The sequence below is a fragment of the Sarcophilus harrisii genome, chromosome 2 (genome assembly GCF_902635505.1).
Source record: "Sarcophilus harrisii chromosome 2, mSarHar1.11, whole genome shotgun sequence".
Taxonomy (NCBI): domain Eukaryota; kingdom Metazoa; phylum Chordata; class Mammalia; order Dasyuromorphia; family Dasyuridae; genus Sarcophilus; species Sarcophilus harrisii.
Genome location: NC_045427.1, coordinates 139,438,697 through 139,510,785, shown reverse-complemented (window position 1 = coordinate 139,510,785; position 72,089 = coordinate 139,438,697). Strand labels below are relative to the sequence as shown.

Below are 72,089 nucleotides of genomic sequence, written 5' to 3'. Positions count from 1 at the left end.
CAGAATGAATCAATATATCTTTATAAACTCTAACAAAATAAAAATAATAACTGGTTCAGGGACCAGAAGCAAAATATGCAGACCAATGTAGAAACTTAACAATGAAATGCTAAAGTGGGTCAAAGAACAAATCATAGAAACAATTAACAACCATATAAAAGAAAAAAATAGTAAGGCTACATACCAAAATTTCTGGGATGCACTTAAAGAAGTCCTCAAAGGAAAACTCATATCCCTAAAAACATATTAACAAAATAGAAAAAATGGAATTAATGAACTGAATATGCATTTTGAAAAATGAGAAAGCTAACAAAATTAAAATAAGCACAAAAGAGGAGCTATTAAATGGTAGAAGTGATGGAGAAATTGAAAACAACAACAAAAAAAGCCTGTAGCAATGATATTAAAAAAAAAAAACCTGGCTCATTGAAAAGACTAATAAAATTGATAAACACTCAGCTAATCTGATTGAAAAGAAAAGAGCTAAAGAGCAAATCAATCACATAGTAAACAAGCAAGATGAAATCAGAAGCAAAGTCAGAAGAAATAAAAAGCTCAGAACACATTATTCATTGTTATATACTAACAAAACCGAGAACACACAAAAAAGGAATACCTTCAAAAATTATAAAATGTCCATACTCTCAGAAGGTCAGATAGAAATCTTAAATAATCCAGTTTCATAAAAGGAAATAAATCCAGCTGTAAAGTAACTGTCAAAGATAAAACTTCAGGAAAATTCAATCACATTTTTATAGAACAGTTATTCACAAATTATTCTCAAAAATTGATAAAACATCCTACCAGAATCCTTTTATGAGCCAAATATCATCCTAATACCTAAACTTGGGGAAAGATTAAAACACAATAAGAAAATTATAGGCCTATATCATTCACGTACATTGACTGAAATTTTTTAAACAAAATCCTATCAAATAGACTATAGAGATTCATCTAAGAAATCTTTCATTATGTCCAAGTAAAATTTATACCAAAGATGCTAGGATGGGTCGATATTAGGTCAATAATTACTCATATTAAAAACCAAACATCCCAAAGTGCATAATCCATCTCAATTGATACAGAAAATGTCTTTGATAAAGTACAACACTCTTTTATACTAAAAAGAATAAAAATAAAAAATAAAATCCCCCCCCAAAAAACCAAACAACATTCACACAGCTAAAAAATACAAGCATAGAGGGATCTATTTCAATATCCTAGAAAGCATCTATCTAAAAAAAAAAGCATCATGTGCAGTTGGGATACACTAAAACCTTTTCCAATAAACAGAAGAATGAAGCAAGAGTGCTCACTTTACCTAATATAATTTGATATAATTCTAGAAATTCGAGTAATAGCAATAAGACAAAAGAAAGAAATTAACGACTTAAATATAAACAAAGATGAATTAAAATTATCTCTCTTTGCTGATGAAATGATGGTTTACTCAGAAATTCCCAGGGAATCAGCAAAAATACTAAATGAGACAATCAATAGCATCAGCAGGTTACAAAATTTCTCAATTAACATTTTTAAGCAATAATAACAAAACACAAGAAACAATAATACAAAGTGAAATCCCATTCCAAATCTACAAAATACATAAAATATCTAGGGAACAACATATCAGAGTACATAAAAGACTTGTGCAGATTCCAATACAAAATATTCACTAAAGAACAATCTAAATAATTGGAAGATTATTCAGTGCTATTCTGCTAATTATGCTAATATAATAAAAATGATAATACTACCAAAATAAATTCATACTTTTAATTTTATGCCAATCAAACTACCAAGGGGATTATTTATAGAACATGATAAAATGACAAAATTCAGTTGGAAAAATAAAAGATCTAGAAAAATCAAGAGAAATGATGAAAAGGAGTCAAGATGAAGGAGAAATAGGACTTCCAGACCTCAAACTATATTATAAAGTAGCAGTCATCAAAACCATCTGCTATTCATTAAAAAACAAAATAGATCAAATTAGATAAAGTAGAATCGGAAACAATAGAATTCCATAATCCAGTGTTTGACAAAGTGGAAAATATAAATTACCTGGGGAAAAAAACTCAATATTTGATCAAAACTTTTGGGAAAACTAAAAAAGCAGTCTGGTAGAAATTGGGCTTAAAACAGTGTCTTACACTCTAGTCCCTAATACATCTTAAATGTATAAATGACCTTTTTTTATAGCTTTTTATTTACAAGATATGCATGGGTAATTTTTCAGCATTGACAGTTGCAAAACCTTTTGTTCCAATTTTTCCCCTCTGTTCCCCCACCCCCTCTCCCCAGATGGCAGGTAGATCAATACTTGTTAAATATGTTAAAGTATAAGTTAAGTACAATATATGTATACATGTCTATACAGTTATTTTGTTGCACAAAAAGAATCGGACTTTGAAATAATGTACAATTAAGCCTGTGAAGGAAATCAAAAATGCAAGCGGACAAAAATACAGGGATTGGGAATTCTATGTAGTGGTTCACACTCATTTCCCTGAGTTCTTTCACTGGATGTAGTTGGCTCAATTCATTACTGCTCTATTGGAACTGATTTGTTTCATCTCGTTGCTGAGGATGGCCACGTCCATCAGAATTGATCATCATATAGTATTGTTGTTGTTGTATATAATGATCTCCTGGTTCTGCTCATTTCCCTCAGCATCAGTTCATGTAAGTCTCTCTAGGCCTTTCTGAAATCATCCTGTTGGTCATTTCTTACAGAACAATAATATTCCATAACATTCATATATCACAATTTATTCAGCCATTCTCCAATTGATGGGCATCCACTCAGTTTCCAGTTTCTGGCCACTGTAGTGGCCAGAAAAGACCTGCCACAAACATTTTTGTACACGTAGGTCCCTTTCCCTCCTTTAAGATCTCTTTGGGATATAAGCCCAGTAGAAACACTGCTAGATCAAAGGGTATGCACAGTTTGATAACTTTTTGAATTAGTTCCAAATTGCTCTCCAGAATGGCTGGATGTATTCACAATTCTACCAACAACGTATTAGGGTCCCAGTTTTCCCACATCCCCTCCAACATTCTGCATTATCTTTCCCTGTCATTCTAGCCAGTCTGACAGGTGTGTAGTGGTATCTCAGAGTTGTCTTAATTTGCATTTCTCTGATTAATAATGACTTGGAGCATATTTTCATATGGCTAGAAACAGTTTCAATTTCTTCGTCTGAGAATTGTCTGTTCATATCGTTTGACCATTTATCAGTTGGAGAATGGCTTGATTTCTTATAAATTAGAGTCAATTCTCTATATATTTTGGAAATGAGTCCTTTATCAGAACCTTTGATTGTAACAATGTTGTCCCAGTTTATTGCTTCCCTTCTAATCTTGTCTGCATTAGTTTTGTTTGTACAAAAGCTTTTTAACTTGATATAATTAAAATTTTCTATTTTGTGATTAGTAATGATCTCTTGTTCTTCTTTGGTTATAAATTCCTTCCTCTTCCACAGGTTTGAGAGGTAAACTATCCTGTGTTCCTCTAATTTACTTATAATCTCATTCTTTATGCCTAGGTCATGAACCCATTTTGACCTTATCTTGGTGTATGGTGTTATGTGTTTCTAGTTTCTGCCATACTAATTTCCAATTTTCCCAGCAGTTTTTGTCAAACAGTGAATTCTTATCCCAAAAGCTGGGGTCTTTGGGTTTGTCAAAAACTAGATTATTAAAGTTATTGACTATTTTGTCCTGTGAACCTAACCTATTCCACTGATCAACTAGTCTATTTCTTAGTCAATACTAAATGGCTTTGGTGGCCACTGATTTATAATATAGTTTTAGATCTGGTATAGCTAGGTCACCTTCATTTGATTTTTTTTTTCATTAGTTCCCTTGAAATTCTTGACCTTTTGTTTTTCCATATGAACTTTGTTGTTATTTTTTCCAGGTCATTGAAATAGTTTTTTGGGAGTCTGATTGGTACAGTGCTGAACAGATAGATTAGTTTAGGTAACATTGTCATCTTTATTATATTTGCTCGCCCTATCCAAGAGCATTTAATATTTTTCCAATTGGTTAGATCTGACTTTATTTGTGTGGAAAGTGTATTGTAGTTTTGCTCATATAGTTCCTGATTTTCCCTTGGCAGATAGATTCCTAAATATTTTATACTATTGGTAGTTACTTTAAGTGGAATTTCTCTTTGTAACTCTAACTATTGGATTTTGTTAGTGATATATGAGAATGCTGATGACTTATGTGGGTTTAAAATATATGACCTTAATATTAAACATCATACTATAAAAAATTACAAGAGAAACAGATCATATCCCTCTCATAGCTATGAGTAGAAGTTGTATTCTTAACCATAAAAGAAAAAGAGACAATTACAAGATAACTAAAAACTTTTGTACAGATAAAATTAATACATCTAGAAAAAGGAGAAGTTGGTCAAATGGGGGAAAATCTTTGTATTAAATTTCTCTAATAAAGGTTTGGTATCCAAGTTATTTATATAGTTATGACTAATAGCCATTCTCTAATACCTAAGTAGTCAAAAGATATAAACACAATTTTCAAAAGAAGAATTGCAAAGCAATACAACCATAGGAAAGAATGCTCTAAAGCACTAATAATAAAAGAAATTCAGATCAAAACAAACCTCAGCTTTCATCTCATACTCTGCAAATTGGGGTGAAAATGATCCCCAAAAAGGCAACAGTGCTGGAGTAGTTGTAGAAAAACAGGCACAGTAGAAAATTGATGGTAGAGCTGTAAAAAAGTATAACTCTTTGAGGAAGCAATTTGCAATTATGCAAATAAAGTTATCAAAATATCCATTCCCTTTAAATCAGAGATTCCATTATTGGACTTATACCCAAAGTAAGTCACCAGTACAAAAGTCTCCATACTCTCCAAAATATATTATTTTTTGTGTATGATAGCTAAGAATTGGAAGCAAAATGGATGCCCATTACTTGAGGAATGGCTAAATAAATTGCAGTACATGGTTATAATGGAATAATACAGTGGTGTAAGAAATAACGTATATAATGAACACAGAACAACATGGGAGGACATATGATTTGAAACAAAATGATATAAGTAGAGTCACAAAAACAACATACACAATAACTACAACAATGTAAATGGAAAGAATAACCATGAAAAAAACTAGCAAAACTATATCAAGCAGGATTAGAATGAAGAGCTGTGTGAGGAAACCCTTTCAACACACCCTTTAATGAAGGTGAGAAGTCTACAGCTATTAGACATTATAAAATGTTTTCAGACTTTTCAATATATTGATTTTTTTTCTTCATTAAAAATATATTTTTTTGTTATATGGGATAGTTCTCTGGGAAGGAAAAACAAATACTTGAGATAACAATGATGATATAAGAAAGAGAGGATATCAATGAAAACTTACTTAAAAAGAAAAAAATTAGGAGAAAGGGGATCTTTAGTTATCATGGTATTGATGTGCTGGGATAAAACACCGAATGATGTAGGGATGAAATGCTGGGGTTCAGTCACATGAGGGATTCACAATGGCCATTTTCTTTGGCAAAAGGTAGTTTATTTAGGAGAGATTACAGACAAAAGGAGGAGCTACAGTAGACCCCAGGAGTAGTAAATATGAAATAGTTAGACACAAAAATGATTTTGACAACTAGAAATGGAAAAGGCAAATTCCCCAGTTGAACTCACAATTAGCCAGGAGAAAGGGAAGGAAGTGGGACTGTGCTCTTAATTGGTATCGAGGAGTTAATTAGCTAAAGAAGGAGAAAGACACCAGAGGCATGATGGGGGAATGAGGTAAGGAGAAAGGTACCAAGAGGAATGGTGGGGGTGGGAAGAAAGGCATCAGGAGGCAGAAGCCGTGGCAGGGATGAGATGCCAAAAGGGACTGAGCAAAGATGGCGTGGGCCAATGACAAATCTGCAGGGGAAATTTAACTTCAGGGGTTTGACATAACTTGGATTTCTGACTAGACACAGCAAGGTGGAGATACCCACACAGAGTGTGGGACTATAAGGTTGAACCCCATCTGTACCCCCCCCCTCTTGCCTCAGGGAGCAACCCCACCTAGTTACTCAGGACCTCATCAAAACCGTGTTCTCCAATGAGAGCAGGAGCCTAAGCCCTTTACCAGTTCACTGAGAAGTAGTGGCAGGAGATGTACAATCAGAACAGCCCTCCAACCTATTTTTTTTTTTAATTTAAATTTTTTTTTCTTGGAAAACTAGTATGGCAGAAAGTAGGCATAGACTCATACCTAACATCGTATACCAAGATAAGGTCGAAATGGGTTTATGATCTAGACATAAAGAATGATATTATAAACAAATTAGAGGAACACAGGATAGTTTACCTCTCAGATCTGTGGAGGAGGAAGGAATGTGCAACCAAAGAAGAACTAGAGATCATTATTGATCACAAAATAGATTACTTTGATCATATTAAGTTAAAAGGTTTTTCTACAAACAAAACTAATGCAGACAAGATTAGAAGGGAAACAATAAACTGAAAAAACATTTTTACAAAGATTCTGATAGAGGCCTCATTTCTAAAATATATAGAAAACTGACTCAAATTTATAATAGTTCAAGCCATTCTTCAAATGATAAATGGTCAAAGGATATGAACCGACAATTTTCAGATAAAGAAATTGAAACTATTTGTGGCCACATGAAAAGGTGCTCAAATCACTATTGATCAGAGAAATGCAAATTAAGACAACTCTGAGATACCACTACACAGCTGTCAGATTGTCTAAGATGACAGGAAAAGATAAGGACAAATGTTGGAGGGGATGCGGGAAAATTGGGACACTGATGCATTGTTGGTGGAACTGTGAACGGATCCAACCATTCTGGAGAGCAATCTGGAATTGTGCTCAAAAAATATCAAACTGTGCATACCTTTGATCCAGCAGTGCTACTACTGGGCTTATACCCCAAGGAGATACTAAAAAAGGGAAAGAGACCTGTATGTGCCAAAATGTTTGTGGCAGCCCTGTTTGTAGTGGCTAGAAACTGGAAAATGAATGGATGCCCATCAATTGGAGAATGGTTGGGTAAATTGTGGTACATGGATGTTATGGAATGTTATTGTTCTATAAGAAACAATCAGCAGGATAATTTCAGAAAGGCCTGGAGAGACTTACACGAACTGATGCTGAGTGAAATGAGCAGGACCAGGACATTGTTGTACACAGCAACAACAAGACTATAAAATGATTAATTCTAATGGACGTGACTCTCTTCAACAATGAGATGATTCAAACCAGTTCTACTTGTTCAGTGATGAAGAGCCATCTGCACCCAGAGAGAGAACCATGGGAACTGAGTGTGGGACACAACATAGCCTTCTCACTCTCTCTGTTGTTGTTTGCTTGCACTTTGTTTTCTTTCTCAGTTTTTTTTCCTTCCTTCTTGATCTGATTTTTCCTGTGCAGCAAAAAATATGTGTACATATATTGGATCTAACATGTATTTCAACATATTAACATGTATTGAGACTACCTGTCAGCTAGGGGGGGGTGTGGAGAAGGAGGGGAAAATATGTAACAAAAGGTTGTGCAGGGATCAATGTTGGGAAAATTACTCACGCATATGTTTTCTAAATAAAAAGCTTTAATAAAATTTTTTTCTATGTTTTTCTTTTACTTTTTTATTAAAACTTTTATTTTCAAAAAACATACATGGATAATTTTCAACATTCACTCTTGCAAAATCTTGTGCTCCAATTTTTTCCTTCCCGCCCACCTTCTCTTCTAGACAGTATGCAATCTTATATATATTAAAATGTGCAATTCTTCTGTACATATTTCCACAATTATCTTGCTGCACAAGAAAAATCACATCAAAAAGGGAAAAAATGAGAAAGAAAACAAAATGCCAACAAACAACAACAAAAAAGTTTAAATACTATGTTGTGATCCACATTCAGTTCCTCTCTCTGGATGCAGATAGCTCTCTCCATCACAAGATCACTGGAACTGGCCTGAATCACCTCATTGTTGAGAAAAGCTACGTCCATCTGAAATGATTATTGCATAATCTTGTTGTCATAATGACTCCCTGGTCCTGCTCATTTCATTCAACATCAGTTCCTGTAAGTCTCTCCAGGCCTCTCTGTATTCATCCTGCTGGTCATTTCTTACAGAACAATAATATTTCATAACATTCATATACTATAACTTTGTCAGTCATTCTCCAACGGATGGGCATCCACTCAGTTCCAGTTTCTTGCCACTACAAAAAAGAACAACTTAAACCAAACTGCCACCCAAAAAGCCATCATCTTGAAACCTGCTCCCCAGAAAAAGAAAAATTCCAGATTCTCTTTCCTCATGAAATCAAACACCACAATTGTACGTCACAGAATTATTAAGAAAGTTTGGCTACCCTGAGTCAGAAGCCAAATCAAATCAACTAATATTTAATTCCTCCTTTGTTCCAGGTACTGTGCTGTGAATTCAAAGAAAGGTTTTAAAAAAACAGTTCCTGATCAAGCAGTTTACAGTCTAATGGGGAAGACAACGTGCAAACAATTTTGTTCAAACAAGATAAACTGTATAAATTCGGAATTTTCTCAGAAAGGAAGCTCTAAGATGAAGGTCTTCTTGCAGATGGTAGGCCTTGAGCTGAGACTTTAAGGAAGCTAGGGAGCAGGAGACAGAGATGAGAAGGGAATGCATTCCAGGCCACAGGATGCTTTGTAACAAAGGGAATGCGTGCTTTTTCACCAACGGACTCCGGGATGCCATAAGAAGTCCGTTTTTGTGTAACCTAAAACTATATCCAATATATGGGCAGTGAGGTGGGATGGTGGATGTAGCACCAACCCTAGAGCCAGGAAAACCCATCCTCCTAATTAAAATCTGGCCTCAGACACTAACTAGCTGTGTGACCCTGGTGAAGTCTCTTAACCCCATTTGCCTTAGTTTTTGGAAAAAGAAATGACAAAATACCCTCCTAAGTATCTCTCCTAAGGAAACCTTAGATGGGGTCATGAAGAGTCCGCCATGACTGAAAGTATTAAACAACAACAACAAAAATCCTACATCTAGTCAGCCGTGGCTGAAAGTATTAAATAACAATTAAAATCCCACATATAGAAAAGCAGTGTGCAGTATGGAAAAAATGGTTTTACATACTTGCATATCTCCATGTTTTTTTTACTAATGCCCCATAAAATATGTTGCTTTCGCTTGTTCCAACATTTTGAATCCTGACTTCTCTGTCCCTACAGCCATCCCTTTTAACTTTTATCAGCCTGTTTTGTTTCTAAAAATCTGGTCTAATAAACAGAATCTGAGCAAGCAAAGAGCATAGACATGATTCCTGCTGTGAAAAATGGCAGAGAAGGGTTGACAGAAGAGGAACACCTTTAGTCCAGCAGGTTATGTTCACTTAAAGGTTGTCACTTTAAACTGTGGTCATGTCAAGTATAAAAATTACATTTTCTACCTAATATTTTGACTTATTTTCAGTTTTTTAATCAGGAAAACATTTTTATTATATTTTCAAATTTCCATGTGATCTTAATACAGCTTAAGGTCACTTCCTTCACAAATATACTTAACTCCCTGAAGATGACTAAGAAAAAAAAATTCAGAAATTTAGAAAATATGACATTTAAAAGAACCACTTGGGTGTCAGATTTGGGAATAAGCCCTGAAAAGGCCTCATCTCACCCAGAGACTTTGGGAAAGTCATTTGTCATCTTTTTGGCCCAAAAAATGAAGAGAACAATATGTGCACTATCTACCCCCATAGACTAGTAAAGAAAATAAATTACATAATGTTTCTGATCTGCTCATCTTTACCCGTTTAGATGCCAGCAGCAGATTTTTCTGCTCCTACTCCTAAATTCCCCAACGAAAAATCTTTAAATCGGCATGATTTTACCCACTGCCAGTTTGTGCCATAATGACGGTAGGACTCTTTTGCTGCTGCACCCAGCTCACTCCTGCGTTCCCCATAGAGATTATTCCCCATGTCTCCCATTGTGGTCTCTCCCCACACTCCCCACACGTACTTTTATGGTAGAAGCCTTAGTTAAGTCTGGTTCCTGGAGGCCGAGACTTTGTGCTCCCCCTCTCTCCCTGGGTTCTTCCTCCCCCCGCCATCTCCCCCCCTTCCTCCTTCCCCCCAAGGGCACCACAAGCTCATCGCCCCTGCTGCTGCTTTCCCTCATCCCACATGGCCTGTTGGGGTCCACACCCTGCCCTGGTTCCAGCCCTGACCTAGGCCCACCTGCACCAACCACCGGCCCCCTGCCTCAGGCAGCATCCCCATCACCAGGGGGTGGTCCCAAAGCCTCGCTCTGAACAAAGCGTCCCGCTGGCTCCATGTTAAACCAGCGGCTTCTCCTCCTCTCCAGGACCTGTAATGGGCCAGAACCCTGAAACAAGGATTCTCACAAGGTGCTACCTCAGTGGAACTGATGAGACAAAGGTTCTCTAGCTTAGCCTGGTGATTAATGGTTCTCTGGTTCAGTACCTGTACTTAGTCCTTACTACAGTCCCACAAGGTTCACAACTATAATGATGTCATTATAGCACATAAGCTGGACAAACTTGGCCAGATTCATTCTTTCCATCCCCCACCACTCTGGGGGCAGCTGAGACCAAGGCCCGTCAGGGCCAGAGACAGACTCAGAAGGAAGGGCCAGGGTCAGAATCGGAGGGGGCTCGGAGACAGAGCCAGAGAAGGCTGGAGGCTGGAGTGCAAGCTCTCGGACTGAGACAGACTTCAAGACAGAGACCCTTGTGGTGGTCCTCCTGCCTCCCCCCCCAGAAACCAAGACACATTCCGGAGGACCTCAGAAAGCTGGCCCGGGCCCCAGGCGAGGAGACAAGACTGTGAAGGAGACAATAAAGGACCTGGACTTTATCCTTGGCTATTCTCATGGTGACTATTCTGCTGAAACAAAGGCTGGTCCAGAGACCTCCTGAAAACCAACCCAAACATTACAAGGACCAAACGCACCAGTCCTCCGCTCAGCACTCAAAGCCTTTCCTGATGGTCTTCCCAGCCATGTTACACACAGCCCTTCATCTGTGATCCTGCCACATTGCATGATTTTTGCCTTTATTTCCATCTCCAGCACTTAGCACAATGCCTGGCACTTTTGTTGCTCTTCAGTCAGTCTTATGACCTTATAGACTCATCTGTAGGTTTTCTTTTCTTTTTTTTTTTTTAATTATAGCTTTTCATTTTCAAAATACATACATGGATAAATTTTGACATTCACTCCTACAAAACCCCACATTCCAATTTTCCCTCCCTTCCCCCCACAAACTCCCCCAGTCAGAAAGTGATCTAATATATGTCAAACATCTGCAATTCCTCTATACATATTTCTACAATTATTGTACTTCACAAGAAAAATCAGATGCAAAAAGAAAGAAATAAGAAAACAAAATTCAAGCAAACAACAATAAAAAGAGTGAAAATGCTACGTTGTGGTCCACGTTCTGCTCCCATTGCCCTCTCTCTGGGTCAGATGGCGGCACCAGGTTTTCTTGGCAAGGATACTGAAGTGAGTTGCCACTTCCTTCTCCGGTATGTGCCCATTTTACAGATGAGGAACTGAAGTAAATAGGGGCTAAGTGACTTGTCCAGGGTCACACAGCTGGTGTCTGAGGGCAGATTTGAACATGGCCCTTAGTTTCCCCTAGGCCCAATTTTCTATTCCCCATACCACCGAGCTTACCCAACGGTAAGCTGCCTGGCATATAGTAAACTTAATAAATGCCTGATGTCTGTTTCACACAAATGATATTCTGTCTTCTGTATCTGTGTCCCACACGGGGAATACACTCCCTTCCTATCTCTCCCTCTTAAAATCGCTATTTTCTCCCAAGAACAGTTCAAATACCACCTTCTACAGGGGCCACTAGGGCCTCTCTGCCAAAGTCACCTTCCATTGACAGGTGTACCCGTGTCCGTGCACCTCCTGTCTCCTCGCTAGCAGAACTTCTGAACTCCCGGCCTGTCTTATGGTCAGCATTAACAAATGCTATTTGGGGGGGGGGGTCTTCCCCAACGTTCCTCTCTCTCCATGTGCTGCTCCCATCCTCTCCTGCCCCCAGCCCAGCAGACATCCTCATCTTCACCATCTCTTTCTGTTTATTTTTAGGCCATTGAGATTAGGAGACTTGCGTGGCTCCCTTAGTGTCTGCGACTGGATGTGGACTCGGGCCCTTCTGACTGCCCGGCCAGGTGCCATGAGCTTCTTCAGTCTCCCCTTGTTCTTTCACGCCCTCCTACCCGTGGTTGGGTTTCCCCAATCTGCCTCTGCCAGGGCCTTCCCTTGACTCCTTTCCCTCTCCACTTGTTTACCTCCTTCTTCCACCCTCATTGTCCCTTCCCTTGAAATCTGCTGATGGCTTTCCAAGACATCATCCTGAGACGGGTCAGTCCTCTTCAAAAAGGAAGGGCAGCCTTGATGACAGTCAGCTGGCCCCAAGGCCCTTCCTCTGGCTGGCCCGGTCCTCTCAGGACAGATTTGAAGGCAAGCCCCAAAGCCTACCTCTGTGGGCTTCCCTCCAGCTCCCAGCCTAATCAATCCCTTCCCTTTACACCCAGCCACCCTCCTACCACCCAGACACACTTTTCAGCTTCCTTTTTGCCTTACTGAGAAGTAAGCTCCCAGAGGACAGAAACTCTTTCTGTTTGTATTTGTGTTCCCAAAGCTTAGCCCGAGTGCCTGAGAGCTTAACAAATGCTAACTGATGCAACTTGGACAGCAAAAATCTCACACTGAATCCAATGGTCCTTTTAATCTTTATCCCGGTCTTTGAGCAATCCCTCCTTCTGGACACTGTCAGAAGTATCAGACTTACTGCTCTCTAATCACTCGTCTGTCTTTTACTTGTTCCCCTAACTGAATTCGGGGAAAAACAGCTGTTTTCCAAGGTTCTGCTCCACATTCATACCCTTGGCAATCTCACATACTCTAACAGAAATACTATCTCTGCGGAGCTGCTCCCAGTCCTTACTCCCACCCTGACTTCTGAGCTCTACATCCCCATCTCCCTTGTCCATGTACAGGGCAATACCACTACTTCAAACACACCTTGTACAAAACAGGTTACTAATTTTGTTCCTTCTCCTATCTTAGAATAGAAGCAGCTCCCTGTCTCCTGTGTTTAAACCCTTTGAGGTTATTTTTTCTCTAAAACTTTTATTTGATGTGTAATGGTCACATATTCAGTGGCAGTGGGGCTATTAAATATTCCAAGACACAGCATCTCACGTTATGGCTGGTTGACTTCCCTCACTACTGCTCCCTGTCCCCAGGGTCTAAAAAATGGAGACCTCTCCCCTGCACCAAGTCCCCAACTGTCTTTGGCGCTATCTTCTTCCCTCACTATCAACATCAAACTCTCTCATTCCCTCAGGAGTCTTCACGACCGCCCTTAGTGGAAGGGCAGCTGGATGAGAGGCTCTTTCCGCTTTTGAGGCTGACCTTTGCTAACCCTGTGTATCTTCCATACATCTGCTGTTTATTCCCTGCTCTGCTCCCATGTTCTCCAACAAAGTTCAAAGGCTTTCATCACCACCTATCTAATCTTCCTGGCCGCCATTTCCTCAGCAATCCAGCTTTCCTGTCACCGCTAGATTCCTCTCCCTTCTGTATAGATCCATCCTCCTATTCCGCTGCTCAAAAATCCTTAGTGCCTTCCTATTGATCTCAAATTTCTCATTTTTTTCTGACAAGAAGCAGTGTGGCTTATTGATTAAAATGTAGGCTTTGAAATGAGGGAGTGTGAGTCACATTCCACCTTGGATGAATGCCAGTTATGTAAATAAAGGCAAGTTATGTAACAGAGTATAGCAGGAAATACACCAAATATATGTTACTGTTGGGCAGCTTTCGCATTGGGAACCCTATGAAAGCACAGATCCATTTCAAATGAATACATACATACACATGTGTGTGCATACACACATGCATATATATGTGCGTATACATAAATATATATTATATATAAGTTTATATATATATATATTTACTTCAAGCCTCTTTATAATCTGATAGTCCTTGCTTTCCCAGTTTTCTTATTTTGTTCTCCACATACTCTGCATTAGTCAGACAAACCTAATTTCCCACTTTCAAGCCTTTGCTAACATTTTATACCTAGATTGCCCTTTTTCTGCCATTTTCTAAAGCTCAACATGGATACCCTTCCTTGCCTGGTCTTCTCTCATCTCCACTGCAGAATAATAACGTTCTTCTTTATCATTCTTCACATAGTATTTGTCCTGTATTTCTGTTGTATATTTGATATATAACTCATAATATAGATATCTGTATTTGCTTGATTCCTTTATTAGACTGCAAGCTCCACAAAAGCAAGATCTAGATCTCATCTAAATCTTGTATCTCCCTTAGAGCACTATTCTCTGTAAATAGTATGCATATATTTTTGATCAAATGAATATCCTCAAAACACTTTGTAAAACTTACCTCAGAAGTTGGCTATTAAAGAAAATTTCTTAATGAAAAATAGGAAGATATGCCTGTGTGCGTGGTCCTTGCTTGAAGCTGTAACAAAGAATTTAAGCTCCTAAGTGTCAGAATGTGCCTTTGGACAGTTGCTAAAATATCCCAAATTGGAAGTGAGCAGGACCGGAGAACAGTGCCTGCAGTAATATTGTGTGATCACCTATGATAGACTCGGCTCTTCTCAGCATTACAAGGATCAAAGACAATTCCAAAAGACTCCTAATGGAAAATGAGATCCACTTCCAGAGAAAGAACTATGGAATCTGAATGAAGATCAAAGCTTACTATTCTCATTTTTTGGCTTTTTTTGGTAATTCTTCCTCCCTGCTTTGTTTTGTTTCTGCTTTCACAACATGACTAATGTGGAAATATGTTTAACATGATGGCATATGTATATAACCTATATCAAACTACTTACCATTTTAGGGAGGGGAGAAGGGGAAGAGGAAGAAAATTTTGGAATTCAAAAATCTTTAAAAAACTATCTTTTCATGTAATTGGAAAAAAATAAAAATGTGACTAAAGTGGAAAAAAATATTCCAACTCAGACCATACCGAGTCCTAGAGGATATAATCTAAGAATTAATTTATTAAACTATAGGCAGCCTCATATCTCCTTCCAGAGAAATTTCAAATAAAACTGTAGGACTTCAAGTTGAAAAGGACTTGCTAGATCATCTACCCAACCCATACTTGAGTAGGAAATCCTGTCAAAGATTTCTTTCCATGCTAGTTCATTCATTGTCTACTCTTATTGCAGCTTCAGTTAACAGACTGAACCACCCCCTTGCTGCTTCCTATCAGACACTGTTTCCTGTAGATTGCAACCTGGCATCCCACAACCCGGAATGCTCTCCTGGACCGCTCTGAGGCCCTAGCCTTGGCTTGAGTGCTCCCCAGTTCTACCAGGATTAAATCAAGTCTGCCCTTGTACCCGAGTGAGCTGCACCAACCTACTCCCCAGAGGCCCCAGTCACCATCACTATAACTTCCCAAACTGAAATACCCTTGTCTGACCATGGCTCCCCATTGGGTCTTGCTTCCCGTGTTAGAATGTAAGCTCCTTGACGAGTCTGCACATGGGCCAAGCAGCTAGTAAATGCTTTTTCATTAATTCATTAACAAACTAGTTTGACTGGTTCCATGACACTCTGACAAACAAGAAAGACAATGTAAAGGCCATTGTGCCTTTCAGGAGACCAGGACAGGGAATGTAGGTTCTTCCTCTACATGTAACTGGAGACCCAAGTGTTTCATGATGTAAAAACCTAGAGGAAGATGGTCCCTTCCAACTGAAAGCTAGCACTAAAACATATAATCAGTTGTGTTTTAACTCGGGTCAAATAAAATTGGTTGAAAGGGCTAAAAAAAAATCATTCTTGGTGCACTAAAATTATCTGCAATTTCCCCATAAGGTCAAACCCTTTTCTTGCTTCCATCTATGTCTTTTTAGCAATTGTGCTAGCTGCAGATGGGTCTCCAAAGCTACATGCATCTCCTTAGAACAGATAGAGAAGTAGCGTTAATGGTTTTGGCCGTAGAAAATGGAGCACAAAGTCTTGAAATGATCTGCCCTTTTTCTACAGAAGGAAGTAGGAACAACTTTTATTCAGAAGGTCTGACATTCAAGACCTTTCCCAATATGGCCCTGGGTCTCATCCTCTCCTCAGCCTTCTCAGAAGCTTTCCACTTCTTCCCAACCAGCCTTTTTTTTAGATTGCATTTTTGATTCATGGCCTCTTGAATGGATTAAGGTTGAAAACTATCTTTGCATATATTTTGAAAATAAAGGGCTATTATTTAAAAAAATAAAATAGAATTATGATATACCATAATACTAATACTTATTGGTATTTTTCCTTGTGAGATAGCTTTCAACATGCTGCCCCAGACCTCTTAACAGCCCCAAGGTGAACAAGTACAAACTAGCATCTTCCCTCTGAGGCATTTACATTGATAAATCTGTATAAGTCCACGTGCACTCGCTACATTGAGGTGGATGTGATAGCAGTGTCTCCAAAAGTAAAAATAGTAATTTTTCAATATTAGGAAATCTTTCAATGAGCTTATAAAAACCAGTTTTATTTCAATACTTAACAATTATGATTCTCTTGGGAGCAGGGAAAAAGAAGAAAAAGACATGGACGTTTTTAAGGAGGTGACTGCCAAAGCCCCTTCTTGCTGTTTCTAGGTTCCCAGTAGCACCACTCTGGTTCTGTAGAATTGCACACACTTTGCTCAGAACTCCTACAGGGCCTTTTGAAGTTTGACATGATAATCTATGGATGGCTTCGCCTGCCACTGAACTATGATCATTCCTGGAATAAAAAAGAGAAAAGTATTAGTAGGAATTCCACCCTGCAGCTTACAACAAGAATGGAACACAGGCTAAATGACGCCACAGTTGTTATACCTAATACTGAAGCATTACTTCCCTACTAGGGAAAAGGGAGGGGAATTTAGCCTTTACCCAGAGCCTGCCATGTGCCAGGCATTTTATAAGTGTTATTTCACTTGATCTTCACAACCATCACTTAACAATTGAGGAAGCTAAGGCAGACAGGGTTAAGTGACTTGCCCAGGGTCACACTGCTAATAAGGGTTTGAGGCTGGATTTGAACTCAAGTCCTCCGGCCTCCAGGCCCACAAATCCAGGAGTGCTGCACAACTTAGTTGTTTCAGACTTATCAGATTATCCATGGTCTGATGATGGTCAGAAATCTTACGATAGCTGAATTTTAGCTATGTCTAAAATGGGAAAAAAGCATTAACTAGAGGACTCTCACTAGGTGAGAGATGACCTCGTTCAATAAGCCGTCTTCCATTTGACACATGATAGTTACCTCCATGGTGACTAAAAACAGACTCTGAGTCCCTCTTCCCTCCGCAGTGTCAGGCTCCCTCCGCTGGCTCTTCTCCCATCTGAGCCCTTCGGATCCTGATCTGTCAATATGGCCAAACTCATAGAAGCAGGAGGCTCCTTTTCTGCATCACCTATTTTCCCCATGATGTCCTAAAATCTGGATTCTATCCCCAGACGCAATTAAACCTCCTGTCAAATGGAGCTTCCTAAAACATAGTCTGGCCTGTCACTGGCTCCCCATTTCCAGCCAATAAACTTCATTCGCTCCCTACTGTCTCTAGAATCATATAGAAAATTCTATGCTTAGCATTCAAAACTTCATAACTCGCCTCCTACTTTTTCTGACTTCTTCTGCCTCCTCTTCCTCCCCACCCCATGTACTTTGAGATGCAGTGACACTGACTTTCTTGCTTTTTCTTGACTCCAAATAAATGGAGTCTCTCCATACTCCAAGCATTTTCACTGGCTATCCTTGATGACTGAAATACTTTCCCTCTTTGTCTCTCTTCTGATTTCCCTGCAGTCCTTCAATTCCTACCCAAAATCCTACCTGCTATCTACTAAAATCTTTTTCAGTCCCTTTTCATGTTAAAACATCCCTCTGGCGATTATTTCCTTTTTTTTAATTAAAGCTTTTTATCTTTCAAAACATATACATGGATAATTTTTCAGCATTCACCCTTGTAAAACCTTGTGCCCCAATTTCTCCCCTTTCCCCCATCCCCTCCCCTAGATGGCAAGTAGTCTAATATATATTAAACATGGTAGACATATAGGTTAAATCCAATATATGTATACATATTTATACAATTATCTTGCTGCACAAGAAAAATCAAATCAAACCAGAAAAAATGAGAAAAAATAGAATGCAAGCAAACAACAATAAAAAGAGTGAGAATGCTATGTTGTGATCCATACTCAGTCCCCACAATCTTCTCTCTGGGGTGTAGATGGCTCTCTTGATCACAAGATTATTGGAACTGGTCTGAATCCTGATGATTATTTCTAAATTATCCTGTAAATACTTTATTTGTACATAGCCGTTTGCATATTGTATCTCCTTCACCTTCTAGATTATGAGTTCCCTGGAAACAAGAACTAATTTTTTGTCTTTCTTTGAATTCCCAGTGCTTAGCACAATGCCTGACATATAGTAAATGCTTAGTAAATGCCTGTAAAAACAATTTGGCTTTTAAAAAAGAACTATTTCTGCTTCTTTTCTGAGTCATGAATGTCTCTGATGATTTTTATGTGCATCCAATTTGCAATTCATTATGATTGGTATTCTGCAGTCCTTCTAATGCCTCTATGCATTTTTCCATTGGACTTTATTCTACCTGCTATTTTGATCCTTTTAAAATTATGGTAATCCAAGCCATTCTCCAACTGATAAATGGTCAAAGGATATGAACAGACAATTTTCAGATGAAGAAATTAAAACCATTTCTAGTCATATGAAAAGGTGCTCCGAATCACTATTGATCAGAGAAATGCAAATTAAGACAATTCTGATGAACATCTATATATCTCTCAGATCTCTCAGATAAAGGATAATGATAATAAAAAATAATGATAAATGTTGGAGGGGATGTGGGAAAACTGGGACACTAATACATAGTGGTGGAGTTTCGAACTGATTCAACCATTCTGGAGAGAAATGTGGAACTGTGCCCAAAGGGCTATAGAACTGTGCATACCCTTTGATCCAGCAATGTTTCTACTGGGCTTATATCCCAAAGAGATCTTAAAGGAGGGAAGGGGACCCACATGTGCAAGAATGTTTGTAGTAGCCCTTTTTGTAATAGCTAGAAACTGGAACTGAGTGGATGCCCATCGGTTGAGAAATGGCTGAATATGGTATTCATATGGTATATGGATGTTATGGAATATTATTCCATATAATTCCATTATATTCCATATAAATTCCATATAATAATATTCCATATTCCATAATAAGAAATGGCCAGCAGGATGATTTGAGAGAGACCTGGAGAGACTTAACATGAACTGTTGCTGAGTGAAATAAGCAGAACCAAGAGATCATTATATATGGCAACAAGATTATGTGATGATCAATTCTGATGGACATGACTTTTTTCAACAGTGAGGTGATTCAGACCAGTTCCAATGGTCTTGTATTGGAGAGAATCATTTACACAGAGAGGACTGTGGAGACGGAATGTGGATCACAACATCGTATTTTCACCTTTTTGTAGTTGTTTGCTTACTTTTTGTTTTCTTTCTCATCCTTTTCCCCTTTTTTATCTGATTTTTCTTGTGCTGCATGATAAATGTGGAAATATGTATAGAAGAATTGCACTTGTTTAATATATATTGGACTATATTGGATTTATATCCAATTTTTTTATGTTTAATATATATTGGGTATATTGCTGTCTAAGGGAGGAGGCGGGGAAAAGGAAAGGAGAAAAAATTTGGAACAGAAGGTTTTGCAAGAATGAATGTTAAAAACTATCTTTGTATATATTTTGAAAATAAAAAGCTATTATTTAACAATATAAAATAAAATTATGATATTGCATAATTTAAAACAATATAACATCAATAAAAGAATTTTGGTTTTTATTTTTTAAAAATGAACCTTGTGATAGGGAGCAACTTGTTCCTGAAAGAACTAACCCAATTGCCCAAATGTGGTCTTCTCCTGTACATTCATCATCTATTTGTTTTTTCCAGCGTAGATTGCTGAACCTACTTCTTTTTCCAGTGTGAACCAAGTGAAGGAAGTCCTTAAGTGCTTCAAGAGTCACACAGCACAATATCTTCAACAGATACTCTGCAGAACTTAGATAGGTTATGAGTGTTGTTGTTTTTTTTTTACTTCAGATTTTTACAGGACATCCTTCATAACACTGGAGAACACTTTCATTTCATCATATCAATCTTCTCAAAATACCATTTCAACTATATAAATTCCCTACTCCAAAATCTTCACTGCATTTATATTTTCTACAAAACAAAATCCAAACTCCTTTATAGCCAAATATCCATAAAAGTCCAACTGTTGTTATATTATTCTGGTATGGAGATGACCCTGAATTCTCAAATACTATATCAGGAAAATGCAAGCTAGAAGGATTTTCCAAATATAGGTACAGACTGTCCATCATCCGTAAAAGCAGAGAGACTCTTATTATGAGATTGACCACAAGATGATGAAATCTTCAGTTATGGCAAACCTATGAAATAGCCCAAAATAAAATATGGCCATCATTCCTACAAAGTTATTTAACAAATCAGCTGTTAGGGTATAGATCATAAACTAGCGCAAACCTGAAAATTAAAACCAATTTAAAATAAAGGATAAAAGATGTAAAAACACAGTATGCTATTTAAAACACATCCTGACTTATTTAAACAACATCCTTAGTCTGAAAATTTTGAAACAGATGAAAGTTAAGATATAGAGTCCAACTATCACTATTTTGTGGAGCATTTTAACCAATATAAAATAATCATCATAATGGAAAAGTCAATCTTTCCAGGCAAAAATAAGGGCCAAGAGCAACACTGATTTGGAATACATTGATCAATCAATGAACATTTATTAAGTATCTATGATATGCCAGCATGGGCAGCTAGATGGCACAGTGGATAGAGTACCGGATCTGGAATCAATAGAACTCATCTTTGTTTGTTCAAACCTGGCCTCAAACACTTAACAGCTGTGTGATTGTAGGCCAGTCACTTTCCCTTGTTTGCCTCAATTTCCTCATCTGTAAAAGGAGCTGGAGAGAGAAACAGCATGCTCGCTACTCCGGTAGCCAAGAGAACCCGAAGGAGGTTCTGAAGAGTAAATGCCATGTGCCAGCTCTGTGCCAGGTGAGGAGTGCACAGAGAAGAGCTTACATTCTGCAAACGGCTAAAATATATGTCTATGAAAATTTACAAGGTAATGACGGGCAGAGGGAGGACAGATCTCCTGGAGAAGGCGGCATGGCCCCGGAGGAATCTGAGGGCTTCCAAGAGGCAAAGGTAAAGAGGGAGCCTTTTCCTGTGACAGGGCCCCAATACAAAAGCACACGATAAGAGGTGGTAAGTAAAGTTACAGTTAAAGGTGAAGTTAAAACTACAAAACAAAATGTGAGTGACTGAGAGACCCTGAGATGCCTCGGGAATACTCTCCACTCCTCAAATTCTCTCAGCCTTCAAAGTCATTCTTTCTGCCCATCCAAAAAGGCAAGGCCTGCAGGTGATACCTTGCTCACATCTCTCCATGGCACAGGCTCCATCTTGCTCAGGCTTCCATCAGTCCTCCTGCCATCCTCCTTCCCCCTCACCTCCCTGCCTCCGCACACTCTCCATCTCTTCCAGCACCAAATACAAAGTGACTTCTCGGGCCCTCAAAGCCCTTCACAATCTGTTCCCCCACTTTCCAGTCTTCTGGTCCCCTGTAACATCCCCCCACATTCACCCAATGTACTCTCCCCAACTGTCTGATGAGGTTCCTCAAATGCTCCCGTTTACAGATGGCCTTGTGCTGACTGCATTGCCTCAGAATACTTATAAATGTTCTCAGGTTGGTCCCAGGTATGGTCCCATAACCATAAAGATCAGTGGTAGATAGAAGTGACCAGTAATGACTTCCATGCAAAAAGCTGGGTCAGATAGGGCGCTGTGTCTGTTCACTTTGCTTAAAGATTTTTCTTAGTTACAAAGAATTCAACTGAGGGAGGGAATGTTGATGAGGAAATGACAAGGGTGTAAAAAAAGAAAGCAACAATAAAATGTTCTTTAAAAAAAAGTGCAAAACATAGCAAGGATAAGTAAGAGAAAAAAAGGAAGTGTTCAGAGAAAGTTGAGTGGCAATTGGATACCTAAGAAGCTGTGCTGGCATCTACAAAATACCAAAAGATATAGATTCCCCTCTCTATCAGCTACATCTTCCCGACTATCTTTTACTTTTACTCTTTCTACAATACAAATCCTATCTATTTTTCAAAATCCAAATTATCCTATTCTTCCACAAAACCTTTCCTTACAACCCCATCCCATAGTGATGTCTAAAATCTTTTGCCATTCATTTGTTACTTAACAATATAAAATAATAATATTTTTTCCTATATGTGTCTTATCTCTCCTACTAGAGTTGTGACTCTTTAAATCAGGAACTGTGTCTTACTCTTTTCAGAGTACCTACTTTTTGCTGATTTAATAGCAGAGAAATAAAGTAAAGTGAAAAACAAATCAGTATAAGGAATAAACACCAATATAAAGAACCAAGGGGAAAAACAGAAGGATCCAAGAAAACCAGCAGAAATTAACCACAGAAGTGACTTTAATTGACTTCCTAGCTACATTTGGTTTTTAGCAAATGAAATGCCTACCTGCTAGTGTTACTTTTTCCCATAATCAATTGGTATCCTCAGCCCTAGCACAGTAATAGATATAGTAGGTGCTTAATACTTGTTGATTCACTGATCAATATCACAAAATGAACATCACATTGCTATAGTACCTAACTTTATAAAACTTTACTCTGAAGAGAGGTAGCAGAAATGGTACTATCTGAGGAAATGAAGGCTCAGAAAAATTAAAACAATTTGCCTATGATCACAAAATAAGTGGCTAAACCATAAATAGAACTCAAGTCTTTTAATTAAAAGTTCAACATACTTCTAACCATTGTATCTTGCCTCTGTTCTCCAGGTCTCTTTCATTGCCACTCCTTCCACCACCCAAGAGGAAAAGGTCAATTGCTCAGTTTACTTTTGTTTCAATTATTTAATTTTTCACTTAGGTGTTGCCTTATCAGATTTTCTTCCTTAAAGAGAAAATTGGTTCAATGGTGACTCATAAGGAAAATTTTTTAAAAATTCTCTAAAATATTAAATCCCCAAGAATGTATCTTAACTTGGGTGGTATCTGACCTTTTGAGTTCTATCTAGAAACAATTTGTTGAGTGTTTTAAAATAATTTTTATTTTTTGTTATGTTGAATTTGACAGACACCAATAAAAAGGAACATTTCCATGTATAAAAAAAAAAAAAAAAACAGGACAAGCTATCCAGCATCAATTTGGTGTCAGTTTATATGTTCCTGTTCCCATACTAATGCTTCAGGCCACAGTGAAATCAACAGTAACCTTTTCCACAACTCATTGTTCATCTGAAACTGGGTGCTACTGATAAATGCCCTGCCTTGTCTGGCCACTAACCAGGTTGAAAAAGAACAAGAGGAAATCGGATCAGCAAGATAATAAATCTATCCTGTGCAGAGACTCAACCCACCTCTGGTGATAAGCAAAACAACAACAATAATAATAACAATAATGCCTTTGACATTTTACCTTCTTTCAGGAAACTGGATTTGAAATTTGGCTCAAAACCACTTTAAAGAAATATCTTTAAAAGCTTCAGAAGGAAAGATAATCAATTTTTTCTTAAACATTATGAAAGCTAAACAAAAGTTAAGAGATTAGTCTTGATTATCATAACTACTAATAATTCAATACATCAAGGATCTGTGATTCTGTCTCTGGATATTCCTTTCACCAATTCAGATAGCCATCCCCTTCACATTAAAGAATTTCTATAGCCAAAAACTTCAGTATCTGGGCAATTAATCAACAGCCAGGCACTCTTCTAAGCAATAAGGAGTTCCCATTCTAATTAAAGAGACAACATGTAAAGAAATAGTATACACAAGATATATTTGTTATTGTTGTTCAGTTGTTTTCCAGTCTTATTTGACTCTTCTGACTCCACTTGGGGTTTTCTCAGCAAAGACTGGAGCAGTTTGCCCTTTCCTTCTCCAACTCTTTTGACAGATGAGGAAACTAAGGCAGAGAGGGTAAAGTGCCTTATCCAGGATCACACAGCTAGTAGGTCTGAGGCTGGATCTAACTCACTAAGGTTCTTAACACCATTCCTGGCACCAGGTTGGATCCTCTGTGCTATCTCGCTGTCCCACACCAGACACAAAGGAGACAGATGTTTACCTAAAGAGGAAAGATCTATCAGTTGGGGGATCAAGAAATACTTTCTGCAGAAAAAAGCGTTTAATCTGGCTCTTAAAGGAAGCCAGAGACTAAGTAGCCGAGGCAAGGAAGGAGAGCACCCCGGCACGGATAGTGGTCATCATGTGGTCACAGCAACATGAATCAGGCTGAGTAAAAGCAAACAAAGCCCACATGGCTGGGTCACAGAATTTATAGAAAGGAATGGCGGATAGAAGAAGACCAGAACAATAGGAACCTCCCCTGGATGGTACAAGTCTTTCCCGGGATGAGCTGAGGTTTTTATACACTCCTAGTCATTTACTCCCACATATTCTTCGGTATATTCTAACATGTAGAACTTCTCAAATTTCTGTTTGTTGTTTTTCTTGAATAACTCACTCACTATTTACTATTTGTGTAATGAGAGTTTTGGGCTAAATTACCAATTGTAAGTTAAGCATCTCCCCTCCTCCAAAAGAGTGATCCTTAAGAGGATTACTCCTTAAAAGTAAATCAGCTTTCCTTCTGAAACCCCATGGATCATCTCCATAGGTTAGAACCGTTTGGGGGAGAAGAATATATGTATAAATATATGTGTGTATGAAATCTACCATCCATATCTGAAATTCTAAGCCAATAACCCTCTTATGACCCAGCAGATCTAGAGCCTTCCTGCCCCCTCTCTCCCTAGCAGCTGGTACAGGGACAATCCTTTTAATTTCCACAAAGGTAAGCCAGACATCAATTCACACCCATCTGTGTTAGAAGGGAGCTATGCACATATATTTAAACACACATACACACTTACTAAAATGCTAAACAGAGCAGCTGATAGCCAGTGTTGTGAACCTCTCTAGGATTCCCTGGACTAGTGCTCAGATAACAGACAGGCAGTATTGCAAATCCATGCTCACAGTCTCCAGACTTCCTACTCTACTGGCAGAGCCTTCAAGGGTCTGGGGTCAGATAGTACAGATATAATAAATATAATATAATATAAATATAATAAATGCTACCGCTGCTGCTACTCCTACTGGCTAACATTTACAGTGTCTGTTATACATACAAGGTATTTTACAGATATTTTCAAATGATCTTCAAAACCCTGTGAGGTAAGCCAAATGGGAATTAGTGGTCCCATTTTGAATATTAAAAAACCTAAGTCTCAAACATGTAAAAGGACCTTTTTAAGGACTTCTGAATCAAATCAATGGCTCTATGAATTGTGCCCCAATGCCTCCTGCTTCTACATAGAGATACAGAAATCATTTCTTGGTCCTTCCTGTATCCCAGGAGAATGATTCGACAAATATTAAGTCCCTTTGCTCAGTTGTTTTCAGTTTGGTCCTACTCTTCAGGACCATATATGGTGTTTTGTTGGCAAAGATACTGCAATGGTTTGTCAATTCATTCTCCAGATTATTTTACAGATGAAGAAACTGAGACAAGCAGGGTTAAGTGACTTGCCCAGAGTCATACAGCTACCTACTGGGTGACAGATGCCAGGGGAGACAAACAGTTCATGCTCTTGCTGATCTCCAAGGTTCCTTCCAGGTCCAACATGTTTCTTTCAATGAATGAGGAACCATTTTAATGTCTTGTTCCTAGGTGCCATGAGGATATGGATTTTTTTGTCTTGGTCTAGATCTACAATTCAATCTATGTAAAAACCTACTAATGTGGAAACCACCTTCACCTGATGCCAATCAGCAACAACTTTGTAATTCAGCCCTTGGAACTTAGTGGGGTAACCTGCCCAGGGTCTTCTAACTAGAATAATCAGCGAGAGTCAGCTGAGGGAAAAATAAGCCTGCAGCAAACTTGGCAGAAATCCCAGCTAAGTAGATCATCCCAAAAGCATCTTCAGATAGAACTGAAAAGAGAAAATGGACAATAAATGGAACAAATCTACCAGCATATTTCATAATGATCTTTTCTCTAAGCAGTGATAATGGAACTGTCATATTTGTCTAGAGGCAGCTAGGTTGCTCAGTGGATAAAACACTGGACCTGGAATCAGAAAGACTTGAATTCCAGGCTCAGATGTGTGCTAGCTGTGTGACCCTGAGCAAATCACTTACCCCTGTTTGCCTCAATTTCCTCAATTATAAAATGGGGATAATAACATATTTACAAGGCACTTAGCACAAGGCTTGCATGTAAAAGGCACTTAATAAAAGCTTATTTTCTACTTCTTATTTGTCTCAAAACAGCAAAAGTCTGGCAGGCCATCCTAAGGTTTATTTGGACTCTACCACCTTAGTACCTCAGACATAATGTGAGGAAGTATCAATGACACTTAAGATGTAATCAAGAAGACCAGCTGTACCTGACCAAAAACTACAAAGAGCTATTAGAAGTTGAATGGGATTGGTTTTCAAGATATTACAAAAGAAAACTATTCTGAATGAATGAAAAAAAAAAACCCACAATGCTTTTCTGGGGGAAAAAAAGCACTTGCGTAATTATTGACTCATATGTTTTCTTCAAAATTATGAAAATCTTCATAAGGATGGTCTATGAATATCTTCAATGAAGAACCATGCTAATAAAACAGGTCTTTGTAAACCATTTTCTATAGCAGACCAAACCTTTTGGTCACAGCTGAATGAGAAAGAAAGAGAATTCTAAGATCTCATAATATCTTTTGTCAATTTTTAGAATATATATATGAACTAATTTTTTTGACATGGCCATTGTAGGAATTGGTTTTGCTTGACTCTGCATAGCTGAGATAAGGGTTTTGCTTTTTTTCCTCCATGGGTGGGTGGCAATGTGAGAAGAAAAAGAGATAAATGCTTAGGTAGGTGGGGAAAAAAAGGATTTTTAAGGGGAAAAAAAAACATATGGCTGAGGAAAACAAAATGCAACCTTGAAGAATCATAGTAAACAAGTTGTCATACACATGTTGAAATTATATAAGACATATCTGGAGAATGAAATAGCAAACCACTCCAGTATCTTTGCCAAGAAAACCCCAAACGGGGTCACAAAGAGTCAGACATGACTGAAATGACTGAACTACAACAATGGCAGGTACCACTATGAATAAAACTGTTCAATGGTCTGTTCAGAACTGACATTAAGGATTGTAGAAAAAAATAGAGATACCTAAGATGATTGTTAGTATCATGAAAAATGTAAGACAAAATCCAAACAAAAGGATTTTCTACTCATGGTGAAATTCTAGAAATTCTCCTTTTCAAAGATGACTACATACTAATTGCATTGAGCCTCCCCCTCTTCTGGCCCAAAGGTAAAAAATATCCTCAATAAATCCACAACAATGCAAAGGATAGGACTAATCACATAACCTGAAAAACAAAGTAGAAAAAAATACATATTTCCCAGACATGCAACCTAGACAAGCTTCCCATCAAAGTTAGATTATTGTTAGGTGTGTTCTTTCCAGAAGCTATATGGATATAACTGGGCCCGGAATTGTAAGATGCAAAAATCAGGCAAAATCACATTTGAGGTTCAATCCTCTCAATGGTCCCAAATTGCTTGATGACAAAAATGTTTATATTTTTAATACCAGCAACTCATTTCCTTCCATCTATTGTAGCAGCCTTCTAAAAAAAAATCTCTCCACCTCCAATCTTACCCCAAACACCCTCTCATCACTAAAATGATTCTAATGTATCATTCTGATTATATCATTTCCCTATTCAAAAATGGTTTCCTCGTGCTACAGGAAAAAATACAATGTTTGGTCTGATATTCAAGGTCTTCAACAATCTGATCTTTCCAGTCTCATTTATCACTACTTATACAAACTTTCCATTCCTCCAGAATATCTCAGTCAATAAACATTTATCAAGCCAAAACTCAGACTTTTCAGGTCAAAGAAAACACTTAAAGTAGTTAGAAAGAAATAATCCTTTTTACAAAGGAGCCACAACTAGGATCACACATGATGTAGCACCCGTCAGCTTAAAGGAGAGAGCAATCTGTAATGCCATGTTTCAAAAGGCAAATTATATAGGATTATAGCTAATAATTACTTACCCAGCAAAAATGAAAATAATCCTACATGAGGGAAAATGGATCTTTAATGAGATAGAGGACTTTCAAGTATTCCTAATGAAAAAACCAGAGCTGTTTATGAACTTTTAAATTCAGAGACATTAAGAGAAACAAAAACATAAACATCAATGAATAATGATATAAAGGATTAAAACAAGGATAAACTATTTGCATTCTAATACAGGGATTTGACACAGGTATCTCATGTGAATTAATCAGGTGTCATAGAAGGCATCAAATTAGATAGAAGTCTTGGAAGTGGTTCTATTACTTCTTGATCTTAAAAGAAAAATAGAAAAGGAAGGGAAGAAAAATACACTGGGTTAGGGAAAGAAGAAGGAAGTTTAAGGAAAATTATCTTACATAATCATAATGTGCATATAGACATATAAACAAGGAAGAGGAGTTGGGAGAGAATGAATGACATTTGATTTTCACTCTTATCCAGATTGGCCAAAAGAGGAAAAAATATTGAAGAGATTTTCTAGACTTGGGGCCAGAGAGTGAGGCTCAATGCATACAAAAATGGATACAAGACCAAAATTGACTTAACAGGGAAATAGAAGAGAAGGGAGAAAAGTGAAATGGAAGAATTAGGTAAAGGGTAGGTTAAGGGAAGGATTAGTCCTAAGCAAAATAAACTTTAAGAATATTTGAAAATATTTATAGCTCTTTTTTGAGGTAAAGTATGGGAAGCTGAGACAATGTCCATCAACTAGAGAATGGACAGTTTTGATATATAAATAATATGGAATACTATTATGCTGTAAGAAGTAGCAAAGGGGACAGTTTTGAGGAAAAAAAAAACTAAGAAGACCTATATGAATGGATTCAGACTGAAGTAAATAGAACCAGGAGAAAAATTTATTCAAAAACAACAATATGATAAAGGCAAGCAATTTAAAAAGAATTAGGAACTCTTATCAACATAATAAACAACTGATGACCCTCTCACCTCCTAATAAAGAGGTAGAAGACTCACAGTACATTTAAAATTAGAGACAGCTTTCAAGATGATCTGACTCAATGCCTTCATTTTACAAATGAGAAAACTGAGAGTCAGAGAAGCCAAATGACTTTCCAGGGTCATACAAACTTGGAGAGAGACAATGTGGCCAAATTGGAACTTAAATTCAGTTTCTTTTATTGAAAAAACATGGCTCTTTTGACTATCCTTTGCTAAATTCTAGCATGGACTTCTTCACCTATAGCAGTTCCATGGAATAAATAGCTTATCCTGTTACCTGGTGAATCCCTTAACCACAACACCAGATCCCTAATAATAGGTAGGTTACTAGAGAGAAATGTTAGGCAAGGAAAAAAAAAAGATCTAAAATGCCCATTTATTTTACATTTACTTCATTTTATAGTAACAATTCCAAGTAAGCATGGTTTAGAGAGCTAAGAAAGCAAAATGACATGAAATGGATGCAAAAAAATGGGTGGACAAGATGAAACAAACAGGTTTTTCAATTTTCCCTTTGCCTGTAATGAATCTACCCATGCATTGTAAATACTAAACAGGACAGAGTCTGCAGCTAGACTCCCTTGAGACTCAGTCACACTAACAGAAATAAAATCCCATATCATTATCAAAGCAAGGAGAGAGGCTTTGAGCTTTGGGAACAATTGTTGATTACTGTGGGGAACTGTGCTGCTTTTTAAGTTACTTCTTTTAAGGGCCTAGAATTAACTGATTCAGGATCAGTTTAGTGCTAGCTGAAACACTTTTCCTTCTACTGTAAACAAAACCAAGAACAAAATGGAATTTGATTTTGACAAAATCTTCTTTAATATAACCAGTTTCATTTGGCCAAGATCATATGAGTCATACCATTATGAAAACAGACTGAAGAGAATGGGATACATTAATACAGTTTTCAGGTTATTTGAGCCTATGACCTAAATAATTTTCCTCAAGTCCCACTTCTGATACAAATAACTAATATTTATGGTGCTTTCATATTTAATGAGAGCAGCTATGACAGCAACAGGAAGACATCTCACTGTTTTTAAATCTGGTCTTACTGGCTGCATGACTCTGGTCAGGTCACTTAATCCTATTTGCCTTTGTTCCTCCTCTGTAAAATGAGTAGAAGGAAATGGGAAACCACTCCAATATCTTTGCCAAGAAAACCCTAAATTGGGGTCATGAAGAATTGGACATGACTGAAAAGGACTGTACAACAACAATATTATTAAAGAGATCACAGAAATAATGAATAATATTCAATGAAATTGAATAACCTTCTATAGAGCTGATAAAGATGACCTCCACACTCATCCAGTTTTTGCCATTCAAATGTAATGCTTACACAATTAAATTAACGCATTAAAAGAAAACTAATGTGTTCAATTTGATGAAAAGTTTATGTATCATATTGGACTGCTAGCCATCTAGGGGAGAGGCGAGGGGGAAGGAGGGGAAAATCTGAAACACAAGGCTATGTATGCAAGGGTCAATGTTGAAAAATTATTCATGCATATGTTTTGAAAATAAAAAGCTTTTTAAAAAGTTTATGTATTCCTTTCATAAACATATGGCTTCAAGAATAATCCTAAATTTTCAAATTCTTGTAGAATAGGCTAAATTCTTCTACTTGGGAACACTCAGAAAATGATTATGAAATCTGTCCAGCCAACTAGATACTCACAACCTATTGTTTAAATGTACCAGAACAAGAAATATTTGCCCAGTATGACGACGGGCAGAAATGAGGAAAGAAAGAAAATGGAAGATTATTAATAAGTTAATAAGTAATTGATTTTGGAAAAGGATCCAGAAATATAAGCATGACATAAGGTTCCAGTGTAAAAACCTTTTTCAAAAAAAATATGAGAATGACATGCAAAAATATAACAAATTACATAAATTTATATATAAATGAATAGAGATAGGTGGGGGTACCAGTGTCTTATTCTCAAAAAACCAAGAACCACTAATCTAAGTAATAATATTAACAGTTTAGAAAAACTCAGAATTTGATTTAATATTCCAAATGAGTGGCCAAGGAATACCTATATTGATATGGGATCTGCTCCCACACCTGAACTAATGACTTTACTATAGGCAAGGTATTTAACCTCTTTGAATCTAATTTTTCTCAGTTACAAAATGATGATAAAACTTCTTGTCTCGCCTATCTCACAGATCGATGTGAGGTCAAATGAATGAATGTTAAAGTCCTTTGTAAACTGTGAAATGCTACATACAGAATATTCTTCAAAAAGAAGCCCTTCAGAAGTCAGAACTCATAGTCAAACCTCTGTTAAGAGGCAGGATAGACTCACCTAACTAGCAATACATGTTTAATCAAGTTAAATCAGACCAATGTGCCTCAGAAAATGGGGAAATGATCCTTAAGGACCTAGGGCTAATCACCCCTCAAGAGCAGCTGATTTTAATTAGTGTTTTAATTAGCACATTAATTCAGAAAAATATCCAGTGGGACTAAAATATAGCAATTCAGAAGTTACAATGAAATCAGCATGCAGAAAAAAAGAAACATATTCAAGACAACAGCAATTGCCCGTTTCTTCACCATATCAAACAGGAACCAGGAAAGCCTTGCAAACAGAGTATCATTTCATTTACTTTAAAGTAGCAAATTAATTTGTTTCACATAATATGAATTTCAATCTTGAATTTTTATTCAGTGTTTTAGATACTACCTTTTAAAAAAATGTAACCATATAATAACCCAGTTCCAGTAAAAAAAAAAATGCCTTCTATTCATATCAGTTCATAATTGTTAGATTATCTTTATATCTGTAATATCCCATTTGATGTTCATTTGACCTAAACAAAGCGGATATAACATTCCTATTTTGCAAAGAAGGAAATTGAGATTCCCAAGAAAGCAACTATTTGCAAACATCATTCAACAAAAAAGTGTCAGAGCCAAAACTACAACCCATGTGTCCTGGCTTAAAGTGTCTAGAGTCCTTTCTACTAAAAAAGAAAGAAAAAAAGGAAGTTCCAGGTATTTCTAGTCTAGAATGTGCAATGATTGAAAAATTCCCATGTGCTTAGGGTGGCACAAAGTGAGGATAAAAGGAAGGGGCAACAGGCAGATCATGGTATTCTGAAAGTACAACCAAAATTTTCCCATCAGAAAAGGCATTGCTCGTATTTCCAAAAACAAACATACAAAAACTCTGATTAAACACATACTATCAATAAGAAACCTTCCTCAGAATCCTTTCTGGCCTGTGTCATGGAGTTGGGTTCTTTAGGATTATGACAACACAGCAAGAGGTCAGGCAGGCTCTTCTCTGATAAAAAGGCTCTGAGGATGTTCCCCACAAAAGACTAAGAACTGACGACCAACTTGGCCAAGTTGGCAGCAGGTTGGAAACTAGGCAATAAGTTTTTTTGGCCTTGCCAATCCATAAAACAACAACAACAACAAAAACACTACATAAGTGGTTCAGGCCTTTGTGGCCTCCTTCTATTTACCAAGCAACATTAAGAAAGAAGTTAAAATTTTTAGACCATCTGACAACATAACTTTAGTATCCTAAATGTGAGATTTTTTTTCCAGTGATCAATAAATTTGAATACTATTCAAAGGACTGAGTCACATGTATGTTAATATTCATAGAATAAACCCAGAAGAAAGAACAAATTGTAGTTGAATAGAAAGATGGTTCTCAGGTTCTCTGTGAAGTTTAAAAAAAAATTAAAGTTGATTTCTTCACACACACTCAAAGGCAACAAATACCATGAAGCAAAAATCTTATGATGCTCATGATAAGCACAAACAAAAAGACGCCCCTATAGATCACTGCCACTTATGAACCAGCATAATGCAGAAAAAGAGTTAGAGAAATTCTGTTAAGAACTGGACTTGATCCTTCAAAGCAAATCAAAGCACTTTTTGCTCCCCAGTGACTTCAATGCAAAGATGGGAAGTGGATAATAAAAAAATGCTGGAAAACAAGGTCAGGTTTGAGAAATGAAAAAAGTTTATAGATTACTCAAAAGTCTTATATCTATACTTTCGATTACTTTCTTCCAGAAGAAACTGGTAAAGTTTTAGATGTGGCAAGCACTAAAAAGCACCTCAAAAAGTGTGAAATCGACTGTATCTTAATGGAGAGAAAACTACTAGTCACTATTGTGAAATGATAACCAATTTAGTTATGTGCTGTCAACCCACTGATTTGTTAGACTAGAGCATAGGTTAAAATAAACAACAGATCAGAATAATTGTAAACAATTGTAATAGCTTCAACCTAAACTATTCAAATAATAGATGCTCAAATGTGGAAATAGGAATAAGCAATAATACTGCCTTCATCATCATTTCCTAAAAAGTTTCACCTACATACATACATACATACATACACATATAAAACAATCATTACAGTGAAGCAGGCAAGAGACTGAAAGCCAGTGTAGCCAGAAAACACTTAAATCTCCTTGCCAAGAAGAGATATGGTGACCATGGGAAACAATGGTTTAGAAAATAAATTCATTTTTGAAAAAGTAGGAAGGAGGGTGGCAGATTATTTGTAACAAGGCCCCATAAAGCAGCAAAAATAAGTCTAGAGAAAGATTAGTATGTCATCCAAAATAATCCTTTTACCTTAAAAACACCCCTAAATGAAATTGGTGAGAGAGAACATCAAATAGAATAAAAAGGAACAAATTTGTAGATATTTCTATGAATATCTATTTTCATTATCAGTGACAGAGGAACTGCATTTGGGCTGTAATTCTTCTTTCCCTAATGTATTATGGCACTTAGGAGGAAGCAGAAGTCACACTTAGGAAAAATAGCTGGCCCAACTACCCCTAAACACTAAGAAGATGTGTGCTAAAAGCAATATAATTTTGAAAGCATTGAGGAATCACCTGGTAGAATCTCTCAAAGAAGAGAAGATGGCAAAAGAATGGGGAAGGGTGGGTTAGAAATCTCAGATTATACGAATACTCTTAAAAGTCAACTAAAAGTTCATCAATAACTACAAACTCATATTTGCTTATTTTTCATAGTTATTAAATGATTCTGATTCTGAAATGATTGACTCAATGCAACACTGAAGGTACCCTTGATGAAAATATGAGAGGGAACTAATAGACTTTTAAAATGATTCTTTGTACTGGAAAATGAATGGATGCCCCTCAATTGGAGAATGGTTGGGTAAATTGTGGTATATGAATGTTATGGAATATTATTGTTCTGTAAGAAATGACCAGTAGGATGAATACAGAGAGGCTTGGAGAGACTTACATGAACTGATGCTGAGTGAAATGAGCAGAACCAGGAGATCATTATACACTTCAACAACAATACTGTATGAGGATGTATTCTCATGGTAATGGATATCTTCGACAAAGAGAAGATCTAATTCAGTTCCAATTGATCAATGATGGACAGAAGCAGCTACACCCAAAGAAAGAACACTGGGAAATAAATGTAAACTGTTTACATTTTTGTTTTTCTTCCCAGCTTGTTTCTACCTTCTGAATCCAATTCTCCCTGTGCAACAAGAAAACTGTTCGGTTCTGCACACATATATTATATCTAGAATATACTGCGACCTATTTAACATATATAGGACTGCTTGCCATCTTGGAGGAGGGAGTGGAAGGAGAGAGGGGAAAAATCGGAACAGAAGTGAGTGCAAGGGATAATGTTGTAAAAAATTACCCTGGCATGGGTTCTGTCAATAAAAAGTTATTTAAAAAAATAAAATAAAATATTTATAATCTTAAAAAAATGATTCTTTGTGGCAAACAACAACACTGGGGTCAATTGGATGAAAAGTCCAGAAAATTTAGATTACTTCTGTGTTTGTTTGTTGACTATGAAAAGGATATGAATTGGTCAAAGCAAAAAAAAAAAAAACTTGAGAGGTTTTCCAATAGTAGTTTGTTGAGATCATACAAACTTATTAATAAGTGCAGTCATAAAGGTGATGCTCTTCAATGAATATCTAATTAACATCAAGTGAAATAGAGGTAAATGCCCACCAAAAGTGTTTACTGTTCTTATACAAAGTCCACATGAAAAATAAATTCCCCATGGATCGTAAGGCACTCCAGAGGCTCCTGCTTTTAGACAATACTGTACCAAATACATCAAGTATGGGAATATTACAGTAGGATCCATGATTACTCAGAAGTCAAGACAACAATTCATATAGGATTAAGTAAGTCAATACAAAGCATCAATAGTTCCTACTGTGTTATACCACTGACTGCCAGTTCATCAAACCAATATATCCATACGTATATCTGGGAAAGGTAAACATGCTGATGGATAGTAAATTGGGCACAGAAATGAATGAAACCAGAACAAAGTGGATGAAATTTAGGAAACTGCACAATACTTTTTAGTAATTCCAAGTTGCTTCCTGAGCAAATATCTGTTTACCACCTATTTAGTATGTTTGTATATCTGGAAATAACACTATCTCCAAAGAATTAAATTACAGATGATTACATATTCAGGAATATCACTTATAATGGTTTATTTTGATAGCAATGGGCAAAAGAGAGAAGTAAATTTACTCAGCTTTTATTTCACTTCTCAATTCTCTATTAAGGAGAATAGTTGTTTTTGTTTGTTGGTTTGTTTTAGCTAGAAAAGATAAAACAAAAAATAGTTGACTGAGATTTGATCAAAATAAATAAAGTGGCCCCAACAGAACCTATTTATCATACCTAGAAAAACTACATCTTAGGATACTAAAAAATATTTGTGGATATGATTCTAAATCACTATCAATAATTTTTGAAAAATCAAGAAAAACAGGGAAATTATCATAGGACTACAGACAAGCACATATTTCCCCGGTTTTCCAAAAAAAGAAAAATTGGTTAAGGTCATTAAATAACGTGGTGAGCTTAATTTTAATTCCTGGTAATATTCTGTAATATGTTTTTAAAGGGATGGTTTTTGAACATTTATGAAAGAAAGTTATGTTCATTAACAAATAACTTGATACTGAAAGCACATCTCCTGACTATTTGGCAGAGAAGTGATAGCCTAGTGGTACAGGATGAGGCAAACATTTTGAGACAGTCACTGTGTTGATTTGTTCTGCTTAACAATATTTATTATAATGCAGGAGGCTTTCAATGGAAGGACCAAGCAAGTTGATAGTATCAGAGTTGTGAAAGAATTTTCCAAGAGAACTAATAAGACATTTGTAAATACAGAAAAGAAAAAGAAATTCAGGGCAAAAAACAAACAGCAATTCTGTTAAAACCTCATTAAATTTAACATGCATTTGTGAGAGTACAAAACAGTGTTAATGATTTCATATGCTATCCTTTTTTGTTTTTTGTATGTATGAAATGTTTGTTTGATGATGTGTTGTGCTCATAATTAAATGGAAGTTTTTCTTAAGAATATGGCATACTGATCTTTTGACAGAGTTAGCTGATTGTTGAGAAGTGGCATAGTGTAATAATGTGGTTTAAAAAAAAAAAAGGCCAGGACCAAATCTACATACTGATTGTCTAACCCTGGATAACTTGCTTAATTGCTTGGGACTTCAGATAATCCAGTAAAATAACTATAAATTTCAGGATAATGCTAAGATTAGAAGTGATTTAGAGAAAGAAGATTAGAAGTGATTAGAGAAAAGATGTCACTTATAAAGGGAGACTCCCAGTAGCGTTCCCCAGGGAATTCTGGGATTGTCCTCAATTATTTTTTTTTAGGTGATACAAATCTAAGAGGTACAACTTTATGACATTGGATGACAGGTCAGTATTGAAACTGTATCAATTGAAAAATAATTGAATTTGAAATTGAAATTGATAAAGTTGAAAAAACACCTCCTGAGAAAGGGTCTGAATGCAGAACAAAGCATACTTCAAAAAATGTATTATTCTTGGGATTTTTTTTCTTGGTCTATATTTTCTCTTGCAAAATGGCTCATATGGAAATGTTTTGCATGACCGTATATGTTATAACCTATATCCAATTGCTTACCTTCTCAAGAAAATGGGAGAAAAAGGAATTAAGAGGGAAGAATTTGTAACTCAAAATTTAAAAAAAAAAGTTTAAAAATTTTGGTTTACATGTAACTTTAAAAAATTAAATGAAATTTTTTTAAAAAAAGAAACTATCAACAGTCTAGAAAAATGTGATGGAGCTAATGGAATGAAATCTAATAGCAATGACTATTCCCCCACTTGCATTTTTAAAAAATCAACTTCACAAGAATAAGGCAGTGCTGCTGTGACTAGCTAACAGAAAAAATATCTAAGGGCTTTATTAGATCTAAGGGCTGCATTAGATCAATGCAGTCATCAGAAAAGTTAATGTTGTCCTAGGCTTCAAGTGAGTATGAGCATTCTCCAAACGTGGGAAGCGACTTTCCCACTGTGCTCTGCTTTATTCAGGTCAAAGCTGGATCATCACAGTTAGGTCTGATAACCACCCTGAGTAAGATCATCAGAATGGTAAAAAGCCCAGAAATCTAGGATCACTGAAGGAGGCAGGGATGTTTAGTCGGGACCTGAGAGGACATTGGAGGAAGCATGAGGAGTGTCATCCTGTGTCCACCACGACAGGCCACTGTGGGCATCTTCCACAAGCCCTGCCATTTCTCCCTGCTCACAATTGAGAAGACTGCCCACAACACTCCCTACTGGGAAGCTAATCCATCACCTTGAGGATCTCAACCTCTGGCTAAGCTGTCCTGAAATGAACAGAATACACTCTTTCTCCCCAGTTGGGGACTCCATGGGCTTTGGGATGTGATGGGAAGCCGGGTCTCTAACTGGACAGGCTGTCCATCGTCCTGCTGCCTTCTCTGCTGCCCCATATGTTCTCTCCTTTCTACTTGCTTATGGTAGAAACAATAATCAAGTCAATACCCCCATGACCACCAAAAAAAGCATTTTCACCTATTTCTCTGTAGTTCCCCCAGCAATTACTGAACTTCCTTCTCCTCTTGGGTTTGCTCCACTTCTCTTCCCTCCTTCCAAGTCTCTGTTGCTGAATCAGCTTACCTCCTGGCTGTGGATGCACCCCCAGAGCTCTAACCTCCATGACCAGCTCTCTGGGATTTCACTCTCACATTGATGTAGATGATTCCAACATTCTGGCTTCTCTGCAGAACTACAGTGCTGCCCTACCAACTGCCTCTTGAACATTTCCAATTCAGTATCTCCCTGAACTTATTCAAAACCAAATACCCTACATCTCCCCCCACTTCCCAAACCTTCCTGAGGCTGTCAGAGACACCTCCCTCCTCTGGGTCACCCTGTTTCTCAGCTCCCCATTCACACAACCCACACATATCAAGCCAGCTATCAGATCTCGCCTTCCTTGCACCCAATATCTCCCTATTCACATACTCCCTTTATTTCAGGCCTTCCTCACCTCTTGCCTGACCACTATTTGGTGTTGTTCAGTCCCTTCAGTTGTGTCAAACTCTCCTACACCCTCCCTGAGAATTTTCTAGTGGTTGCTGTGTCCTTCTCCAGCTCATTTTTCAGATGAGAAATCTGAAGCAAACAGGGCCAAGTGACTTGCTCAGGGTCACACAGCTAAATCCAGCTCAGGGCTGGATTTTAAACTCAGGAAAATGACTGATTCCAGGCATAGTGCTCTTCCTATTGTGGCACCTTACTCCTCCCTGGACTACTGTAACAGCCTCTTATTGAGTCTCTCATCAGATCACCCCTATTATAATTCATCCACATCTGCCAAAGGGATTTTACTTACAATTCTTGTTTTTTGGTACTCTAAACTTGTCAAACATCAAAATGAATATTTCCATATAAAATTACCAAAGACAAGGTTATACATGAAACTATGGATCTTTATTACCTAAAACTTGTTTTTAAAAAATGTATATATTTAATGTCTTATATACATATAATATATATTATGTATATAATGTATATAATACATATAATACACAATACCTTGATTTCAACTATGTCTTGCTTGTTCCTATGCCAAAATGATATTTCTAAAGTGCAGATCTGAACATTTGACTCCCTTGTTCAATAAACTCCAGTAGCTCTCCATCACCACTGGCTGCCATTCAAAAGTTTTCTCAACCCTGTTCCAATTTATCTTATCAGTCTTATTATTTACTGCTCCTCTTTCAACACTCTACCGGTCAATCAAACTATTTTTCTTACTGTTCCTCATATATGACCCTCCATCACTGGGTCCCATATCTGAAATCTGGGTCCCTACTTGTCTTCACTTCTTAAAATCTCCAGTTTTCTTCAAGTTTTCTACATGAATATTTTCCTAAGCCCTACAGTTAATCATACCTTCTCCCTTATCTGTAGTTTGTATTTTTTTATATGTATCTCTGTACTGTATTTTCTCGTCTCTGTCCATGAAATATAAGCTTCTTGAGATCAGGGATTGTTTTACCTTTGTTTTTATATCCCTGTTTCCTAACACAAATAGTCTGGCACATATTAGGCACTTAACAAATGCATGTTGATTGATCCTCTGATTAGAATGTAATAAGCAAGACTCAAGAAGATGCACTCCCTTTTTTTATTTGTAGTCAGTTCCTATCACAGTGCCTGGCACAAAGTAGGTATTTTATAAACGTTTGTTAAAACAATTGCTCTGCTTGGCAGAATTAGCACAAGTAGGATCAACATGAGGAAGACACAAGAGGCAAATTTCAGCTCAATATAAAGACTATTTCCAATAGACAGAATTGTCCAAATCCAAATAAACTCCCTCGATTAAGAATGGGGTCTTCTAATGGAAGATATTTATGAGAGATGCTGTAAAGGACACTTTTTTAGGTGCAGAGAGGCTAGATATCATTTTGAATTCAAACTTTTAAAAGCCTATGGTTCAGGCAAAGAGAATTCTCAATCTAGAAAGAACACCCTTGATCCCCATACCTATTCACTTTTTCTACAAACATGGTCTCAGAACTGAAGTTTACCCTTTATAAAGGCAACCTGGAAGGTACTAACAGAGAGGGGAACTTTGGCGGGGAGGAGAAAGTTTTCCCTTGAGAGGAAGATCAGAAAATTTGGTTTAAGAATATTTGTCCTTTGGAAATATGAAGACATGCTATTTGAGACTCTGTTCCCATTTCAAGAATATCATCAATTTCTTCTTGTCAAATGGTTTTCCTATTTTCATGGATTTAATATACTCTTCCAAACTCATTCATTTCACACATCCTTTCTCATCAAGAGAAAGCTAATAAGGCACTGGAAGAATTCATCCAACATATATAACAGGTTGTAAAACTCTCAAGCCCTTGTCTTAGACTCTTAGGGAGATTGAGGTTGCAACTAGAAGTAGAGAGGATGAAGGGAGTCATGATGTGGGAGTTTAGAGAGATGTGAATTTTTAGTATGCAAAGTATTATGTTAAGTTATAAGAATACAAATACAAGAAGAAAGAAAATCCCTGCCTTCAAGGAACTTAATCTTTTTTATTCACTTAATAATATCTTATTTTTCTCTAATTGTATGTAAAGATAGTTTTTAACATTCAAGTCTCCATAGTTCTTGCTCTGGATGTGGATAGTATTTTCTGACCTAAGTCTTTTGGAATTGTCTTGGATCACTATATTTCTGAGAAAAGCTAAATCTATCATAGCTGATCATCACAACATGTTGCTATTACTTCATATAATGTTCTCCTGGTTCTGCTCACTTCCTATTTTCATGGATTTAATATACTCTTCCAAACTCACTCACTTCACACATCCTTTCTCATCAAGAGAAAGCTAATAAGGCACTAGAAGAATTCATCCAACATATATGACAGGTTGTAAAACTCTCAAGCCCTTGTTTTAGACTCTTAGGGAGATTGAGTTTGCAACTAGAAGTAGAGAGGATGAAGGGAGTCACAGTGTGGGAGTTTAGAAAGATGTAAATTTTTAGTATAGAAAATCACAATTTTCATAACAATTCATTTCTGTATATGGTGTCACAAAGCTTATCATTTTAAGCAGACCACTTCCCTATGGCCATCCCAGGAACAATGTTAGGACTGAAAATGGTGTGTCTCTCCGATTCCTCTCTGGGAGTGCTACTGACTCCTTGCCACAAGACTGAAACCTCTTCAACGAAAGAAGCTCCCTCCACCCGTGGACTACCAGCCACTAGGCAGTGCGGCAGAGAGAATGCCAGGCCCAAAGTCTAGAAGACCCAAGTTAAAATCCAACCTCAGATGCCGATTAGCTGTGCGACCTTGGATGATCCACTGAACCTCCGTCTGTCTCAGTATACCTGACTGTAAAATAGAAATAATGATAGTATCAATCTCTCAAAGATGCTGTGAGGCTCAAAGGAGATTATAATTGTAAAGCACCTGGCACAGTGCCTCTCACAATAGTAAGCATGATATAAAATGATGGCTGTTATTTTTACTTTTCACAATGGAAGTATTCAGCCACCATGTCCTCTCCCTCTGATTGGCTGGGTTTTGGTGGCAAAGAGTTGGAAATAGAGAGGATGCCCATCAATTGGAGATTGACTGAACAAGTTGTGGTATAATAATATAGTGAATGAATTTCAGAAAGCAGATGAATTTCAGAAAGACTGGAAAGACTTACATGGGCTGATGCTGAGTGAAGTGAGCAGCAGCTAGACCACCAAGTGCTTCAGGGCAGTTCTAGGAGATGCAAAAACACCCACAAGGCTTCAGCACATGCCAGACACTACCATTCAGCCCGGCTTAGCACTGGGGAAGCTGCCAGGCCATTTCCAGCAGTTCAGTCACCACCTACCCTGTGCCTTCAGCATACCACCAGACCCAACCTCCCCCATGAGCTTCAGGGCAACACCAGTGCAATAATAGATAAACAGCAAGGGCCTGCAGCCCCTGGGGAAAACAGGGCTCAAATTTTTAAAAAGATGGGGGGGAGGGAAGGCCAAAAAATGAGCAAAAAACAACAAAAAAAAAAAGAATCTTACCACAGAAGATTATTATGGTGATAGAGAAGATCAATTCATAAACTCAGAGAAGAAAAACAGTATCAAAATACCTATGGGCAAAATACCAAAGAAAAAATGGGAAGTAGTCTCAAGCCCAGAAAGAACTCATAAAAGAGCTCAAAAAGGAGTTTTAAAATCATATGAGTGAGGTGGAAAAAAATTTGGGAAAAGAAATGAAAGTGATTCAAGAAAATTATAAAACAAGATAAAAGAAAACAACTGCTTAAAAAGTATAATTGGTCAAATGGAAAAGAAGATATAAAATTCCAGCAAAGAAAACAACAACTCAAAAAGTACAATTAGCCAAATTAGAAAAGAAAGCACAAAAGCTAACTGAGGAAAGCAACTGCTTAAATGTTAGAATTAGGCTACTGGAAACTATTGACTCCATGAGACATCCAGAATCAAATAAATTCAGAAGAATGAAAAATAGAAGAAAATGTAAAATACCTCATTGGAAAAAATCACTTGACCTTGAAAATAGATCCAGAAGAAACAATGTCAGAATCAACAGGCTACCTGAAATCCATAATCAATAGGAAAAGCTGGCTGGCATCTTTCAAGAAATTGTTTATCAAGGAAAAATGCCCTGATATTCTGGAAATAGAGGGCAAAATTGGCATTGAAAGAATCCACCAATTACCTTAGAAAAGAGATTCCCAAAATAAAAACTCCAAGGAAAAGTACAGTCAAAGTGCAGAACTATCAGGTCAAGGAAAAAAATACTGCAAATAGCCAGGAAGAAACAATTCAAAATATTGGGAAACCACAATCAAAATTACACAGGATTTAGCAACTAAAGGATTAGAGGATTAAAGGATCGGAGTGAATGGAACATGAAAAGCAAAGGAGCAAGGACTATACCCAAGAATCACTTATCTGGTGAAATTAATTTCTTTTTTTTTTTTATTAAATAACTTTTTATTGACAGAACCCATGCCAGGGTAATTTTTTTACAACATTATCCCTTGCACTCACTTCTGTTCCGATTTTTCCCCTCCTTCCCTCCACCCTTTCCCCAAGATGGCAAGCAGTCCTATACATGTTAAATAGATTACAGTAGATCTTGGATACAATATATGTGTGCTGAACCGAACAGTTTTCTTGTTGTTCAGGGAGAATTGGATTTAGAAGGTATAAATAACCTGGGAAGAAGAACAAAAATGCAAGCAGTTTACATTCATTTCCTAGTGTTATTTCTTTGGGTGTAGCTGCTTCTGTTCATCATTGATCAATTGATACTAAGTTAGATCTTGTCTTTGTTGAAGAAATCCACTTCCTTCAGAATACATCCTCATACAGTATCATTATTGAGGTATATAATGATTTCCTGGTTCTGCTCATTTCACTCAGCATCAGTTCATGTAAGTCTCGCCGATCCTCTCTGTATTCATCCTGCTGGTTATTTCTTACAGAACAATAATATTCCATAACATTCATATACCACAATTTACTCAACCATTCTCCAATTGATGGGCATCCATTCATTTTCCAGCTTCTGGTCACTACAAACAGGGCTGCCACAAACATTTTGGCACATACAGGTCCCTTTCCCTTCTTTAGTATCTCTTTGGGATATAAGCCCAGTAGAGACACTGCGGGATCAAAGTTATCTGGTGAAATTAAACATATTACTTCAAGGAAGAAAAATGATCATTCAACAAAATAGAAGTATTTCAAGTTTTCATAAGACAAGAACTGAATAAAAAATTTGATCTCCAATATCAAGACCCAAGAGAAGCCTAAAAAGAAAAGCCTAAAAATGGGAAAAGAAAGCCTAAGGGATTCAATGAGGCTAAACTGATGGGAAGAGGATACTTATACTTCTTAAAAACTATATCACTAATAGTACATTTAAAAGGAAATATACATAAAGGGTATGAATATAAGGTCAATTTGATGGAATGACAAATTAATTAAGGGAATAGAAAGAGGAGTTCATGGAAGGGAGAGGTAACATGGGATAAATTATTTCACATAAAGAGGCATGAAAAACTTATTACAGTGGAGGGAAAGAGGGTGGGCAACAGGCATTGCTTGAACCTTATTTAAATCAGTATTGTCTAAAAGAGAGGTTAATATACACAATCACTTGAATACAGAAATCAATCTTACCTTACAGGGAAATAAGAGTACAAGAGATTAAGGAAAGGATAGGGACTAAAAGAAGGGAGTGCAGCTCAGGAAAAGGGGTAGAAGTAAAACACTGCTGAGGTGGAACAGAGTGAAAGGAGGGAAAAGACAAATATGAGGAAGAACAGGATGAAAGGAAGTAGTAATCATAACTATAAATGTGAATGGAATGAACCCTCCTATGAAATGGAAATGGATAACAGAGTGGATCAAAAACTCAGACTTCTACAGTATGTTGTTTACAGGAAAACACTCAAAAACAGAGAGATACACACAGAGTAAAGGTAGGGGCTAGAGCAGAATCTATTATGCTTCAGGTGAAGTAGCAACAACAAAAATAAAGAAAAATCAGTTGTAATAATCCCGAGCTTATTAAAAAAAACAAAAAAACAAAAATAGGCCTAATTAAAAGGAAGGAAACTACATCTTGCTAGAAGATACCATAGACAATGAAGAAATATTCATCCTAAACATATATGCAACAAGTGGTACAGTATCCAAATCTTAAAGGAGAAGTTAAGTGAGTTACAGGTTCATGACCAAACAAGAGATAGATTTGGATAATATTAAATCAAAAAGCTTTTGTACAAATAAAATTAATGCAACCAAGATTAGAAGAAAAACAGAAAATTGGGAAACAATTTTTACTGCAAGTATCTTTGATAAGGGCTCATTTCTCAAATACAGAGAACTGAATCAAATTTATAAGAAAACAAGCCATTCCCCAATTGGGAAATAAAGATATTGAACAGACAGTTTTCAGATGAAATCAAAGCTATCTTATAGTCAACATGATTAAGTGATCTAAATCATTTTTGATTAAAGAAATGCAAATTAAAACAATCCTGAGGTACCACCTCACACCTATCAGGTTACCAAAAAAGAAAAATGATAAATGTTGGAGAGGATGTGGGAAAACTGAGATACTAATACAGTGTTGATGGAATTGTGAAATAATCTAACCATTTGTAGAATAATTTGGAATTATATCCAAAAGGTAACCAAAATATGTATACCCTTTGATCCAACAATACCATTACCAAAAATATCATTAAAAAAGGAGAAAGGACCCACATATGCAAAAATATTTATAGCAGCCTTTTTTGTGATGGAAAAATATTGGAAAATCCTGGAACTTGTAAGAACTGATGGAAAGTAAAATGAGCAGAACCAGGAAAATTTTGTACACAGCCTCAGCAACATTTTGTGATGATCAACTATGAATAACTCCATTATTTTCAGCAACACATCCAAGACATACACAAATGACTAAGAAAAATGCTATCTATCTCCAGATAAAGAACTGATGAATTTTGAATACAGATGGAAGTATACTTTTAAACTTTACTCTTTTTTGTGGTTATTTTCCTTTTGATTTGTTTCTTCTTTCATAACTATTATTAATATGGCAATATGTTTTACATAATATAACATGTATAATATATATATATATATATATATCAATTTGCTTACCATTTTAGGAAGAGGGAAAGAGAGAGAACAGAGAGAAATTTGCTAAAAATTTGATAAAAATTGTCTTGATGCGTAATTAGGGAAAATATACTATTTAAGAAAAAGAAAGAGGAACGAGAAGAAAAATGAGTAGAAAAGAATAAAGCTTGTCCCATGGAAGATGTACCCTAAAAAAGAAATTGACTTGGAAATCAATTCAATTCAATGAGCATTTACTGAAAGCCTATTATGTGTCAGGGTATAGAGAAAGAAAGGTAAAATAAAAACCAGTCCCTGTATCCCCTCTCAGCTCTCACAGACCCAATTATAATTTCTATGTCCATGACACTAAAATTTATTTAACCATCTCTGATCTCCTTACTCAACTCCATTCTCACAAGACTAGGTATATGCTAAACATTATCTGCTGTTCTGTAAATATCTCAAACTTAGCATGACCAAAATAGAATTCTATGTTTTTCCCAAAATGTATCTTTCCTTCAAATTTTTCTCTAACTGGTGAGGGTGTAACCATCGTTCTTATCACTCAGGTTCACAGCCTCTGACTCAGATTCACTATCTTGATTCTTCCTTCTCTCACTGAATCCAATCAATTTCTAGGTCTTGTTAATTCTATTACTTCATCTCTTGAATCCAATTGTTCTCACCATAGCATCTCTATCTATCTCTCCACTAGACTATTGGAATAGCCTTCTATTGGCCTCTTCCATTTTTTTTCTTTCTCTAATCTATCTTTCACACAGCTCACAAACTGGATATTTCTAAAACAAAGATCCCATCACACTACTTCTCTACTCAAAAACCTTTCATAGTTTCCTATTGCCTTTAAAATGAAATACGAAATCTTTATTCTAGCATTTAAAACCTTCTACCTTCTTGCTCCCACCCATCTTTTCAATCTCAATACTCTTCACATAGTTAAGAGTCAAATTGGTCTGCTAACTGTTGCTTGTACATGACATTCGAACTCCTACCTTATGTGCCATTGCCAAGATTGTTCCTTCCAGTCTGGATGTACCCCTTCCTCACTTCCACTTCTTAGAATCTCTTTCTACAAAGCTCAGCTGCTCCTACAGGAAGCTTTTCCTAATCTCCCCACTTGTTAGTGCTTTTCCTCCTACAAATTACTTTGCTTTAATTCACTGGTGTATATATTGTAACCTTCAGAATATAAGCTCCTTAAGAGTAGACAGTATTTTATTTTTGTCTCTATATTCCCAGAAATTGACACTGTCTTACATATAACAGGTAATTAATATATATTTATTGATTTAAATTCAAGTAAATCCACATTCCATTGGTGAATATAATATGTACATAGATAAGTAAAGTTAATTTAAGAAGGATAAGAGCCCTAATAACTAAAGGGATTAAGAAAACTTCCCTTGGGAAAAGGTACCTATGTCAAGCCATAAAGAAAGATAAAGTTTTTAATAGGCAGATATGGGAAGGGAGTTTATTAGAGGCATGTGGTACAATGTGGGCAAAGGCTATGCTCTTGTGGGAGAATAAGAGAAGAAACACTGTTATGGACCAGAACTCTGAACTTGAAACAAAGGATTCTTACAAAGTGCTAACTCAGTGGAATTGATAGAGACAATGGTTATTTAGCATGGTGCTTAAGAGTCTCTAGTTCAGTACATGTATTTAATATATATTAATACTTAATATAGTTCTACAAGATTCATACTTATTATAATGGAGTATATAACAGCCAGCAAAGGCTGAGACAGATTCATTCCATCATCCACCTGTGTGGTGGCTGTAGGTTGAAGCACAAACCTTTGGATTTGGAGAGATTCAGAGGGCAGAGAAGGAGGCAGGAGCTCAAACTCTCAGAACCAAGGAGAGATAGGCTTCTAAGAAAGCTAACCGGGCCCCAGGAAAGGAGACAATAAAGAATTTGTACTTTAACACCTGGCTGTACTTGTGGTCATTACTGAACTGAAACAAAGGCTGCTCTGAGAGACTGCAAGAAAACCAAAACAAGAGAATATTACAAAACACCAATTTGGGGGAGTAGTAAATAGTTAGGTTTGACAGGAATATAGAGTATATCCCTTGTGGGAGAATAAAAGAATATATACCAGGTTGATGGAAACATAAATACGTAAATTTGACAGGAATAGAGAGTATGAAGTATATAAATGAAGTCTAGAAACTAGGCTAGACTAGAAAACAGATCATAAAGATCTTTAAATACAAACTTAGAAATTTGTACATTATCCCAGAAGTTAAGAAAGCCTCCCTGAAGTTTCTTGGGTAACAGTAAAATATGGTTAGACTTATACTTAAAAGAAAATTATTTGGGTGCAGAGACCAAAAAGGGGAAAAAAGAATGGGAAAACTAATTAAGAGGCAATTATAGGAAATGTGAAAGTGACGTCTGGGAGTTTCGACTGAGGTGGTGGCCATGTTGGTGGAAAGAAGATGGATACGAGAGAAGTGAGAGAAGTGACAGTAAAATTTACAAGACTTGGCAAGTGATTAGAGATGGTGGGTGAAGTTTGGTTTAAATGACCTCAAAGTTGCAAACCTAAATAACAGAAACAATCAAGTCTGGATGAATAATAGTTTTGGGTATTTTGGGTATTTAGAGGTTTGTTAAGGGAAGGGAGGGGAGCACGAGTTCTATTTTTGAACATATTTGAAATGGTTAAAAAGCCTCTAGAAGCAAGGAATGCAGCACAAGGCATGTGGAAGGACCTGAGGGATAAGAGGTTCCAAGGCACAGACAAGTCCTGTGGAGGTGGGGCATAGCCCCAGGAGGCGGTGTCTGACCCCAAGTACCATGTCTCCCTCCTTAGTGCTCTCAAAGTCTAGCACACCTCCCTCCCTCTTCTTGGGCCAATCCCATTATGCCCGGTTCCTAGAAGACCTTCCCCTTCCCCCAGATCCTTAGAGGAGTATAAATATGTGCTATCTAAGAATAAAGTTCTCTTTCACTTCACCCCTACCTCCTGGTGGTCTGTCTCTGTGGGATCCAGGTTGGTCCCCAAAGACAGGTAAGTGTGGCCTAGCCATGCTGTCAATGGACAGGCATTAAGAATCGCTCTAATGGGAGCTAAAAGGTTAGGGTAGCATTAAGAGATGCTAAAAGTGGCGCCTGAACAGGGATAATTTTGGCTAGGACCTCACCTTGTAGCAGGCCTACAGGTGGGAAGAGACAGAATTCTGCTCTAGTGAGTAAGTAGAAAGTTAGGAAAATGGGACAAATTGTTGTGAGGGTCCCAGACCAGGAGGTACCAAGGAAAGAAGCTTATAATAAGACTCTTCAGCCCAGAAACCCACTAGCAACCCCCATTTCCCCTTGGTGCTTTTCATCTCCTTTCCTGAGATGTTGGGGAGGGCATGATCATCTCCTTTTTAGTGCTTTCACCTCCCTTCCTGAGAAGTCAGGGGGGTTATGATCACCTCCTTTTCAGGGTTTTCACCTCCTTTCCTGAGAAGTCAGGGAGGGTGTGATCACCTCCCCTTGGGGGCTCTCACCTCCCTGAGAAATCAGGGATGGCATGACCAGCTTGTGTTTTTAAAACAAAAGAAAGTGGGAGATGTAATGGGCTGAAGCTCGTGTTGATGCACTGAGGTCCCAAGCACATGAGGCTAAATAGCAATTGGACAATACTCTATTAATATATGCTTGGAGAAAGGATGGCCCCGCCCACTCTTTGTGCAAGTTTTGATGTGTTGTATAGGAAATGATGTAGAGATGATTTTGGTGGGTGGAGAGAGAGAGGCAGAGAGACTATTGGCTGGGTTCGTGTTGCGGCTACACACACTTCCTATCGCCATCCCCCTTCACCTCCACAAAGAATAAAGATTGAGAATTTTCCCTTAATCTGAATTCCTGACTCTGGCTGATTTTAAAACACGTGGTTATCATATTTGGTGCGAATAGCAGGATTGGAAATGGATTTTAAAAAATGAGAGATAGTAGGTAGTCGGATGGCTTCCTATGATAAGGAAACTCTGGGAGCCATCACAGAACAGCATCAAGTGATTGGGGGCACTTTAAGAGATGCAAGCCACAATCCATTAAATGTAGAAAATGAAGTGCAAAGGGAGAATCATAAAACAAATGAGGGTCAGAAACCAGCACTCACCAGGACCAGCCGTGCCCATAAAATGGAGCCAGTGGAAGTTAGCTGTGGGAAAGAATCAAGAAGTAAACAAGAAGATAAAGGAGGTGGATGTGACGTGAAAGAAGGAAGAGGTAGTGAGGAAGAAGCAGGAAGTGGATATGACGGAACAGGAGGGGGTAGGGATAAGATGAGTAATGAAAAAGTAAACAGAGAGACATATGACCTTGAGGAAAAGGATGGTGATAAGACAAGACAGGAGAAAGCAAACAGAGGGAAGGTCACCTCAGTCTCCAAGGCATGGCCTTCTCCCCTATCCCTGGCCCTCCCTGAGGAGATATGTCTCCTGTCTGCTCCCTCTGTGCTCACTTGTGAAGACTTTGGAGATTCCCAGACAAGTTTAGGACAAATAATACAGAAAGCTGGAAAGTATAAAAATAAATGAGGATCAAATGCAATATGATGCAGCAGTTTATGCAGCTGTGTCCCAATGTGCCCAAAGAGCATTTAGCAAAATTCAACCTTCTGGAAAGCAGAGGTCCTCAATGACAAGGATTAAACAGGGCCCAGATGAACCTTTTCCTGATTTTGCAGTCCTCCTACAGGGGGCTGTTGAGAGGTCAGTGGGCAGAGCAGAAGCCTCCAGCCTCCTTATACAGAAATTGGCATGGGAGAATACTAATACTAACTTCCAGAAGGTCATGCTTACTTTAGATGGCAGTTTGCAGACAAACAGGGCATATTCCAACCCCTGGTGGTCACAGGTCTCAGGTACCATCTATGGGGCAGGGACATATTGAAGGCTTATAGGGTCTCAGTTTATATACCACCACCACAGGATTTTTAATTGGGGTCATTGGAGGTTTGGGCACCACCTTTCATATCACGCCCACACCATTAACATGGAAACCTAACACCCTAGTTTGGGTGCCCCAATGGCCTTTCTCAGTTTATAAAGCCCAAACCTTACATGAAATTATACAACAACAATTTAAGGCTGGACATATAGAATCAATGTCCAGCCCATAGAATAGCCTTATATTTATTATAAAGAAAAATCTGGAAAATTCAGAATGCTAGTGGACCTTAGGGCTGTTAATGCTACTATTGAACCTACAGGAGCCCTACAGCCTGGCATGCCATCTCCTAACCTAGTACCCACTGGCTGGCCAGTTACAGTAACAGACATACAAGATAGTTTCTTCTCCATCCCTCTGGCCCCAGAGGAGGAGAAAAGATTTACTTTTACCATTCCCTCTATAAACAATGCAGGGCCTGATTTGCGCTACCAATGGAAAGTTCTCCCCCAAGGGATGTGTTGTAGTCCCACCTTATGTCAGGTGTACGTAGCACAAGTGCTAGAACCAATTAGGAGGGCATGACTTCATGCCATGATACTGTATTATATGGATGATATACTGTTATCATCAGTGGGAAAGATCTCTCTGCCCTGCTTAAAAAGATCATGAGTGTTCTCGCTCCACATGGACTGGTAGTAGCCCCAGAAAAGATCCAACATAACTATCCCATCATTTACCTGGGACTTCACATGGGGATTTCTACAGTGACTAATTAGATACCTAACTTACAATTAGACAAGGTGAATACTCTGAACCGATTTCAGAAACTGGTTGGACAAATTCAGTGGTTAAGAGCTCATGCCCTTATTCCTATTTCTTTGATGCAGCCTTTATATGACATTTTAAAAGGATGTAAGAGATACCTAGATCCCATTAACATCATATCAGACAGTTTATATGCTGTCTGAATGCTGAGGCATTGAGGATGCTGTTGTACAGCCTCAGAATCCTTCAATTGCTGACCTTCTTGCTGACTTGCAGCTGATTTTACACATTAGGAAACATCCCATTTATATCCTGCATGGATACTCTCACCGGTGCTGTGCAGGAGGCAAATTTGCTGGCAACGAGGTGGTGGACCATGCTTTACAATGCTTCCTTCTCACGGTCACCACACCCCCTGAACGTGCCCATGATTTTCTCCACTTAACCAGTAATTCTCTGTCGCCTTTATGGCCTCACCTGGGAACAAGCCCAACAGATAGGGAAGGAGTGTGTTCAGTGTGTTCAGTTACTCCCTCCTCCACGTAGTAAAGGAGTTAATCCCTGGGGTTTATTCCCCAATGATTTGTGGCAAATGGATGTGACACATGTGGGCTGTGTGGCCATCCAGATTTGTATTGACACCTTTTCTAGATTCCTTTGGGCCACAGTGGCCTCTCATGAGAACATTCCTTCAGGCATTAAACATTTGTATAGTTGCTTCTCTTCTCACGGACTTCCTAATACCATAAAGACCAACAGTGGGCCAGCTTATACCTCTAAGCAGATGGACACCTTCCTTGTCATGTTCACCATTAAACATGTTACAGGGATTCTTTATAATCCACAGGGTCAGGCCCTAGTGGAATGGGCCCATCATACTCTGAAGGCACCCTTGTTAAACAGAAAGAGGGAGAAAGTAGACAGAATCCCCAATGGCTCACACAAGTGGATGTGACTAAGACTTTATATACTTACAATTTTTTCTATCTAGACAGGGATACCAGTCTCTCTCCAGGAATGATACATTTGGCACAATCTTAGAGACAGGACAGAAAATTAGGCCCAATGAAAATTGCACTTTAAGTGCCAGAGAACATTCAAAAGGTCCTTTGGAAGGATGTGGAAGGACATTAGCAAGGTCCATCCTTAGTACTTTGGAGAGGGCTGGGATATTTATCTTGCAGATCCTGATGAGGAAGGCCACTGGAGTCCAGAAAGAACAAGGAAAGTTGCCCCTATTAAAACAGGGGCTGAAGAAGAAGAGAAGATGACCCAAGAGATGCCTGGAACAGCGCCATATCAGGGAGATGACTACCCTAGCCGGACCGGCTTAGTGATTGGATCCAAGATACCTCAACTCCCATCCCCTTTTATTTTACCCCATGGGCTCTGTGTAGCCATTTTTGAATTGTTGCTTCTTTTGCATTTGCCTACTTTGCTAGGATCCTTTATATGTATTCTTAAAAAAATTCTTTAGAGGTGCTTATGGAAGAGCTTCTCATTTGTCAACATGAGAACACTCGGTCTTATTAATAAAAGAGGGGGAGATGTAAGGGTTAAAAAGCCTCTAGAAGCAAGGAATGTGGCTCAAGGCATGTGGGAGGACCTGAGGGATGAGAAGTTCCAAGGCACAGATAAGTCCTGTGGAGGTGGGGCATAGCCCCAGGAGGTGGTGTCTGACCCCAGGTATCATGTCTTTCTCCTTAGTGCTCTCAAAGCCTAGAACGCCTCTCTCCTTCTTCTTGGACCAATTCCATTATGCCAAGTTCCTAGAGGACCTCTCCCTTCCCCCAGATCCTCAAAGGGGTATAAATATGTGCTATCTAAGAATAAAGTTCTCTTTCTCTTCACCCCTAACTCCTGGTGGTCTGTCTCTGTGGGATCTGGGTTGGTGCCCAAATGCCATCGATGGACAGGCATTAAGAGTAACTTAAAGGGGAGCTACAAGGTTAGGGTAGCGTTAAGAGATGCTACAATATTGAGTTTGAAATGCTCACAAGAAATATTTTCCAATAGAATCAATCTACTAAAGGGAGAACTAGATCCCAAAAGCTGTAATCATTGAATTTTCAAGGAAGGGAACTTGAAAATTACATAATCCATCTCACTTATATTACAAATGAGGAAACTGGGGTCCATGCAGGTTAAACTAACTTATCCAAGATTGCACAGTAAGTACCAAAGCCATGATTCAAATCCAGGTCCTTTAATTACAAATTCAGTGTGCTTTGTGCTATATTTCCTTCACTCTTTCCCCTAAATAACTAAACACTTATAAGTGCTTGAAATATACCAACCTGAATATACTTTACTTTGAAGATCTGGAACAGTGGGTCTTTTCCCCATAGGAAGTCTGCTTAATACGACTTTCAAGTTGGAAGGCATCTAGTCTTTCCTTGGGATTAAAAGCCAACATATCATGGAGAAGTCTACAAAGATCATTTGGGATGGATCTCTTTTTTCTCAAGGGAATATGCAGCTCCATGCTTGGGTTTTCTAGCATTGCCTCCCCAATTGGGATTATGTCCTTCCCTTGGCATATGTAAGTTCCTGAGAATAAGGTGAGGGCAAGAAAGAAAAAAAAATGAGTTGTTTCTAAATAATTCAAAGATCCTACATTCAACAGAAAAGTATAAATGGTTATGCATAAAACTCAACCTCAAAATTTACAACAGAGTCTAAAACCAGATAAGGAACTAAATGGCATTGGAGATTAAACGAAAATCAAATAAAGACAAGACTAAGTAGGACATAGTCCCAATCTGACCAAATGATCAGAGCAGCCAGGAACTGTTATTGTTGTTTCCTTCATTTTCACAGAAGACCAGAAGATCAGGGAGGTGCTGCCATGATCTGCAAGAGAATTGGATTTACATGAGGGAGGGCTGTGCAAAGTTATAACTTTCTCTTCCAGAGCCATCTGGGCCCAATAACCAGTCATAGATCAGGACAACTGGACCTAGCTCCAGATGCAGGCCTTGGGCTTTTTTTTTTTAAAGATAACATCTGAATTTAACAGATCTTAATTTGACTATTCAGTGATTACTCCAAAAACAAATCCCTAAAAGTATATTAAAGATTATTACATTCTTGAGGAAACAGTGCCTTTAATATATGTTAATTAAGAATTTAACTAAGGCACAGGATAAAAACTCAAAACCTAGCTTAGGACACTGAGGATAAAACGGGTTTCTCTCATCAAAAGTCACAAATTTAAAGAAAAATAGAAATAGCAATTTATAAAAAATCACCTCAATACCAACAATATTAGGCAAGGCAAAAGAAACCCTGCTTTTAATAATTGCAAAATTGGTTATGAATTTATTTTTATATCCACAAAGTCATCTTTGACTCAGTAAACAGTATTTGTGTAATAGAGTCAGTCACAACTTAGGTACCGTCAAACACCTTTTTTTTTTTAAAGAATAAAAATAAAAGCAATACATTCTTCAATTCATTAAGCAGCTTTTCTTCAGAAAATATGAAAGATGTAAAGATATCTTTATCCCTATAATGTTTTAAGGTATCTATTAGAAGGCCATAAAGGTGAGATGTAAGTAAATGGATAAAGAGGAAAAGTTAGAAAAGTTAAGTTCAAGTGGTACTTTTGAAATACCCTGGCTACATGAATCAAGGCAGGTCAAACTCCTAGTAACTGAGGCAATTTTCTAAGATTAGAAAAAGCACAATAGTTATCAGTCTGCATTGGTAGAAGGAGCTTATTCAGACAGGAGATCGCTATACTGATTAAATCACAGGCCCAGATCAAAATTTACCAGCTTGATGAAAGCAACTAGAATACTACCTACCTCCTTTTGCAGGGCAAAAATTGCCTTTTCAGATAAACTTTTACTAGACTGTAAACACACTGAAACTCACCTAGCTCCTAGTACAGTGTAGGGTATACAGTAGCCACTTAATGACCATCTGATAAATCACATGCTTCTTAAAACATGTATGAGTGCTAATTATAACACAAGCTTCTTTGTTAAAACTGATCTGGACCTCCTTCTGAGGCCAAAATTGAGGTAAGTGCTCCCCACACCTATTCTCCCAAATTTGGTTATTTCAAAGGCAAAAGTTAACAGTTCTGACAAACTTGGAAGGGACACAGAACAAAAGCATTTATTTGTCTATTTGTCATTTGTTATTAATTTGGTTCTACTCTGTTAAATGCTAATGGATTTATGTGGAATTTTATATGTTTATTTGATTGTTTTTTGAATGTTATGTTCATAATAATACTTTTTAAAGTAAATAGTTCAAATTCCATTACTCTGATTCTTGAACCAAAGATAAACTTAAATTAAAACATTTAGATTTTATCTTCAACACCTTCCTCTTGGGCTTTTTCTGTGAAATGTTCTCATTTTCTCCTTTTAAAATGTAATTAGTGAACATTTTATATATTTTCAAAATAGTGTTAAGCTCAAGCAGACTTTTTATTTGACTGATTATAAGTATCAGCTATTATCACCCCATTAAAGTTTCACTCTGCTAGCTCATAAAAGCATGGAAATAACCCTAGGTTCTGTATTCCTCAAATAGTGTCTCTTTGAAAAGAAAAGAAATACACTCAGAAAAATAATACAAATAACAGGCCAAATTTTATGTTTGAGTTTCATGCAAGACAGATTGGGGAGAAGATAAGTTTTAAAATTCAAACTACACTTAAGATTGTTGTTGTGCAAGTGTGTCCTACTCTTCATGATCCCATTTGGAGTTTTCTTGGCAAAAGTACTAGAGTGATTTGCCATTTTTTTCTCCAGCTCTTTTTATAGAGGAGGAAACTGAGGCAAACAATGTTAAGTAATTTGCCCAGAGTCAACACTGCTAATAAGTATCTGAGACTAGATTTGAACTCAAGAAGATGAGCCCAGGCCCAGAACTCTTATCTGCTGTGGAATCTAGCTGCCCCATAAAAATAAAAAGCACTTACAATTGTCCATTTTGAGTGTCAAGTGAATGGCAAAGAAAGTGATACATAGGAAGTGATACATACTGTGTACTTCAAAGAAGAAACTATCATCATAGACTGAAGCAGTACAGAAAGGTTTCCTCAGGAGGGATTTTGGTGGATTGCAAGATCAATAGGAGTCAACAGTGACATACAGCAGTCCAAAAAAGCTAATGCAATTGTAGGTTATGTTAAAAGAACAGTATCAGATTGATGTCTGAAAGGCAACTCACCAAGCAACTCCTTCTGAGAATCTGCCTCCCTAAAAGTAATCCTCTCAATCATGGCCCAGAAAATTATTCCAAGGGCAAAGATGTCTACTTTAGCTGTGTAGCTGCCTTCCCATACTTCAGGAGCCATATAGAAATCCGAACCACAGGCAGAAGAAAACCGGTGCTGATTTATATTCACTCTTCCCTGGCATACTTTACTCAGGCCAAAATCTGTTACCTATAAAAGGAAGGGTGAGCACAGCTAATTAGATCAAATATGAAAATCTCCAGTTCCACTGAGATAGAACTTCTTGATTACCAAGTGAATAGTGAAGACCAGAATGATTTAGCCTTGGATTTCCAGCAAGTTAGGGATTATTTAACTGCTTATGACATTGCCAGATAGACCTCCAAGAAGGAAGCCTCTTTCTCAATCAAGCCCCCTTTCCCATAATTGGCCTAGATCCCTAAGGAAATAAGGAGTGTGGGCAAAAGTAGAACTTCCTTCTATGATTTGCTTGGAAATTCTGCTGTCAACACTCCCATCTCTCCTCTCCTTTTGATTAAAACTGCCTTTTCTCTTCATTATGTATCCCCAGGACAAAGTAAATACTATTATTCAATAATTAAATATAAAAATGTTTCTAGTGCAGGAATTTGTGGTTAGTCTTTTTTTCCCAGTTATGTCCAACTGTTTGTAACCCCTTTGGGGGTTTTCTTAGCAAAGATACTGGAGTGGTTGCCATTCCCTTCTCCAACTCATTTTATAGATGAAGAAACTGAGGCTATCAGGGTTAAGTGACTTCCTTAAGATCACCCAGCTTGTAAGTGTCTGAGGCCAGATTTGAATTCAGGGAGAAGAATCTTCCTGACTTTGGGCCTGGCCCTCTATCTACTGTTCCACCTATCAGCGAAGATTTAGAAATTTATCAGTACCTTAAATGTATCACCTAAGATCTTCTTAAGAGCAGCAAGGTAGTACAGTAGATAGAACACCGGAGGAGTCAGGAGGACCTGAGTTCAAATCCAGTCTCAGACACTTAACACTTACTAGCTGTGTGATCCTAGGCAAGTCATTTAACCCCAATTGCCTCACAAAAATAAAATTTTAAAAAAAGGCGCGTTAAGCCTCATCAGTCCCAGCCAAACCACCAAAATATCCCACCTGATTGATGTGGTGCTGAAATCCCAAAATTCCCCTAAACTAAGAATACACTTTTTTTTTTCTAGTTTGAAAGGTCCTGTCACTGAAATATAGAGAATGTAGAGAAAAGTAAAATATAATTAGATTGGAAAGGTTTAAAGTCCAAAAGAATCCAGAGGTCATAGAAAACTAGGGGAACTTATTGAATGGGGAGGGGGGAGACATAATCAGACCTGTTTCTTAAAAAGGTCACTCTGGCTCTGACTGGAGGATTAAGCGCAGTGGGGAGAGACAGCACAGGCCAGTTAGGAGGGCATGTAAGAGAGGAGACCCGAATGAGAGCAGGAGCTTCGAGAGACAATGGGATGATGGAGGAATGTGAACAGAGGAAGTGAGTGTGAAAGAACAGTCCTTCACAGTCACGGGCACTCAGGGGAGAAGAGTGAACAAGCTGTACTTCTAGGGACATTTGTCTAATTCTAGGTGCCCAAAAGATAGTTTGGTGATGCAAAACTGGAGGTCAGAAACAGATCTAAAGATCATCTCTATGGAGATGCTAATTGAAAAGATGGGACCAACTGAGACAGCATATAGCACAGATTCTTAAAGTGTGATCCAGATACCCAATGTGGATCCATGGGATCAAAATCATTTTCATATTAATACTAAAACATTTTAATTTCTAGTATAGTAAATATCAATTTATATAATTCACATGAACAAAAGCTCTTGAAAAAGGGAGGTCATCTTCAATAATTTTTAAGAATATAAAAAAGTTTTAAGATTGTAAAGTATAAAAGAATATACAAATATCAAAAATCACAAATATACAAATATCACTCTCAAAACTTTCCCATGAACCGGAATTCCACTCTTCTGAAATAATTCTGACTGCTTTTTACATAGTAGGTACTCAGTGTTTGTTGTTTTGATTTAATTAGAATTTAATTAGAATTTTAAATTAATTAGAAATTTAAATTAATTAGAATTTTAAATTAACTGACATTCCCTTCTATCTAACCTTCCTCACAACCCCAATCCCAACCCAGGCTTCCCCAACTTGCCAACAAAACTTTTACTACATTATTATTCACAGTTTCTGCAACTTTCTCCTGTAGGAAGCTCCACTTCAAATCTCTTGTTTTATGGGGCTTTCAAAAACTTAATTTCTAGAGCTCTACCCAGATTTCTTCCTACTGAGAATGATCATGACTATAACAACTTCCACTGAGAACTAATTATGAAGATAGCAATACAAGGACCACATAGGCATAATCTCATTAATCCAATCACTTGAGATAAAAACCTGATGAAAATTAGTGAGGGTTACAACCTTGCAAAAGATAGATCCATAAGAAAACAAGAAGAAAGTATCAAATCACTCTGTTCCCAACCTCTGATATTCAAACCCAAAACCTAAGGGGTATTCTACCAATCTCTTAGGCCATTGAAAAAAGTTATAGGATAAACTAAACCAGTTTTGTTTTTGTTCTTCAATCATTTCAATGCTCAAACCTTTATGATCCCATTTGGAGTTGTCGTCATTGTTTTTTTTTGTTGTTGTTTTTTTGGCAAAAACAGTGAAGTAGGGTATTATTTCCTTCCCTAGCTCATTTTACATTTAAGGAAACAGAGGTAAACAGTGATAAATGACTTGTCCAGGGTCACACAGCTAGTGCCTGAGGACAGATCTGAACTCAGGACAATGAATCTTCTCAACTCCAGGTCCAGCATCCTTACCACTGTTCATATAAGCAAAATATAGTATATATCAATAAATGTGTATGGTGTACCATATGTTTTTATGTATACTCATTTGTGTGTATGTATGAATGTGGACAAGTCAGGGGAAAAAACCTACCAGAACCAGGGTAAAACAGAACATGAATTGGATCTGAAGAACCTTTAACTTGACCCTATAACTCCAGCCAGTTATAGTACCATGTTATTTCTTCACTTCCTAGATTTTGTTGTTCAGTTATGTCCGACTCTCCAGGACCCATGGACCATGCTAGTTCTGTCCACAGAATTTTCTTGGCAAATATATTGGAGCAATTTGCCATTTCCTGTGTTATCACACTTCACAAAACAAATATTCTGTACTTGCTCTCTCTGCTTCAGCATTGTCCTTTTCTCTGAACCTTATGAAATATGACTACTGCAGCCACTAACACTGCTCTCTTCTTAGATGTCGAGCTGGAAGAACTTTCTCAGCCATCACCTTGTCTAGTGGTATCATATTCAAAAATAAATAAATGGATGAATGAATAAGTAAATGAATAAATAGTGTTTGTGTGTGTATATGTAGAGAAATTCAAATATATAACATATAGAGAAATATAAAGATCTCTGTGAGCTGCAGATTGACTTGATTTTAAAATCTGATTTTTATCTATGTGTTTTATTGTATTTTTTTCTATTAACTATTTCCCACTTACATTTTAATCTGATTTGAACAATCTTTTGGACGATAACAAAATATATGTGGCCCCTAGGCTGTGGGTTTGATACCTCTGAATGAGTTCAGTCTTAGAGGATTTCAACTCTGCTCCTTTGCCTCCAAGTCAGTACTCTTTGCAATGTACCACACTACCTCCAATCACCAGGCACTTCCCTTTTGGAGAAATCTCAAGTCCTTTTCTCAGTTCCCATACTACTTGTTTCAGACTTTTGTCCCTAATAACCAACTCCTCTCCTTGAAATTCCCACCATCTTTGACTTCTTTGATATTACACTATACTGGTTCTCTTCCTTCTCTGACTACTCTTGTATCTCCTCAAAGGTGATAATGTTTGTAAGGCACTTGGCAATAGTGTCACAGAGTAAATGCTGTGTAAGTGCTTGTTCCTCTCTCCTTCCCTTCCTTACCTCTTCTCTAACTGTGGTACTCATCAGAGCCAGATCTCTTTTAACACTGCTCATTTATTCTCATAACTTCAGCTGTCGCCTCTATGCCAAGGACTGCAAATGTGTATTTCCAAGTGCAATCTCTCACTTGAGCTCTATATGTCAGACTATTTGCTGGACTTTTCCACATAGGTTCTGAGGATTTAGAAAAGGCTGTAAGTGCCATCTATTATGGACTTTTCGGTTTATAAATGAAGAATCAGAAGCCAGAAAGGTGAACTGAATTGTAATTGATGAGGGAAAGAAGCATTTATTAAGCCCCTACTTTGTGCTGAGCACTTTACAAATATTATCTCATTCAATTTTCACAACCCTGGGAAGCTGGTGCTATTATCATCTCCATTTCACACTTGAGGAAATCAAGGCAGATAGAGGCTAAGTGACTGCTTGGGGCCATTGAGGTGGCCCCATGTGTCTGAGGTCAAATCTGAACTCGGCTCTTCTTGATGCCAGGTCTAGCCTTCTGTACATCCCTGCCAACCAGCAGCCTGCTAAATAACACATCTAGGATTTAAACTTCAGGCCACTTTCTCTTAAATCAAGTATTTGTTCTACTGCCACATTTCTTTCATGAATATTTCACTGTCACTTCAAATTCACATATTCAAGACTGAATCTGATCATCCTCCATTCCATATGCATTTCCCTGTTTCTGACAACGATGCCACCATTCAAAGAGCAAGACAGTACAGTGGAGAGAGCACTTGTGCAGGACTCACAAGATCTGGTTTGAAATCCTGTCTCTGAGCAAGTCACACAAGCTCCCTGGGTCTCAGTTTTGTCATCTACAAAATAAAAAGACTATACTGAATGATCTGAGTTCCTTCTGGATACAGAAAGTTTTGACTGAGTTACCAAACTGGAAATATCATCAATATAGTTTACTTAGCCTTTAGGAAATCAAGCATTTCATAGTACTTTGTGTAAAAGACAGAGATATGAGGGACGGGGATCCTACAGATAGCAGGATTAAATACTGGTTCAAAGGGGCCATATCAAAAAAGTAGCCACTAATTCTACAGTATCAATTTGGCTGAAGGGTTCCAATGGAATACACTAGAAATCTATACCTGCCCTATACTATCTCACATTTTTATTGATGACTTGGACAAAAACATAGATGGCACGCTTATCAAATTGGCTGATTATACAAAGTTGGAAGAAATAGTTAACATACTGGATGGCAGAGTCCAGATCCAAAAAGATTTTGACAAGCTAGAACACTGAGCCAAGTCTAATGAGATAAAATTCAGTTGGCCTAAATATAGAACTATACCTTTGAGTTCAAATAAATCAATTTCCGAAGTATAAAATAAAGAAGACATGATTAAATAGCAATTTATCTGAAAGATTTATGGCCTGCAAACGAAGTATGAGTCAACAGTGTGATATGGCAATCCAAAAAGGAAATTTGATCATGGACTTCATTAAAAGAAGCCTAGCTTCCAGAAATAAGAACCTAACAGTTATAGCTGGAGTGGTATGTTCAGTGCTGGGCACCATAGTTTGGGAAGGTCACTGGTAAAGAGTCATGAAAGCCATTGGGTCCTTGTCCAGGGAAGAGTCTTTGAAGAAAACAGACCACAGAAGAAAAGACTCAAGGTTGACATGATGGCTAATAAAGTACCTGTGAAGTCACTGTGTTTATGTTCTCTTTGGCCCCTAAGGCCAGAACCAAAGGAAGAGATAACAGATGCAAAGATTTAAATTTAGACTTAATGTAAGGGAAAACACCCTAACAATCAGAGCTGCTGGTAAATAGAATGGACTTCCTCAAAAAGCAGTTGGCTTTTCCCTCATGAGAGGTCTTCAAATAAAGGTCACATGACCACATGTGGTATCCTTTTTAGCCATAATAGCCAATTGTTCTGCAATTCCCCTCATTTCAAACTTTGGAATCATTTTTTATGCTTCCCTCTCTTTCACACCTCAACTAGTAATTGCTAACATTTATAGAGCATTTCAGCATTTGCTTGTATATTATCTCATTTGACTGTCACAACAGCTCTGTGCAGTATATGTTATTATGATGCCTATTTCCAAGGAAAGGAGTAAATCTAATGAAAATAGGAAGAACAAAGACATAGGTATGATCAATGTTCTCATCTAGATATGAAAGGAAAAGAACCAAAAAAGGAAACCCAGAAGGATCATTCAGAGAAGTAAGAAGAGAACCAGAATAAAGCAATGTCACAGATGCAAGAAAATCAGGGTCAACAGTATGGAGTCATAAAAAGCATGCTGGGCTTAACAGACCTGGCTTCAAATCCTGCTCCTTTACTGTGTGACTTTGAAAGGAGATAGTTCAGCTTTCTAAGTTCCATTGTCTTTATCTGAAGCTAGATAGCTTCTAAAATCCTTCCAAGCTCTCAATGAGTGATTTTATAAACTGGTGAGTGTTTAATCTCAATATTACTGCAAAATGTTAATAGATCAACAAGCATTTATTAAATGTCTACTATGTGTGTGGCACTAGAACAGAAACTAGAGGTATAACAAAACAAAAATGAAACACTCTGACTTACTTTCTATCAGAGGAGTCATGAACACAAATAAACATATATAATATAAATATAAAGGGGAAGGGAGAACTATATTAAGGAGACTGCATTTGATCTGAGCTTTGAAAGAAGTCAGGAATTTGATGGGGAGGGAGAATAATACAAATACAGAAGGCAGCTTGAACAAAGACAGAGATAAGAAATGGAATGTTATGTTTGAGAAACAATAAGAAATGCTACTTGGCTGCACCAGAGAATACAAAAAAGGGAGGAATATATTAAATAAATTTGAAAGTTTGGTTGGAACTAGGTTGTGAAGGCCTTAACAGTCAAAAACAGACATTTTAATTTGATCCTCAAGGTAACAGAAAACCTTATGAGAATAGATAATGTCTGGTGCTTAAATACTTGCTGCTTGATTATTGAACAAAAGAGGGATATGATCATATGTGCACTTTAGAAATATTCCTTTGATAGTCATATCATAGATAGCTGTCATCTTTGGAAATTAATAGAGGATATTATGGAATGCAAAAATGGATAATTTTGATTATATTAAATTAAAAAGGGTTTGTACAAACAAAACCAATGCAGCCAAGAAGAGAAAGAAAGTATAAAGCTGGGATGAAATTTTTACAGTGTTTCTGATAAAGGCCTCATTTCTAAAATATATGGAGAACCAAGTCAAATTCATAAGAATACAAGACATTTCCCAATTGATAAATGGTCAAAGGATATTTATCAGATTGGCTAAAATGACAGAAAAAGACAATGACAAATGGTGAAAAGGATGTGGAAATATTGAGGCACTAAAGTATTATTGGTGGAGTTGTGAAGTGATTCAAACATTATAAAAAGCAATCTGGAACTATGCCCAAAGGGCTATAAAACTGTGCATATCCTTAATTCCAGTAATTTTCACTATTAGGTTTGTATAAAGAGAACATGAAAAAGGAAAAAGGACCTACATGTGCAAAATGATTTGTAGCAATTCTTTTTCTGAAGGCAAGGAAAGAAAAATTGAGGGGATACCCATCAGTTATAGTATATGAATATAACAGAATACTATTTAGTTTATAAAAAATAACGAGCAGGTAGATTTCAGGAAAAAAGACTTACATGAACTTATGAATGAGCAAAACCAGAATATTGTACACAGTAACAGGAAGATTGTGTGATGATAAACTATGATAGACTTAGCTCTTTTCAGCAATACAGTGATCCAAGACAATTGCAACAGACTTTTGATGGAAAATTTAAACCAGAGAAAGAACTAGAAAGACTGAATGCAGATTGAAGCATATTATTTTCATATTTTTGTGATTTTTCCTCATGGTTTTTCCCTTTTGTTCTGATTTTTCTTTCACATATGGAAATATGTTTAAAACGATTGTATATGTATAACCTATCTTGGAGATGGGAGAGAGTTGGAAGGGAGGGGAAAAGTTTGGAACTCAAAAGTCTTATAAAAATGAATGTTGAAAACTATCTTTATATGTAATTGGAAAAATAAAATACCATTAAGTAAAAAAAAAAAAAAAGAAATATCTTTTTGATAGCTATGGGAAGGATGGATCAGAGGAAAGAGACTTGAAGCAAGAATACAAATTGATAAGCTATTGCAATGACCAGGTAAAAGGTGATGAGGACTTAAACTAAGATGGCAACCATGTGAATGGAGAGAAAAAGACATATTTGTGTGTGTAGACATAGAATACAACAAGGCTTGGCAACTGATGGAGTGAACCAGAGTGAAGAATAATTAAAAAGATAATATCTTTTTAATGTAAGTAACTAGAACAGTACTTCCTTTACAGATGATGAGTTCTGGTTTTGGACATGTTAAGTCTGAAAGACCTGTGGCATATTTAGTTTTAAATGTCCAAAAGGTAGTTAAGTTAGGAGTTTAGTAGTAGAGTTCAAAAGAGAATGGGAGGCTGGACACATAGAATGGAGAATGGACATTAAGAGTCATCTTGAAGAGATAATCCTTGAAAGAATGAGAGGTGTTGAGAGGAAGGAAGGAGGGAAAGAAAAAGGGAGAGATGGAGAAAGGGACGCTAAGAGAGAGAAAAAGAAAAGGGGTAGAGATGAGAGAGAAAGAGAGAGAGAGAGAGAGACAGACAGACAGAGAGAGAGAGAGACAGACAAAGAAAGAGAGTGAAAGCGAGAGAGAGAGATGATAGAGATAGAGAGAAGGGAGGAAGGGGAGAGAGAGAGAGACAGAGACGGACAGACAGAGAGAGAGACAGAAAGAGACAGAAAGATAAATACAAAGAAAGAGAGAGATATGGAGGGAGGGAAAATGAGAATATCCGAATGGCATGGAGGATGGAGTCTTGGGATATACACATAGTTAAAATGTATTTGTGTGGTATTCCAGTAAAGGAGACTGAATAAATCCAACAAATAGAAGGAAAACTAAAAGAGAACAGAATCACAAAAACCCCAAGAGAAAAGAGAATACAGGAGAAATGGGTAGTCGAATATGTCAAATGGTACTAGAAGGTCAAGAAAGATGAAAAAAGACCTGGTCTAGTAAAAGATTACTGATAACTTTGCAGAGAATAGTTTCAATTGAATGATAACGTCAGTAGCCAGATTTCAAGGGACAAAAAAGAGAGAGAGAGAGAGAGAGAGAGAGAGAGAGAGAGAGAGAGAGAGAGAGAGAGAAGTATAAGCAAAAAGCTTTCTAGGAGTTTGGCTGTGAAAAGGAAGACAGGCATGAAACAATAACTTGGAGGGACAGTAGAGTCAAGTGAGAGTCAAGGAATCAACCAAATAAATAGGGAGAAACTGAAGATTTAGAGTGAGAGAAAAGAGAAGAGCATCTGATCAATCAGTTTTAGGGGATGGGAGTGAGTGGGATCAAGGGTTCAAGAAGAATAATTAGCCTTAGTAAGAAGAATCACCTTTTCAGCAGAAACTAATTTCCAAGTAAAGGAAGAGAGAACAGGGAATGAAGTCAAAGGCTTTTGAGATGTAGAATAGGTGAAGGGAGAGGAGTCATTCTTACTTGTATTTCTGGTGTGTCTTCCTCCTCAAAACCTTCCCTAACCACCCTATGCTTCAATGATGTCCTTTCTCTGAACTCCCATAATACTTAGATTGTTTGTAAAGCTCTTTTTTATCTTATGTTCTTATTTGTGTCCTGGATTTAATGGCCTTCTCTCCCCCATTGGGTAGTAAGCTTCTTATGGATAAGTATTAGATTGAGTAATTCTTCTGTACCTTCCTCAACACTCAATACAGAGTGAATGACATGATATATAGATTATAAACATTTGTTAAATTGGGATAAACATTTCATAATATTACCCATTTGGGCAAGAAAAGATGAAGAACTCTTCATTCTTTACCTTTAACACAGGCCTTCCAGAGCTATTTGAGATCAGAATGTTATCTGGCTTCAGGTCTCTGTGCACAATCTGATTTCTATGCAGAAAAGACACTGCCTGGCTCATCTGCTGCATGAAACTCTTGTTCAGCTGGGCATCTGGACTCCGGGCCAGCAAGAACTCATTCATGTTGCCACTATCACAAAACTCCATCACAAACCACAGGTAACAGGCTGACCTGGGATCCACACACCTACGCCCTTTGAGACAGGTCTCTATGAGCAGCAACTGCTCATTTGACTTATTGGAGCAGTGGCTCATTGGCTGGAAAACCTGGCCACTTTGCAAGATACACTCTTTCAGCCAGATCACATTTTCATGTTGGCTCTGAATGCTCCGAAGAGCCCAGAACTCTTGCAGAGCCAACTCCACATTTTCAGGTCCGTTACAATGCATTCTTTTCACGGCCACCTTTTTTCCAGTCTGATTGACAACTGCTTTGTAGACCACTCCATAGCTGCCACGGCCCACTTCCTGCAGGATGTTGTACTTGGCATCAGTAGTCATGGCTCACTTCTGGGCCCCCGGGGAGAAACAACCAAAACTTCTGAACCTAATTTTTAAATAACCCTGAAGTAAAGAAGAAAAAACACAAAGTTGCATAACGAGCTGGTGATGTAAAATGCCCCCAGCAGACAAGTGAACCCCAAATCACTCTCTGTAGTTTTGCTTACTTTCTGAGAAGCCCACGGTCTTGATCCACATGGGCAGCAGTCCTCCCCACCTTTCTGGAACACCATCATTTCCTCCCTACCATCTAGGCTGCTCAGATTTCCCAAAAGACTACTGTTCTACATGTAAATGAAAATTTTTCTTCCCTCAATTCAACAGAGACATAATAGGATTGAGGGCACTGAAATGAATTAAAATATGATCAAATTTACATTGACCATAGATGCTTCTCCTCTTAAACCTTATTCGAGGGATCGCAACACCCTCCTTATTCTAGAAGGACACTCATCTTCCACTCCTCTTTAAAAGTATATTTATGTAAGAAATGTTTACTCCTTTGGAGAATAGGATAAAGGGAAATGAAGAGACAAATAAAACAAGAGGAAATTCATTTCAGTCATTTTTTTTGTAAAAAACAAAAACAAAAAATACCTTTGACAAAAAGAAATTAATCCATTCCATAAGAATATTCCCTTCTCAGCCATAACACACTAATACTTGTCCCTTCATTCCTGAAGGTGTGACACATCAAAGGAGATATTTTGTGATTTTTGAAACACTTATAGAGGTACAAAAATTAAGGAATATCCAAATGTAGTTAATAACAAAACAGCAGTTCCAAACATTAAAATATAAAATCAGATTAATAACTAATGTAAAATCTAAGGGTTAAGCATAATTTTAAAATAATTCCCTAATTATTGAGTTTATAATAGACATAAGTCAAGAAGATAAAAGTTTTCCTATCTCACATTTATTAATTTAATTTCAAAGGATCATGTCTGCACTAAGACAATAATGATTAATAACAGCACTATGATAAATGGAGCATCTTAAATCAAAGCTAAGTTTTGACATAGACCTAGAATAAGTACATTCTATTTTTTACAACATGCCTTCCTCAATGTCTTTCCCATCTCTTTCCATGTTCTTTATGTTACTGCTTCTTTCTACTTCTTATGCCTGTCTCAGTTCTCAATTTCTGACCCCGTATTCCAAAGATTTCAGTGTCCCTACTTATCTATTATTTGGATCCATTTCTTAGATCAGTGTTGTCAAACTAAAATAGAAACACATTCCTGCAGATCACATGCTGCTTTAGAAGACCACGAATGAATTTTATATGTGTTTTATTGTATTTAATTTCATTGGACATTTCTCAATTACATTTTAATTTTATTCTTGTATGCTCCAAAGATTTAAAGGCTGCAAGTTTGACATCTCCAGATGCATAATAGACTGCATGGGTGTCCATAGGTCTAACCATGTCACACTCTTACTCAACAAACCGCAGTGGTTCCCTGTTACTTTTAGGATCAAATATACAATCCCTGCTTAATTTTTAAAGTGTTTCACAACCTGCCCCTTCCTTCTTTTCCAGTCTTCTTACATGTACCCCTCTTGCATATTCAGTGATCTAGTAACAATGGTTTTTTTGTTCTTCCTCACACATGACATTTCATCTCCCATCCCTATCCCTTTTTGCTAGTTGTCCCTCACACCCGGAATGCTCTTTTTTTCTCACCTGTCTCATGGATTTCTTTAATATTCAACTCAGACCTTACTGTCTGCTAGAGGCTAGTCCTGAAAATAAGAGCTATCCAAAAGCAAAATCAAGAGATAGCCTGTTCAGCATCACTGTAAGCCTTCAAGCAGATCAGACTACAACTTTTCAGTACTGTTCAGTGAGTTGCTATTTAGGCATGAGTTGGACCAATTGCCCTTACCTTCCATTAGACGTTGTACATACATGAGTGTTTATGTGTTAGAAGTGAGATCCTTGAAGGCAACAGTCATGATATTTACTTTCTTGGTATCCCCCAGCATTTAACAAAGTTAACAACTATGGGTAAGAGGACAGCATCAGCCAAGGAAAAAAGTGAGGGGAGAGGAGTTGAAGCACTCCTATGTTCCCAATGCATTAGAAAACACTTTTTCTTGAAAAAGACCTGAAGTTTGCTTATGGAAAAATTGCAACTTATGAGTTATGAAATAAAGGAGTATTATCTCAAATCAGATGGAAAGTTGTAATCCTAGAAATGGGTGGGTATTTCTCGTTATCATCTTATTGTCTGCAAATGACAAAATCATTGATGAGTTCTAGATGCCTGTTGTGTTCAAATTGTTCCCTAATATGCCAATTGAGTTAGAATAAATTCAGGTTTTAAAAGCGAGTAATGCTGCAGGACTGTCTATAAGGAAACTACCCTTTCAAATATTATGTTCACTGAGATCTACACAATGCCAATCTCCCTGGCACTTTAGTAAGAATAGAGACATAGCAAAAAGAACAACCAAACCTCAATAACCATTGACTTCAGACATATAAGTCACTTACCCACTCTGGGTCTACTCCCTTATCTGTAAAATAAGGGAATTGGTCTTCATAAGCTTTAAGGACCATTTCTTTTTGAAAAGTCTGATTATGAAACTAAAGTATGGACAAAACACTTGGAATTGGGTATCTCATAAAAGCTTAAAACCCAGCAACTCTATGACATGTTATCTGACATTCTCGTCCCCTTTTCTTTATAGTACCTTATATAGAAGTGCTATATAAGCCTTATCTTGTATATAGCCTATTTTGCTGTAGTAAATCATATCAAGTCCAACTTTTCATCACCTCATTTGGGGTTTTCTGGGTAAAGATACTGGAGTGACATTTCCTTCTCTTATTCACTCTACAGATCAGGAAACTGAGGCAAAAAGAGTTGTGACTTGCCCAGAGTCACCAAACTAATAAGTGCCTAAGTCTGGATTTGAACTCTGGTCTTCCTGATTCTAGGCCTAATACTCTATCCATTGTGCCATCTATTTGTTGAATGAAGTATTTATTAATTAGTATAATTTTCCAAGTGCTATTAAAAAGGTACTAGAAAGATCCCTGATGACAAAATGACATAACACAAATATCAATATTTTAAGTAAGCCAAGAAAAGAGGCTTCTGGTCATCCAATGCTTCCCCAGTAGATTCCCCAAAGGAAAAGGCCAGAAACAATGTGGCTCCTGATTAAAAAGCATTCAGGCTCCCAACTTTCCAGATATTGGTACCTATTTACAGAGTATATCTTAAGCACATCAAGTTATAAGAAGTTCATCTCAGTGGCTCTCACTCAAGCATTTCTTAAGCATCCATTAAAGCCAGTACAGTGTGGAATACTATGAGGAATAATACAATTATATAAGAAATATTCTACTTCAGGCCTCTTTTATTCCTCCTGCTTTACTATCTCATCAACTCCTATAGTTTCAAATTTAATCTCTATGCATATAATTCCCAAATCTTCAGTCCCAACCTCTTTCCCAAGTTCCAATCCTCCATTTAAACTGCCTACTAAACATCTCCATCTAGAGGCAGCTGAATGGCATAGTAAACTGAGCACTGAATTTGGAGTCAGGAAAATCTGAGTTTGAATCCTGCTTCAGACACTTACTAGCTCTATGAGCATGGACAAATTATTAACTTCTCTCAGCCTCAGTTTCTTCATCTGTAAAAATAAGGTAATACCTGCCAGTATTGCTATGAGGATCAAATGACATAATATATGTAAAGTGTTTTGCAAAACTGAAAGAGCTACATAAATGCTATTATTACTACTAGATTTCTCACTAGTCTCACAGTCCATTAAAAATGTTTCACTCCTAGGAATTTATGGCCAAAGAAGAACTAGAGAATATTACAAAATGCAAAATGGATGATTTTGATTATATTAAGCTAAAAAGGTGTTACACAAACAAAATCAGTACAGCCCAGGGAAGTAGAAAGTTAGGAAACAATTTTTATAGACAGTGTTTCTCATAAAGCCCTCATTTCTAAAATATATAGAGAACTGACTTGGATTTATAAGAATACAAGTCATTTCCCAATTAACATGGTCAAAGGATATGAACAGACAATTTTCAGATGAAGAAATTGAAATTATTTCTAGTCAGATGAAAAGGTATTCTAAATCACTATTGATCAGAGAAATGCAAATTAAGACAATTCTGAGGTACTACTTCATACTTCTCAGATTGACTAAGATGACAAGAAAAGATAATGATAAATGTTGGAGGGGATGTGGAAAAACTGGGACACTGATACATTGTTGGTGGAGTTGTGAACTGATTCAACCATTCTGGAGAACAATATGGAACTATGCCCAAAGAGTTATCAAACTGTGTATACCCTTTGATCCAGCAGTGTTTCTGTGGGGTCTGTATCCCAAAGAGATCTTTAAAAAGGGAAAAGGATCTACATGTGCAAAAATGTATGTAGCCATTTTTTGTAGGGGCAAGAAACTGGAAACTGAGTGGATTAGTTAGGGAATGGACGAATAAGTTATGGTATATGAATGTTATGGGTTATTATTGTTCTATAAGAAATGATGAGCAGACTTATTTTAGAAAAGCCTGGAACGACTGAACTGATACTGGGTGAAGCCAACAGAACCAGGAAAATGTTGTACAAAGTACCAGCAAAATTATGATAATCAACTGTGAAGGACTGAAATCTTAGCAATGCAGTGATTCAAGACAATTCCATTAGACTTGAAGTAGAAAATGCCATCTGTATGCAGAGGGAGAACTATGGAGATTGAATGTGAATTGAAACATAGTATTTTTACCTTTTTTATTTGTTGTTTGCTTTTTTTCTCAGTTTTTTTTTTCTTTTTGTTCTGATTTTTCTTGAACAACATGATAAATGCATTTAAAAGGATTGCATATACTTAACCTATATCAGATTGCTTGTTGTCTTGAGGAGGGAGAAAAATTTGGAACACAGTCTTACGAAAATGAA

The 72,089-nt window shown here is 37.3% G+C and overlaps 1 protein-coding gene across 1 annotated transcript; it reads right to left on the bottom strand.

The window, feature by feature from the left end:
- Nucleotides 1-16,569: 16,569 nt before the first annotated feature.
- LOC100924004 (serine/threonine-protein kinase PDIK1L-like) lies at nt 16,570-67,205 on the bottom strand. The gene is made up of 4 exons (XM_003758091.2): nt 66,598-67,205; nt 56,708-56,924; nt 53,815-54,067; nt 16,570-16,820 (listed from the first exon to the last, which is right to left on the bottom strand). The coding sequence occupies exons 1-3, from the start codon at nt 67,141-67,143 to the stop codon at nt 53,826-53,828; spliced, it is 1,005 nt and encodes a 334-aa protein (XP_003758139.1). The 5' UTR covers nt 67,144-67,205; the 3' UTR covers nt 16,570-16,820; nt 53,815-53,825.
- Between the last annotated feature and the right edge of the window lie 4,884 nt (nt 67,206-72,089).

Coding starts and splice junctions, on each gene's coding strand:
- LOC100924004 (XM_003758091.2), bottom strand. CDS start 67,143: ATGACTACTGATGCCAAGTACAACATCCTGCAGGAAGTGGGCCGTGGC. Junction 56,925..66,597: donor CTGGAAGGCCTGTGTTAAAG/GTAAAGAATGAA, acceptor TTCCTTTTATAG/GTAACAGATTTTGGCCTGAG. Junction 54,068..56,707: donor TTCTCAGAAGGAGTTGCTTG/GTGAGTTGCCTT, acceptor CCTTATTCTCAG/GAACTTACATATGCCAAGGG.